This window comes from Acomys minous, assembly GCF_964271855.1.
Source record: "Acomys minous genome assembly, chromosome: 5".
NCBI classification, from domain to species: Eukaryota; Metazoa; Chordata; class Mammalia; order Rodentia; family Muridae; genus Acomys; species Acomys minous.
Genome location: NC_140494.1, coordinates 6810622 through 6882710, shown reverse-complemented (window position 1 = coordinate 6882710; position 72089 = coordinate 6810622). Strand labels below are relative to the sequence as shown.

The 72089-nt window shown below is 38.3% G+C and overlaps 2 protein-coding genes across 3 annotated transcripts in view; both read left to right on the top strand.

The window, feature by feature from the left end:
- Positions 1-25190: 25190 nt before the first annotated feature.
- LOC311597688 (estradiol 17 beta-dehydrogenase 5) lies at positions 25191-41019 on the top strand. Its single transcript, XM_084781927.1, has 9 exons — positions 25191-25306; positions 27325-27492; positions 29578-29694; positions 31842-31919; positions 32488-32610; positions 34996-35105; positions 35381-35546; positions 38691-38773; positions 40772-41019. The coding sequence occupies exons 1-9, from the start codon at positions 25223-25225 to the stop codon at positions 40812-40814; spliced, it is 972 nt and encodes a 323-aa protein (XP_084638053.1). The 5' UTR covers positions 25191-25222; the 3' UTR covers positions 40815-41019.
- A 23797-nt stretch (positions 41020-64816) lies between these two features.
- Positions 64817-72089, top strand: part of LOC311597692 (aldo-keto reductase family 1 member C21-like) — a 16109-nt gene continuing 8836 nt past the window's right edge. Inside the window, exons 1-6 of one of the 2 annotated variants that reach the window (XM_084781936.1) lie at positions 64817-64930; positions 67117-67275; positions 68117-68233; positions 68913-68990; positions 69213-69335; positions 71784-71893. In XM_084781936.1, coding sequence (XP_084638062.1) covers positions 64856-64930; positions 67117-67275; positions 68117-68233; positions 68913-68990; positions 69213-69335; positions 71784-71893 — 662 coding nt within the window. In that variant the 5' untranslated portion in view covers positions 64817-64855. Of the gene's footprint in view, positions 64931-67107; positions 67276-68116; positions 68234-68912; positions 68991-69212; positions 69336-71783; positions 71894-72089 lie in introns of both variants that reach the window. The other variant, XM_084781935.1, reaches the window with a different exon arrangement.

Below are 72089 nucleotides of genomic sequence, written 5' to 3'. Positions count from 1 at the left end.
GTGTTCCAAATGGTTAATTGTCTCATGTAGTCATTTACTTGAATCCTTCTGACTTTCTTTTGTAAGCAATTAGAGCTATAATTTTCCCTCATAGGGCTACTTTCCATGGGTCCCAGAGGTTTTGTTGTGTTGCATTTTTTTTTTCACTTAATTTCAATAAAAATTCTTACTTGGTTTCTTCTTTGACCTATTCAGTAACATGTTGTTTAACTTAATAAATATATGAGAATGAAAAACACCAAAAATCAACAACATGATGACCATAAGTGACACACATATTTCAACAAGTAATTCAAATATCAAGGACCTCAATTCTCAATCTATTTACTAGATGGATCAGGAAACAAAACCTGCCTGCCTGTTGACTACAAGAAGCACATTTTACTTTTAAAGCTATGTACTGCTTAGAGTAGAATGTTGGACACTGAAAGCAGACCAGGAAGCAAGCTGTTGGACTTATTCCTCCGTTTGTGTATTTACTAGATATCTGTGTGCTGACAATTTCAAGTGTGATCGGTTAAGGCACAAAGAGTGATTTTAATATTTCTGAATTTGTAAAGATTTTGTTTGTGTCCCAGGATATGGTCTGCTTTAGAAAATCTTCTATGTGCTATTGACTGGAATGTTTATTCTCTGATGTTTGGGTGGAATATTCTATAAATATATGTTAAGTCTATTTGATATATGATAATTTTGGTTCTCTGTTTATTTTTGTCTGACTACCTGTCTATTGGAGACAGTGGAACATTGAAGATGTCTATTAATGAACAGATGTGAATATCTGTTTTTAAACCAAGTTGTATGTATTTTATGATAACTAGCACCTAAAAGTTTGGTTTGTAATATTTGAGATCGTACTGTCACCTTGGTTAACCTTTGCCCTATTTAGAAGGAAGTGCACTTTTTATCTTCTTTGTTTATCTTTAGTCTGAAGTCTAGTTTGTCAGCTAGCAGAAGAGCATTACCTGCTTGCTTCCTGGTCCCATTTAATCATCCAACACTTTACTCTAAGCAGCATGCATCTTGAAAAGTAAAATGTGCTTCTTGTAGCAACAGGCAGGTAGGCTTTGTTTCTTGATCCATTAAGTAAATGCATTGAAGTATTGAGGCTATTGATATTTAAAGAAATTATTGAAATGTGTGTGTCACCTATGGTCATCATGCTGTTGATTTTTGGTGTTGTTTTTGTTATCATATATTTAGTGCTACAAATAGATAGTTTGTGGTCATATTTTATGCATAACTTAAAAGGCAATAGCTGCAAATCATCGTCATTTTCCCTGAAAGTGCAGGTTATGAATGATTTATAAAATGTCGTATATTTTTCAGTTTTCTGGAACTAAATTATATTACCTTTGAAACTGAGAAAAATGTTTACATACAAAAAGACAATGAAATCCTTGAGTCAATAATTTGCATGTGGTTTCCAGCTAGAAACCTAATACTTTAAACTCTATCTGAAATTGCTTTGCTTACTATAAAATATTGAACTCTGCTTCTTACAGAGACTCAGTTGTTAGAAACCAGGCATCCTTCTAGCCTGCCCTCAGAGACTCAGTGACTCAGCAGCTATGTCATCTCTAGTCAACAATCTTTAAAAGCCCCTCCTCACCATGGCATTCCACATTGTTCTTTTTTTTTTTTTTTGGTCTGTCTCTGCTTCTCTCTCTCATTTTCTCTGTCTGCCTGTCTCTCTGTGTGTCTCTGTCTCTCTCTGTCTCTCTGTGTGTCTCTGTCTCTCTCTCTTTATGTCCTCCTCCAATAAACATCTTACTTTGTATCTTTTATGTAATGTAATCTCTTTGTGGCATATCTTGGCAGGGACCTACCAAGATACTTCTGCCAATTAATCCTAAGATTGGTGCCAATGACTCGGTAGGCTCTCCTAGTGCTCCTCCCATGGGGAGTCTGAATCTTGTGGTTCTTGAACTTTTCCAGTTATTCTATTCTAGGCTGGGTTCTGTTCTATTTCTGGTCAAATTTCTAATGTCTTTGCAGATCACTAAGGCCCTGCTACTTCAGGATAAGGATGAAGTTTCTACCAAGGATGTCTCAGGTCTCTTCTCTGTAGTTTTAATGTTTTGTATTTGTTAAAAATGTTTATGTATATTCATTGGATTAATTAATGATTCCCACTAAGACATTCATGTCAGACATTCATATAAGATATTCATATGTCATGTGGGCCCTTTCCTTCTTTCATACACACCTGATCTATCTTCTCTCCATCCTCTCCTGGTTCACAATCCCTATTTCCTCATATTCCCTGTTGGAATGTCAAGTCATCCTTTTTCTTTTTCCCTTCCCTTCCCTTCTTTTCCCTTCCCTCCCCCTCCTTTCTATTCTTTTCTTCTTTTCTTTATATAGACTGAACACTATGTGCATGTTTCAAGAAAATGCATTTGAGGAGTAGTTGATCTTTCACCAATGAATATTTTTGGCATATTTATTAAGAATAAGATTATTGAAAACCCCATAAACTCATGTCTTGCTCCATTGTTCCTTCATTCAGCTAACATGGTGTTTTAAATTTTTTTATTTTTAATTTTTTTCATCTTTTTTATTAAATAATTTTACATACACATTTATTCTTTCTTTCTTTTTTCTTTTTTTCTCCTTTATTAATTTATTCTTGTTACATCTCAATGGTTATCCCATCCCTTGTATCCTCCCATTCTTCCCTCCCTCCCATTTTCCCCTTATTCCCCTCCCAGGCACCAGCCAAGGACAATACAGGTGGTAAACCTTAAATCCCTACCCAGATCTAGCCAATGGACAGAACACTCTCCACAGTAGAGTGGAGAGTGGGATATGACTTTCTCACATACTCTGGTGCCTCACCTTTGACCATGTCCCCTGGAGGGGGAGACCTTGTGGCACTCAGAGGAAGGACAGCAGGTTACCAAGAAGAGATTTGATACCCTTTGAACATATACAGGGAGAGGTAATCCCCCTCAGGTACATACACATTTATATTATTACACATATATACAATAAACCACTTACAGCAAGAAGAACCATGACAAAATCAGGAATTATATAAATGTTGCATTCTTGTTGTTTTGGTAATTTGTATTTGGCAGCCTTGAAGAAAACATCTTTTCTATCTTGGTACATCAAATTCTGAGTGTAAATCAATATCTATCATATCTCATCATTATCAACTTAAAATATCTAGCTAGACCTAAGTACATCTTAACCCCTAAACAACTAAGTTTAATTGTAAAACTGAACTATCTGGTCACCAACCTCATCGGAGACTTGAGAAGGAATAAAAATGATTACCTGAGAATACCGGGAGTGCAGGTTAGCAGGTTCCCAAGTGAGAAGATGACAGAGACAGTTTGCTACCTGAATAGTCACCCAAAACTCTGTATAATGTTGGAGCATCTTCTTCAGCCTTCTGGCCCAACATTTCTGACAGACATATTTGTCAGGCAGGAACTATTAAGGACTTGTTTACCCTGCCTTGGCAGAGTTTGACCATTGAGTCTGATTGCATCTAAATTTAGTCTTTTTAGACAGAATTCTGTCTGTAGTAGAAATGAGGACATTTTGCCCATGGCTTGTTTGCCACATTTGAAGCCATCTCCATAAGGAGGTTCTTTGATGTTCACCATCCTCTTTGAGGTAGGCTGCCAGGAGTTAACCTGTCTTGTCAGTGAATCTTCAAAATAATAAAAACATTTTAAATGCCATATTAGATATGTCTCTGAGGTTTTGAAGACCTTATCTAACTATTTTACCTTATCTTCCTATAGAATCATATCTATCTGTTGTACCTAAATGTATATTCTTGTGATAAAAATAGACTAATAATTCATATAACCATGATTTGATCAACTAACTAGCAATTAACTTTTATAACTTATTTATCCTATATAGCCTACAATAGCACTTTTAAAGTATTGGAAGTAAATCTTATATTATGATTGAGTTAAATGGTTACAATACCACGTATTAGAGTAGAAATATATATAATGTGTAAAGAATAATCTTACATTTGAATTCTATACCACTGTATCTAAAATTAAACTTATTTTGCATCTGTACACAAAATTCTCTACCAGTGAATTAACAATAACCTAGTGAGTGTCAATTGAGAAATTAAGTTGAGGAGTAGATTCACTAATCTACTTTTTGTTCTTTCTTCCTTATATATTTCTATATTCCCTCTTCTTTCTTTTCAATCTCTATTTCCAAGCCTAAGAATTGAAGATAAATGAAAAGAAAAACAGCCCTGCATCCAACAATGTTTTCTCTCTAAATAAGACCAATAGTAACTTATAACAAACTCCCATTGATAATAACCCTCTAAAGCCCAAGAAAGCAACCCAAAACCTACTCCCTCCCCTTAAAGGAAATGGAGCATATTTTTTTTAATGATTCTTCTGGCTGATTTCTGGCGAATAATACCTTTTTAAGGGCTAAAATAAAATTGGAGAAATGGTTAAACAAGCTAGGAATAGCATTTGTGGCCCAATTTCTAAATGTTGAGAAATTCTAGGCTTAATTAGAGTCCTGTGTGGGACAGTCTGAAATGCTGGACCAATTTGTATTGAGAACTTTCTCTGAAGGTACCCTGGGGGCTGTCTTTACCCCTCCATCATCCCCTCCTGATTCCCCTCCCTCCCTTATGCTCCCTCCTCCCTCCCTCAGTCCTCAATAAGGGAGCCTTCCTTCCCTAACATCTGATCTCAGCCTATCAAGTCTCATCTGTACTGCCTGTAACCTATTCCTCTGTAGCTTGGCAAGGCCGTCCTGCCAGGTAGAAGTGATCAAAAATTGGTGGCCAGAGTTCATGTCCAAAGTAGTCGCTACTCTCCACATTGTGGGGCTCACAGGGAGACTGTGCTACTAGATCTGAGCATAGGGTCTAGGTCCACATCATACATGGCCCTTGGTCGGTGAATCAGTCTCTGTACTTTAGTGTACTTATTGTGTATTATGTGGCTAATATCTGCTTATCAGTAGTATATACCATGCGTGTCTTTCTGGGTCTGGGTTACCTCAGTCAAGATAATCTTTCCTAGTTCCATCTATTTGACTGCAAATTTAAAGATTTCCTTGTTTTTCATAGCTGAATAGTATTCCATTGTGTAAATGTACCACAGTTTCTTTATCCATTCTTCAGTCAAGGGACATCTAGGTTGTTTCCAGATTCTGGCTATTACAAATAAAGCTACTATGAACACAGTTGAGCAAATGTCCCTGATGTATGGTGGAGCATCTTTCAGGTATATTCCCAGGAGTGGTATAGCTAAAACAATCCTGTACAACAAAAGATCTTCTTGAGGAATCACCATCCTGGATCTCAAGTTGAACTGTAGAGCAACAGTAACAAAAGCAGCATGGCACTGGCATAGATATAGGCTGGTTGATCAATGGAATCAAATCAAAGACCCAGAGATAAACCCACATGCCAATGGACACTTGATTTTTTTGACAAAGAAGTCAAATCCATACAATGGAAAAAAGATAGTATCTTCATCAAATGGTCCTGGTCTAACTGGGTGGCTACATGTAGAAAAATGATAATAGATCCACATCTATCAGCCTGCATAAAACTCAAGTCCAAATGGATTAAAGACCTCAACATAAAATCAGACACACTAAATCTGTTAGAAGACAAAGTGAGCTCATTGGCATGGGAAACAACTTCCTCAACAGAACACCAACAGCTCAGGCCCTAAGATCAACCATTAATAAATGGGACCTCATGAAACTGAAAAGCTTCTGTAAGGTGAAAGACACTGTCTACAGAACAAAAGGACAGCCTACAGACTGGGAAAAGATCTTCACCAACCCTACATCTGACAAAAGTCTAATATCCAAAATATATAAAGAACTCAAGAAATTAAACACAACCAAACCAAATATTCCAATTAAAAAATGGGGTACAGAACTTAATAGAGAATTCTCAACAGAGGAATAGGGAATGGCTGAGAAACACTTAAACAAATGTTTAGCCTCCCTAGTTATCAAGGAAATGCAACTCAAAACAACTCTGAGATTCCATCCTACAGCTTTCGGAATGGCTAAGATAAAAAACTCAGGTGACAACACACGCTGGCAAAGATGTGGAGAAAGAGAAACACTCCTCCATTACAGGTGGGAGTGCAAACTTGTACAACCACTTTGCAAATCAATCTGGTGCTTTCTCAGGAAATTGGGAATATGGTGTTTTTTAAATTGTTGCTCCTGGTCAGTAGTAGTTTTGTGCTTCTTTAGTGCTTTTATAGTAGGATTGATTTTTCTAGCTGTTAGAAGAAAATGATGTTATGAAATTTGCAAAAAAAATAGGTGGCTATGGAAAATATTTACTGAGTGAGATCACCTAGGTCCAGAAATGAAAATGTGACATATTCTTTGTTATATGTGATTCCATATTTGAGTATTTCATTGGGTATGTTTGAACCATAGTGCACTTGGAAACCAGGAAACTAAAAATTAATCACTGGAGATGGGTATGGTAAGGGAGCAAGCATGGTAATATAAAGGTAAAAATAGAAATAGAGAAGGCAAATGCTGGGTTTGAAAGTTTCAAGCATGAAAAGGAATATGGGGGGAAGTGTGGTGTAGTGGAATGCTTAATAAAATAATGGGTGGGTGTATAAAAAAACCTATATGGAAACCTACAATCTTCCAACCTAAGAAAAATATTCTACTTAGAGGGGGTTCGGAAATACTGATAAAATGAAAAGAGGTAGGTTTCTTTATAAAGGCGTTGGGAATTGATAAGAGGAGAGGGGTAGCATAAGCAAGCTCAAGCTAAAGATATATGAAAAACGCTTATGGAAACCCACCAATTTATAACCTAATTAAAATGCAATATACATTTTAATGAAAGAATTTAAACTATATAAATATATAAAAGCTCAAAGTCTAAACAAAAATATGAAATATACTGTTATAAAACTAAAAACATAACTTCTTACTACCTAAGTAAGAAATATCATTATTGGTTGGCTTGAATCTATAGAACACTATACCTTTTATTATCATTTAATAATACTTATCTAAAATTCATGAACATGGGATGTCTTTGTACTTTCTAGAATCTTCAACATTCTTATCCATCATGTCCCTTTTGGTTTTTATTTTGGAGAACTTTGAAATCTTTATGGTGGAGATCCAAGATGGCGGCGAGCAGTGTGGACCGTGTTTGAAAGCTCCAGTGAACAATTCAGGGAATTGCACAGATTTCTGAGCCAGGAACACCAAGGTCCCCACACCACGGTAGCAGAAGTGCTCCACGGTTTGGAGGGACCAGGGTGCGGAGGACCTGCTTGCCCCTGCACACGGGAGGAGCGAGGACTTTCTCGGATCAGAGCAGCGGTGGCAGAGACGGCAGTGTCACCAGCAGAACTGGCGGCACCAGTGGCTCCAGCGGCTCCAGCAGCACCAGCGGTGGTGGCTGAGGTTTGCAGCTCAGAGCCTTCCAATGAAGGCGATTGGTGTGGTGGACGGTGGGAGTTGCTGTGGGAGAGGGGAGTCTGGACAGGATTTGGGTCTTGTGGTGCCTTGATACCCAAACTGGACTCAGCAGACAGTTCAGCCTCAGAGTCCTGGGTTTGCTCAGTGAGCTGTGCCATGGAGAAGCTGGCTCAGCTCAGCAAGCAATTCTGCCCAAGGCACAGCTCCCCTGCTGTGACACAGGCTGGGCCGAGTGCTCACTTCCACCCTAGGCTCCAGCTCAGCGCAGCCGCAGTTTTCCTGCTGTGATGCAAGCTGGGCAGAGCACTCAGTTCCACCCTGGGTGCTTGCTCAGTGCAGTCGCAGTTCTCCTGCTGTGACGCAAGCTGGGTGGAGCACTCAGTTCCACCCTAGACACCAGCTCAGTGCAGCCGCAGTTTTCCTACTGTGACACAAGCTGGACGGAGCGCTCAGCTCCACCCTAGGCACTTGCTCAGCGCAGTCGCAGTTCTCCTGCTGTCATGCAGGTTGGGTGGAGCTCTCACTTCCACCCTAGCCACCAGCTCAGCACAGCCGCAGTTTTCCTGCTGTGACGCAAGCTGGGCTGAGCACTCAGTTCCACCCTAGGCGCTTGCTCAGTGCAGTTGCAGTTCTCCTGCTGTGGCAGACGGTTCAGGCCCTGAGAATCTAGCTGAGCTCGACGCGTGGTTCAGGCCCAGTATCCCTGGCTGGACTTGGCAGGGGACCCAAAAGGCTGTGGATACCTTGGCCTGATCCAACACTCATTCAGAGGCCCAGAACGATTGCAGGACCCACAGCAAAGGGGAGCTGAGGATCACTGGCTGTGAGAGTCCAAAACGACAGGGCTAACCTCCTGCCATCCACACCAGTGAAGTATCAGGGCTTCTAGCCTACGGAAATCATGAGAAAACAAGTGAATCTATCATCAGACTCCCTCCACCCAACTCTGGAAGTTACCCAACAACAACAGAGATGGCAAGATGTCTAAAGGACAGCGTAAAAGCATACGCAAAAAAACCCAAAACAACATGGCGTCTCCAGTTTCCAGCTATCCCAAAGAAAACAACCCAGAGAACTCAAATACAACGGAAACACAAGAAAATGACCTCAAATCCTTGGTAATGAGGATGATAATGGAGGAAACAAATAAAATTTGAAATCAGATGCAAGAAGACGCAGCCAAGCAGGTGTGAGACATAAAAGAAGCACATAGAGTGGAACTGGAAGATTTTCAAGAAAATGTAAACAACCAGATGAAAGAAAACAAAAAATCTGTTCAAGATATGAAGATGAAAATGGATTCAATGATAAAAACACAGACAGAAGAAAAACGAGAATGTGAGACCTCAGAGAAGAAGGCGAATGACACAGTGCTGAGCTTTTCTAACAGAATCCAAGAGATGGAAGAACGAATCTCAAGTCTAGAAGATACAATCACAGATCTTGAAACAACCATTAAAGAAAATGCCAAATCTGGAAAACTCCTGACACAAAACATCCAAGAAATTAAGGACACCATGAAAAGAAGAAATCTGAGGATAATAGGCATTGAAGAAAGAGAAGATATCAGACTCCAAGGCCCAGAAACTATTCTCAACAAAATCACAGAAGAAAATTTCCCCAATCTAAAAAAAGAGATGCCTATAAACATACAAGAGGCATACAGAACACCAAATAGAATTGACCAGAAAAGAAAAACTGCCCGTCACATAATCATCAAAACACAAAACATACAGAACAAAGAAAAATATTAAAAGCTACAAGGGAAAAGGGCCAAATGACATTTAATGGCAAACCTATCAGAATTACACCCGACTTCTCAGCAGAGATCATCAAAGCCAGAAGGGCCTGGACAGAGATCCTGCAAACCCTAAGAGACCACAGATACCAGGCCAGACTACTTTACCCAGCAAAACTATCAATAACCATTGATGGAGAAAACAAAATATTCCATGACAAAACCAAATTCAAACAGTACCTATCCACATATCCAGCTTTACAGAAGGTACTAGAAGGAAAACTCCATCCCAAAGGGTCAAGCTACAACCAAAACTACTCAGGAAATAGATAACTATACCATGGCAAAAACACAACTACACAAACGCTCGACTGGAACCAACATCAAAATTAAGACTCTTAATAGTAACTGGTCATTAATATCTCTCAACATCAATGGTCTCAATTCTCCAATAAAAAGACACAGACTAACTGAATGGGTGCATAAACAGGATCCAACATTCTTCTGCATTCAAGAAACACATCTCACCCATAATGATAGGCATTACCTCAGGATAAAAGGTTGGGAAAAATATTCCAAGCAAATGGTCAAAAGAAGCAAGCAGGTGTAGCCATTTTAATATCGAACAAAATAGACTTTCAACCAAGATTAATCTAAAGGGTTGAGGACAGACACTTCATACTCATCAAAGGTAAAGTCAACCAAGATGACATCACAATTCTGAACATCTATGCTCCCAATACAAGGGCACCCACATTTGTAAAAGATCTGCTAAAAAGGCTTAAACCACACATCGATCCCCACACAATAATAGTGGGAGACTTCAACACCCCACTCTCACTGAAGGAGAGGTCATTGAAACAGAAACTAAGCCGAGAAATAACATCATTAACCAATGCCATGGGTCAAATCGATCTAACAGATATCTATAGAGCCTTTCACCCAAACAAGAAAGAATATACCTTCTTCTCTGCACCCCATGGAACCTTCTCCAAAATTGATCACATCGTAGTTCACAAAGAAAGCCTCAACAGATACAAGAGGATTGAAATAATACCTTGTATCCTATCAGATCATCATGGGCTTAGGCTGCAATTCAACAACAACAGAAATAACAAAAAGCCTACACGTATGTGGAAACTAAACAACTCTCTGCTAAATGACACCTGGGTCAGGGAAGAAATAAAGAAAGAAATCAAGGAGTTTCTGAAATTCAATGAAAATGAAGGAACAACATACCCAAATTTGTGGGATACATTGAAAGCAGTGCTAAGAGGAAAATTCATAGCACTAAGTGCCTTTAAAAAGAAATTGGAAGCATTGCACATAAGCACCTTAATGACACAACTGGAAGCCCTAGGGGAAAAAAAAAGAAGCAGAAACACCCAAAAGGAGTAGATGTCTGGAAATAATCAAACTCAGGGGTGAAATTAACAAATTAGAAATTAAGAAAACAGTCCAAAGAATCAACAAAACCAAGAGCTGGTTCTTTGAGAAAGTCAGCAAGATAGACAGACCATTAGCCAAACTAACTAAAAGGCAGAGAGACAGTATTGAAATCAACAAAATCAGAAATGAAAAGGGAGACATAACAACAGACACTGAAGAAATACAAAGAATCATAAGATCCTACTTTGAAGGCATATATGCCACAAAATTTTGTGGAGAACCACAGATAGTAGCGCCCCCTGCAGCTTCCCCGGCGCAATGCGCCCCCTTTTGCGCATGCGCAGTGCGCCCCCTTTTGCACACGTGCAGTGAGTAAACCGTATGCGCATGTGCAGTGAGCAAGACGCTTATGTGCATGCCTGAAAGCATGATGTAAGGTGTCGTGATTCGAGCAAGACATAGCGTGAGGTGGTGTGATCCGAATGTACCAACCAGGAGTGACGACGTGGCAGTTTCTGATAGGACCAGGCACACTATAAAGGTTCTGTGGGAGCTTTTCCTGGGGTCACTCCAGGATCCTGAATAAAAACTGCTGCAAGAAGAGTTCCCGGTGTTGGTGTCTTTCCTACTGGACGGGAGCGGCATCGACAGAATTTGAAAATCTAAGGGAAATCGATGATTTTCTTGATCAATTTCACTTGCCAAAGTTGAGTGAAGAACAGATAAACAAGCTAAATAGCCCTATTTCCCCTACGGAAATTGAAGCAATCACTGATAGTCTCCCAACTAAAAAAAAGCCCAGGGCCAGATGGTTTCAGTGCAGAATTCTCCAAGACCTTCAAGGGCGAGCTAATACCGATACTCTTCAAGCTACTCCAAAAGATAGAAAGGGATGGAACATTACCAAATTCATTCTATGAGGCCATAGTCTCATTGATACCTAAACCTCACAAAGACTCAACAAAGAAAGAGAATTTCAGACCAATTTCTCTTATGAACATCGATGCAAAAATACTAAATAAAATACTTGCAAAGCGAATACAAGAGCACATCAAAGATATCATTCATCATGACCAAGTAGGCTTCATTCCAGACATGCAGGGATGGTTTAATATATGGAAATACATCAATGTAATCCACCACATAAACAAACTGAAAATAAAAAACCACATGATCATCTCTTTAGATGCAGAGAAAGCATTTGATAAAATCCAACACCTATTCATGTTTAAAGTTTTAGAGAGATCGGGAATACAAGGCACTTTCCTCAACATAATAAAGGCTATATATAGGAAGCCAATAGCCAAAATCAAAGTAAATGGTGAGATACTCAAGGAAATTCCTCTAAAATCAGGAACAAGGCAAGGCTGCCCACTCTCTCCATATCTCTTCAATATAGTACTCAAAGTTCTAGCCAGAGCAATAAGACAACAAAAGGAGATCAAGGGTATTCAAATGGGAAAGGAGGAAGTCAAATTATCCCTATTTGCAGATGATATGATCGTCTACATAAGTGACCCTCAAAATTCCACCAGAGAACTCCTACAGCTGATAAACACCTTCAGCAAATTGGCTGGATACAAAATTAACTCAAAAAAGTCTGTAGCCTTCCTATACACAAATGACAAGCTTGCAGAGGAAGAAATTAGGAAAACTACACCCTTCATATTAGCCACAAGCAATATAAAGTACTTAGGAGTTACTCTAAGTAAGCAAGTGAAGGACTTGTTTGAAAAAATTTTCTTTTTTTTTCATTTTCATTTTTTCTCCTTTATTAATTTATTCTTGTTACATCTCAATGGTTATCCCATCCCTTGTATCCTCCCATTCTTCCCTCCCTCCCATTTTCCCCTTATTCCCCTCCCCTATGACTGTTCCTGAGGGGGATTACCTCCCCCTGTATATGTTCATAGGCTTCCTCAAAACCCAGCTATTCCACTCCTTGGAATATACCCAGAAGATGCTCCAGCACACAATAAGAAAATTTGCTCAGCCATGTTCATAGCAGCCTTATTCATAATAGCCAGAACATGGAAACAGCCTAAGTGTCCCTCAATAGAAGAATGGATAAGGAAACTGTGGTACATATACACTATGGAATACTATTCAGCTATTAAAAACAAGGACTTCCCGAAATTTGTGGATAAATGGATTGAGCTAGAAATGATCATAATGAGTGAGTTAACCCAGAAGTAGAAAGACTCAAATGAAAAAATTTCAAAACTCTAAAGAAAGACTGAAGATGACATGAGAAGATGGAATGATCTTCCTCGCTCATGGATCGGGAGAATTAACATAATAAAAATGGCCATCCTACCAAAAGCAATCTACAGATTCAATGCAATCCCTATCAAAATACCTACACAATTTTTTAAAGACATTGAAAGTTCAATTCTGAAGTTCATATGGAAAAACAAAAAACCCAGAATAGCTAAAACAATCTTGTACAATAAAAGGTGCTCTGGAGGAGTCTCCATACCTGATCTCAAACTGTACTATAAAACAATAGTAATTAAAACAGCATGGTACTGGCACAGCAACAGGCTGGTTGATCAGTGGAATTGAATCGAAGACCCAGATATGAATCCACACACATATGGTCACTTGATTTTCGACAAAGAAGCCAAATCCGTTCGATGGAAAAAGGGTAGCATCTTCAACAAATGGTGCTGGTCTAACTGGATGTCTATGTGTAAAAAAAATGCAACTGGACCCATATTTGTCACCTTGTACAAAACTCAAATCCAAGTGGATTAAAGACCTCAACATAAAACCAGAGGCACTAAGTCACTTAGAAGGAAAAATGGGGAAGAGCCTGGAACATATTGGCACAGGAGACAACTTCCTGAACAGAATACCAAGAGCCCAGACATTAATTCAACAATTAATAAATGGGACCTCATGAGGCTGAGAAGCTTCTGTAAGGCAGGAGACACTGTCAAGAGAACAAAGCGACAGCCAACAGACTGGGAAAAGATCTTCACCAACCCCACATCTGACAAAGGTCTAATATCCAAAATATATAAAGAACTCAAGAAATTAAATACCACCAAACCAAATAACCCAATTGAGAAATGGGGCATGGAACTAAACAGAGAATTCTCAACAGAGGAATATCAAAAGGCTGAGAAACACTTAAAGAAATGCTCAACCTCCTTAATCATCAGGGAAATGCAAATCAAAACAACTCTGAGATTCCATCTTACACCCATCAGAATGGCTAAGATCAAAAATTCAAGCGACACCACATGCTGGCGAGGATGTGGGGAGAGAGGAACACTCCTTCATTGTTGGTGGGAATGCAAACTAGTACAACCACTTTGGAAATCTATCTGGTGCTATCTCAGAAAAATGGGAATAGGGCTTCCTCAAGACCTAGCTATTCCACTCCTTGGAATATACCCAGAAGATGCTCCAGCACACAACAAGAAAATTTGCTCAACCATGTTCATAGCAGCTTTATTCATAATAGCCAGAACATGGAAACATCCTAAGTGTCCCTCAGTAGAAGAATGGATAAAGAAACTGTGGTACATATACACTATGGAATACTATTCAGCTATTAAAAACAAGGAATTCCCGAAATTTGTGGATAAATGGATTGAGCTAGAAATGATCATAATGAGTGAGTTAACTCAGAAGCAGAAAGACTCAAATGGTATATACTCACTTATATCTGCATATTAGCCCAAGGGGCATGTCCCACAAAAGCCTTCACTTACCAGGAAACTGAGACAGAGGGGAGGACATTCTAGCGGGACTCTAGATGAGAGAAGCATGGGAGAATGGCGAAGTAGAAGGATCCAGAGGGTCATAGAAGCCTACAAGTAGAACATTATGATAGGCAGATTTGGGCATAGGGGTCCCGCTCAAACTAAGGCACCAGCCAAGGACAATACAGGCGGTAAACCTTAAACCCCTACCCAGATCTAGCCAATGGACAGAACACTCTCCACAGTAGAGTGGAGAGTGGGATATGACTTTCTCACATACTCTGGTGCCTCACCTTTGACCATGTCCCCTGGAGGGGGAGACCTGGTGGCACTCAGAGGAAGGACAGCAGGTTACCAAGAAGAGACTTGATACCCTATGAACATATAGAGGGGGAGGTAATCCCCCTCAGGAACAGTCATAGGGGAGGGGATTAGGGGAAAATGGGAGGGAGGGAAGAATGGGAGGATACAAGGGATGGGATAACCATTGAGATGTAACGAGAATAAATTAATAAAGGAGGAAAAATAAATAAAATGAAAATGAAAAAAAAAAAGAAATCTATATGGCACTTATTTCCAGGTATTTTGTGTTTGTGTATGAATACTATTAAACTGCCAACTTTCTTTTCAGAAAGTTTATTTTTTTTGCACACTTTATTTCTATTCTTTAATATCTGTGAGTTGATTCTAGAAAAAAGTAGCTTCTTTCTATACCTACTGAGTCAATTTAGTGTTGCTTATATGTGCATTGCCTTAGGAGTGAAAGCTTATTTTTTTAATATTAATTCAGTTTTATTTTGTATACACATGTCATCTTGTCTGTATGTGCACCACATTGCTGAAGACAGACAAGAGTGTCAGACACCCTTCACTCCTGTAACTGGGCCTAAAGACATTTGTGACCTTTCTCTGTGGATGCTAGGAACTAGACCTGGGCACTCTGCATGAACACATGGTCTTAACCTTTCAGCTACCTCTCCAGGTCCCAGAATATTTATTAATGAGTATAGAGGGCATAGAGAATGTCTTAGTTAGGGTATCTGTGCTGTTATGAGACACCATGACCATGGCAACTCTTGTGAAGGAAGAACATTTAATTGGGGTTGGCTTACAGTTCGGAGGTTTAGTCCCTTATCATCATGGTGGGAAGCATGGTCCATATAGGCAGCAATAGCTGCAAATTTTATATCTGAATCTTCAGGCAGTTGGAAAAGGACTGTAAGATCCTAGGCTTGGTTTGAGCTCCTGAGACCTCAAAGTTCACATGTTATTGATGTACTTCCTCCAACAACTACATACCTATACAACAAGGCCACATTTCTGAATACGCCATGCTTTATGGACCTATAGGGGGTGTCTTTCATTCAGATAACCACAATGAACTTACTCTTTTCTGTGCTAACTTTTCATCTTACTCTCAACCTGAATTCTCCCTTTGTTCCAGTAGATTTATTGATAACAACAGATTTTCTATATATTGAATTGTATCAACAAATAGGCATAGTTATACCGTTTAATTCTTCTCTATTTATAACTTTATTTCTTTCTCTTTCCTGACAAGATCTTGCTAACATTTCTAGTACTGTTTTAAATATTTGTGAAAAGAGACACATTATTCTAGCTCTAGAGAAATGAGTTCAGACATTTTTTCCATTTGGTGTGATGCTGGCCTTTGGACTAATGGAAAATATGCATCCCATAGAATGGGTTTGAAAGGGCTCGTTCCTTTCTATTTTCTTTCCTTCAAATATTTGAACTGATGTGTGTTCATTTTATATTGTGTTGCATTATATAGATATTTCCCCCTAGTAGATACTGTATTTAGACTATATTATCTCTTTCTTGTATCTCTCATTTAGTTTCCACTCTTGCCCTTTCCACCATATGTATCATGTGGCACTAATAAGAGTACAGATAATAATATGCTTCTGGGTCTTTTACTCTATGCATTAAAACACTCATTTATGTATTTAAATATTCTTGATTAAATGTGTTTTCCTTGTAGTTGTTTCATAGTATTTCATTTTCTCAGTTTTTCAGTAAATATTTGGAAGTATCTGAATTGTTACTCCTTGGTTACTGAAAGTGTGAATGTTATAACAGTTGAAAGGTATAATAAACTCCAGATTTCTGATTATACTTTCAAAATAGTTTCTGCCCTCTTCAGCCTGCTGTGTTGTCCTTCGATTACACAGTTTTTCTTACTGAACCTTTAGCAGAATGCAACACCTACAAAGCCAGAAAAGAAGTCATTTTTTCCCAATCAGAAAGTTAAAAGCATTTTTTCTCTTAAAAATTCTTGAATTCTATTTGATGGTAAAATTTTGAGAAATACCCAATAATCATTATTTATTACTGTGTATACTATAGAGCACTAATGGATTCAAATAATGCAGGATTTAAATGATTTCTAATAAAACATTTAAAAATCAAGAATATGGGAGTCTGCATGGTTTTTATTTAACACAATGTCTGTATTTAATCTTCAGAACATTTGACAATGCTTAGGAAATAGAGAGCAAATATAGTTTAGCTAGTATTTTTGTGTCATTATACAATTACAATTCTTCATTTATGTAAAATAACAACTTGATTTTCATTTGTTTGCTATGTAGCACACTGTTTAAACTCAGAAGCTGAATTTCAGACAGTTAATAGGAATATTAATTTCCTGTTATTCTTGGGCTGTGTGAAGGCAAAAAAGAAGAAGGCTGAATTAAGCCAGATGAGCGATGAGCAGCGATTTCACTTATCAGTATAGGGAACTAAATGGTAGCCACTTTAGTTATCTGGCGTCAGCACTTAGGAACCTGGAGAGGTAATAACAGAGGTGATGCAGATGAGGATTAATAGAAAATAAACGGAAGATGAGTATGGTCAATATATTACGTCCAGTCACCTACTTGTGTCTCGAGCCCTTACCTGGTTCTCAGTTTTTCTGCAGGTCACAGCTATTCCTCATTAAGAGAGAAGAGCGTACAACTTTTGCTTGGTGTTAGTTTCTGAATATGCCATCACTTGTTGATTATTCCGAGCAGTGAGCTTCCCCTATTTCAGACTGCTAACCAAGGTGGTAGAAAAAAAAAAGTGGGCAGTCAAGAACATCTATCAACTTCTTTGCATGGATTTTACTTGTGTAGGAATGTTTTCTCTGATTTTAAAATTCAAGAACTCTTTTTCTTCTAAAGAGACAAGATGAACAGAAATTATTGGGGCCAAAGTTACTGGACATAAGTGTTAATATGTGTTAAGTTGCTGTTTTGTTCTGACATAACTTCAGTGACTCATAATAAAAAAAATCAATGTGGGCTATTTAGAAGTTTTTAAGGATGAGGCCACTCTAATCTGTGAGGGATTTACCTTAATATATACAACAGCTTCATGATGGGTAGTGGAACTTTTTTTAAAAAAGATTTATTTATTTATTATGTATACAGTGTTTTGCCTGCATGCACACCAGAAGAGGGCACCAGACCTCATTATAGATGGTTGTGAGCCACCACGTGGTTGCTGGGGAGAAGTGAAACTTTTAATGGAACACATATACATATGTGTGAATTCTTGTTCCTTGTAAATACATGGGGGGCTTAAAGATTGAAGATATTACTGGTCCTCTGAAGGGAAGTGGGTAAAGTGGAGAATTCACTAGACTGGAAGTAAATTTCTGCAGGTATTGCCTGCAGCCACTGAACTATGTGCCAAAGGGCTGGCTTCTATTCTTCTCTTCTTTAAGACTTAGGGAAATAGCCAAAGTACATTTGCTACAGATATTTGATAGGACTTTTTTAAAAATGTAGATTTATTTATTTTATTTATGCACGTGTGTGTGTGTGTGTGTGTGTGTGTGTGTGTGTGTGTGTGTGTGTGTGTGTGTGTGCCATATATAAGTCTGGTATATGTAGAGGTAAAGGAAGGTGTATGATCCCCTGGAAATGGAGTCACAGGCAGTGGTGAGCTGCCGTGTAGGTGCTGGGAATAAAACCTGGGTATTTTTCAGGAAGGACAAATGCTCTTAACCACTCAGCCATCTCTCTTTAACATTGGGCAAAATGGTATAAAAATGACCCTAAAATTTAGCTCACCAATATAGCCTGAGCCTTGGTGAACTTCTGAGGGACTTTCATCTAGGCGGGGTTCGGTGTGATAGCTTAGTCTTCATGCTAAACAGAAAGATTCTAAGATTCATAAAATAATTTAAAAGCATAAGTTCATTTTAGATTTTTATTCCTTAACAAATCAATATTGCTTTCAAACCATGACCCAAATTCAGTAGCTCTTAGAACTTTAAATTTTATTATATTTAGTTCATTAGTGGAAAAGGCACGATTTAACAGCAGATCTCCAGTCCCCCCCCTTACTGAGGAGCTATTTGCAATTAGTGTTGGCCACAGGAGGGGAAAACATACTGTTTTTAATGGATGTGCCACTTACTGGTTAATTCTCAGGCTCCAGTGGACGGCTTATATAGGCCTCACTCATTGGACTTAATGATTGATTGATATATATACGAACTTGGAATGGAGACATGTTGAGTGAGATTTAGAGAGGAGTTGTGGGAAAATGGTAGATAGATTTGCTTATATTATATCATATATGTATGAAGTTCTTAGGACTAAAGAAATATTCTTTACATCACTATACTTATATAATTATATCTGGAATAAAAGAAGGAAGACTGACTTTAATGTGATGAACCATGAAAAATCTCTTCCCTAAAGTGGATGATTTTAAGTTACAAATCAATAATTCTGTGTATACGTCTTTCATGCCAGTATTTACTTATTTCATGCAGAGTTAATGATTGTTGTGAAGAGAGTTCATCTACCTTGCTGTAGTCTGCCCGTTCAAAGTCTCCTCATTAACTGATTTAGTGTCTAGGAACTTTGATCTTTCACCATTGCACATCAAATAAGGACAGTGGCTGCCCCTGAATGTTTGCATAAACTGTAATTTGTGTATATTTGCCTTCATTTGCAAGAGTAGACTTTAAGTGTGTACTTGCAAGGTCAGTGAAAATCTTACAAAATCATATCAATAGCTTCCTTGTAGAAAACAATTTCCACCTGTTTCAAAATCCAATGTAGGGAGGCATTAGGGTGCCCTCTGTGCCTTTATTGGAGAAGACTTATGAAAGAAATCTCTTTTCATTTTTCTTTTTCTATTTTTTATTTTCTTGAGCTTATAATTATATTTCTCCCTTCCTTTTTCTCCTTTTAAACCAGTGGTTCTCAACCTTCCTAATGCTGCGACGCTTTAATACAGTTCCCTATCCTGTGGGAACTTCCAAGCATAAAATTACTTTTGTTGCTACTTCATAACTAAATTTTGCTGCTGTTATAAATTGTAATGTTTCCCATGGTTTTAGGCAACCCTTGTGAAAGGGTCATTTGACACCCTAAGATGAGGATTGCTGCTCTACGCCCTTCAGTATACCCCTCTCCACTCTCCTTTATGGTCACGTCTTCTGTTTTCATTCTTATTGCATGGAAAGATGTAATACACATTACTAGATATAATCTGCTTTGTTCACATAATGTTACTTGTATACATGTGTATATGTACAAGTATATATGCAAGTTGTCAGCTGGACAACCAGTTGGGATGGATGTTCTACCCTCGGGAAGACCATCTGTCAATCTCCTAGCTTTTCTAAGTTACCTATAGCTCTTTGTGTAGGATTCAGACCGCATGAGTTTTTCTCTGTTGGTGTCATCCGTGTTAAGCTCATGTTTAGGCAGTCATGTTGGTGGGACTTGATAGGTGTAGCCTCTGACATTCCTAGGAGACACAATATCCTGAGATCCCATTTCTCAGTTGCTGGTCCTTTCCCCTAAGCTAATTGGCATCCTATTAAGAAAATTGCTACCTGTACCTATAAGTTTAAATTTACTACCTCCTCCTTTTCTCTAGCTTTTTCAATGTATCAGGCCTTATATTGGGAGGGGGCTATGACCATGATGTAAAAGGAATAATTAATAAAAATGTAAAAGTAAAATTATTTTAACTTGTATAGTTTAATGCAATATTAAAATATGCAGTTAAGTGGGTAGAACTGGAGAAAATTATACTAAATGAAGTTCCCAAGGCCGTAAAAATGCTGCATGCTCTCTCTAATAGGTGGCTCCTAGCTTGAAATCTTTTATTTTGCGTGCTTAACCTAGAGTCCATGTGGAAAATAAAAAAACTAGAAATGTCATTGACAGCAATATGGATTTAGGGAAGGAGAACGGTAGAATACAGGAGAAAGTAGAGAGTGAAAATGCTCGGGACAGAGCGGTATGCAGGTGTAGTGCGGTAGAGGGGAGGCGGAAGTGAGGGGCCAGGGGAGGAGTTAGCCAAAACGAAATACGCATAAAGAAGCTACCAGGGACTCGAAACTCTGCGAGACAAAGAAGAACTTAATAGCAGGACAGTGGACCATGTGACATGAAAGAATGGGAGGGAGATACCGGAAGCTGAAGGTTTAGTTGGAAAAAGCTGTAGTAAGAGGCCTTTGGAAACTTATTAATGACCCTCACCACCACCACCACCACGAAGTGGAACTTTGTGGTTTCTTTAAAAACTCAGTTGTGTCATGCGATGTTTTTCCGGAAATTGTCTTGTGAGAGAACATGTATTGTCTTTGCTAAAACAGACACGTGAGAGGGTGTGTGGTGTTTAGAGAGAACATAGACAGAACCACACAGACGGTTAGAGGACGCTTGTGCATCGCCACGCAGGTGTAACGTTTCACTGGTCTTAGCTGGGCTTCTCTTCCCAGAGAGAAGTGCTCCAGAGACCTTCTCATGGTACCCGTGCGGATTTGGTGGGGCCTTGCGGGGTCGGCTGGGTTGTGCCACCGCTACAGATTCCTGCTGCTGTTTGGTGTTTAGTATTGGACTGGACAGCTGGTATCCTCACAACGCAAAGTGGAACCAGCCCAAAGAAATACGTCTAAACATGTCCACAACCTCTTTTTCCCATTAGTATTCTTTCTCCTCTTCCTCTGGTCAGTGGGTTAGAAGTGAAGTTTGAAGTGTTTAAGAACACTTAATAAAGTAGGTTTGGAAAAATCTAAGCCTACCCCCTCCCTCAGTTTATTTTTAATTTTTTACATATACATTTATTTTTATTTATTTTATTTTTTACATATACATTTAATGCCCTGTTTTTAAGCTAATTAAAAGTATAATGAAAGTAAAAAGGAATTTTCACCAAGATAACCCATGTAGTGTGCTTTAGAGATACAGCTCACTGAATGAGAGCCTCAGTGCTTAGCATAGTTTCCCTCCGTGTGAGCTATTCAGGAAGATCCCAGAAACACCCTAACACGATGCAGGGCATTGCCAGTGTTCTCCATTGTCCACTATGACTAGACGGCAAGACCCTACTACTGAATACACCATATACTTTAGCTACAGGACACAGAGAAATTAGTTTTGAACTGTTGGGGAAACTTTTTACCCTCTAACTAGCTTTAACAATGTGGGTGGCTGGGGAAAAAAATCAATGGTGCTATGAAGGCCTGGGTGGTGAATGTTACAATGCCAGGCAAGATGTGTCCACTGTGCAACAGTACTAAGACTATTTATGGGGGGAGGGAACCATCCTCTTTCTTGATTGTCTTTGAAACTTCCTCACAGGATGAAATTCATACCTGGTCCTATAAGCATAATCAAAATCCATGGACAAGAAAGTCACAGGCCCCGGAGGAACATCTACAGATTATGTGTGTCTAAATTGTTATGTTGTGAAGCTACTTTCTAATGTCTGGCTGTTATGAACCAAGCTGCTATGAACATAGTTGAGCAAGTGTCCTTGTATAGGATGGAGTATCCTTGGATATATGCCCAGGGGTGATATAGCTGAATCTTGAGATAGATTGATTCCTAATTTTCTGAGAAACTAGATATTGATTTTCATAGTGGCTATATGAGTTTGCACTCCCACCATCAATGGAGGAGTGTTCCCCTTGCTCCATACCCTCACCAACATAACCTGCCATTTGTGTTATTGACCTTAACCATTCTAAGAGGCATAAGAAGGAATCTACAGATCATTTTTATTGCATTTCCTTTATGGTTAAGGATGTTGAACCTTTCTTTAAGTGTTTCTCCATCACTTGAAAGTCCTCTAGTGAGAATTCTTGGTTTAGATCTGTACCCAATATTTTAATTGGATTGTTTGGTTTGTTGATGTCCAGTTTCTTGAGTTCTTTATATATTTTGAATATTAGCCCTGCATTGGATGTGGATTTGGTGAAAATCTTCCCATGTTGTAGTCTTCTGTTTTCTCCTGTTGACAGTCTCCTTTGGCTTACAGAAGCTTTTCAGTTTCTTGAGGTCTCATTTATTGTCAATCTTAGTGACTGTGCTATTATTATTCTGTTCAGGAAATTGTCTCCTGTGTCAATGCAATCAAGGCTCTTTCCTTTTTTCTCTTTTGTCTATTTTTTATTTAAATAATTTATTCAGATTACATCCCAATTGTTATCCCCTCACTTATATCTTCCTGTTCCCCCTCACTCCCTCTTTCACCCTATTTCCCTCCCATAGCCTGTGACAGAAAAGGACCTCCTTCCTCGTCATAAGATCACAGCCTATCAGGTCTCATCCAGATAGCCTGCTTCCACTTCCTCTGAGTGCCACCAGGCCTCCCCTCTAGGGGGAAGTGGTAAAAAGGGGGACCAGAGTTCATGTCAGAGTCAGTCTCTCCTCTCCACACAACTTTGGAGAATGCACTGTCCATTGGCTAGATCTGAATAGTTTACTGCATGCATTGTCCTTGGTTGGTATGGTAGTTTGAGCAGACCTCCCAGGGTCCAGATTCACCAGCCTTGATGGTCTTCTTGTAGGGTTCCAGGACTATCTGGGTCCTTCTATCTCCCCATTCTCCCATACCTCTCTCACCTGGAGTCCTAATAGCAAGTCCCAGCATAGAAGATCACTTTCTGCCATCTTCTCCAACTTCTTACTTTAAAGACTTGAAGTTTTTGTTATAAAATTCTATCACTGCTGGGTTAGTCCATGATATTTTATATTTTCATGGCTATTGTGAAAGATGAAGTCTAAATGGGATAATGTTCATGAGTTGGATGCTAGCTTGGGTTACAGAATGGGCCTTCATCTCATAAAACAAAAGAAAAAAATCACCAAGGAATCAATCTTGTGTTTAGAATTCTGATCTTTAAAATTTATCCATGGAGAAGTTTTTAGTTATGACTCTACCCACAGTCTTAGGGCCAACTTCAAAGGCCTGTGATCAAACAAGGAAAGATCAATAACTTTGAAGCTTCATTACAGTTGAGCAAAATTTCCTAATCATTTTGTTTGGTAACTATGATATTCTGTGCTTATGTTTAAAAAACTTCAGGACACTGTTTGAAAGGGGGGAAAATTTCCACTCTGGAGATGTTTTTGGAAGCATTTCTCTCTGCAGTGAATCATCATTTATTATTCGTATCTCAGTCAACTACAGGCAAACCTCCTTAAGTTTCTTTTTATTATACATTCCAATTTTGATATTAAAATCTTCAGGAAAGGTCATGTCTTTGTGAACCAGGGCACTAACTTGAAGAGCAGGAATGACAGTCACAGGTGTGCAGACCATGGATATCAGTATGGACCAAGCAATGTGGGGCCGTGGATGTGAAGTAGGAATGGATTGTGAATAGGAGATTTATGCCTAATCTGTGAGACAGAAAATTTCTCTCCTAATATTTTCCAGAAGTTAACAGGCTGTAAGTCATATCAATATAAGTCATTATGAAGCCATAATCACACAGATGTATTTACTGAATTTCATGACTATCATTAATAGCTTCCCGATTCTATCATGGATGTTGTAAATTATTCTTGGTAGAAAAATACCTTGGACACAGGCACCATTTTTTATAATGTAATGATTTACACTGCATATGTGGAAGAACTGCACCTCTGTTCCTGAGCATTCTAATGAGATGCACAGAAAGAAGATACAGATGTATTTTACAAATGGACAAGTTCAATTCTGTAATTTTCTTCATCTCCAACTTATGAGAATAATTTATTTTAATGTTTAGTAGTATTATTATATATAATATATGATATAAAGTATATAAATATATATATGTATGCACATACAGGAAATTTACATATATTAAATGTATATACATACATATGAAAAAGTGTGTTATATAAGGTAGATTATTGTTTTAAATAACAGGAATCTTTATAACAGCCACCACTACCACAACAAGCCCAGTACGGAAACAGGCATGTGGAGTTTCATCGTCTAAGATATCAATAGTAATAGTTCATTTTTTTTGTAACAGTTTAAAAGGATGCATGAAGTAGTCTTATAAGAATGTGTTGTAAACATTAGCCTTTTTGGAATCATTGTGCAGCCTGCTTCCTTCCATTCCCTTTCTCCCCTCACTCCTTGCTCCCCTTCTTTTCTCCTCCCCCCCCCCCCATGATGCTTGGGACAGACTCACGATCATACACAAGCTAGACAAAGGTTTTGCCACTGAGAGGCATTCAAAGCTTTTAATTATCTTATGAGTTTCTCATTCATGAAAAGTTGGGGCTGGAAAGATGTCTCAGAAATTAAGAGGCCTGGGTGCTATTCCTGAGGACCTGGGTTGGATCACCAACACCCACACGACAGCTAACAACTATCTGTAACTCCAGTTTCCGGGGGTTGTATGCACTTCTCTGACCTCCATGGGCACCAGTCAGGCATGTACTGCACAGACATAAATATGGTCAAAATACCAATAAACATAAAATAAGAATAAATAGATCATAGAAAATTTAAACAACCAACTTGTTTCAGTTTTCTCTTTATGTGTGCCAAGTTGCTTTCATTTCTTTTCTCTAATTGCATTGGTTACTCATTACAAGAAAATCTGGGGCTAGGCCAAGCATATATTTGCTGTTCTAGGAGGCAAGAAGCAGTCTCTCTTTAGTTGGAGGACTGAGAAGCCATGACAACTAAGCAGCAAACAGTGAGATTAAGTGATGGTCACTTCATGCCTGTTCTGGGCTTTGGTACCTTTGCAGCTTCAGAGGTAATGGTAGCAGTTGGGGTTGAGGGTTAAAACATGTAGAGATCTTGTACAGGCAAATATGTCATGGTATGTGTAGTCATTGATTCTGAGTGATTCTGCAGGGCTTACCTGTTCCTTTGTTTTACTGTACTTGGTAGACTGTACTCAGCATCAGGAGATGATCCAAGAGCTCAGCCCCAGGTTGTTGTGGGCACTAGCGTTTTTCTTTCATTCATCTCCATTCCAAATATGTAGAAAGACTGAAGCTAAGATAGCAAGAGCATTGCCTTATGAACACTGATACTGAGCATGTTTTTTTCTTTTTTAAAGAAAGTACTGTCGGCCACTTGCAGTTCTTCTGTTGAGATATGCTTATATATTTACTCATTTTTAAACTACACTGTTCATGTTTGTGTGCTAGATAGTTTTATGTAAAGTTGACATTGTCACAAGCTAAAGTCATCTGAAAGGAGCGAACATCAAGGAAGAAATTGCCTCCATAAGATCAGGTTGTAGGGAATTTTCTACATTAGTTCTATATTGTCTAATTAGATTGATGGGGAAGACTCAGTCCATTTTGGGTGATGCCGTCACTGGGCGGGTGGTCCTGGCTTCCATAAGAAAGCAGGGTGAGCTAGCCCAGGGGAACAAGCAGCAGCACTCAGTAGCTTTTGCATGACTCCTCCCTTCAGGAGGAGATTCTTCAGTTTCTGTCTTGACGGTTTTGAATGATGGATTGTAACCTGAGAATTGTAATATGAAATAAACCCCTTTCCCCATAAACTGCTTGTGGTCATGATGTATCACAGGAATACAAACTCCAAGACAATGTTCTGCTTTTCACAAATTGCCTTTAATTTTATATTAACAATATAAATGTTCTTTTATGCTTACTAAATTGTCATTTCATTTTCATCTTTTGATTAAGGCAATTCTATCTATCTGTCTATCTATCTATCTATCTATCTATCTATCTATCTATCTATCTATCTCTCTATCTATCTATTTTGTTTTTCGAGACAGAGTCTCTCTGTGTTAGCCTTGGCTGTCCTGGACTTGCTTTGTAGACCAGGTTGGCTTGAACTCACAGTGATCTGCTGGCTTCTGTCTCCCAAGTGCTGGTCAGTTCTATATTTTTAATTCCAACTTACCCAACAATGCAAAAAACTTAATTTTTACTCCAAACACAATTTCCACAAAATAAGAAATTGTCACTTAAAGAAGAGCATGCGCCTGGACATTTTTTCTGTATGATGTTCTTAGATTTTTAGGTTTGGATCTCTATCTTTAGGTGCACATCTTGCTGATAGTTTTTACCTTTGTTACGCAAATAAAACGGACTTGTGAAAAGACTTTAGATCATACTATTCAGCTATTCACTCATGTTCCTGTTGACAAACTGAACTTTAGATGTCCTTTAGGAACATTGGTGTCTCCTCATTTCATAACATAAGAGTGAGAGGTTTCCATGAACTGCCTGTGCCAACAGTAGGGCTCATGTGTGTGTATATGCTTTCATCTGGGATACGTAGAGTTGGGGTGGTTATATAATAAGCTATGAATAAACATCTTAGAAATGAGGACTCAAAAATGTTTCTATTTAAACACTTGTTTTTTTTTCAAATTCAGTGTTAGTGACTTTAATGAATTCTCTGGGACTTCCCTGGGAGAAGGGTCCTAGAATATTCTTTAGTATTTCTTCTTTATGTGGTCTCATGTCCTTCTTCCTGTATAAGTCTCAAGGCTTTATATACCCAGGCATTCTTCTGGCAAGTATCAGTTCCTAGGGTATCAGTGGGATCCCCTAATGCCAATGACTAATCTGTAATTGACTAGACTAAAGTGGTTCCTGGGGTGCGCTACTCTTGTGACTCAGTGGCACAGGTACAGACAAACCTAGTTGGGTTTTTCACTGCAAATGGACACCTCACTGAAGACATGGAGATACTGATGCTGAAGAAAGTGTTTCCTTTGTTTTCATTCTTTAAAAATTCTAAGTCCTATCTATTTCTAAATACCGCTTTTGTTTGCTGTTTTAGGTGCCCAAGAGTAAAGCTACAGAATTCACCAAAATAGCTATAGATGCTGGTCTCCGCCATATTGATTCTGCTACTTTGTATCAAAATGAAGCAGAAGTAGGAATAGCCATCCGAAGCAAGATTGCAGATGGCACTGTGAAGAGGGAGGACATATTTTACACAACAAAGGTATTGAGCAGATGGTATGCAATGCATGGACTGTGATGTGCTGAAATAGTCTTTATATGTGAATGTTAGTGAAATACACAAATTGCCTCATGTTATTGCATATAGTGCTAAACATAGAGAACGTTGTTAGCTTTTCTCATCAATGTCTTTACATTCATCTTTGGAATGCTATCTTCTTTTCTGAGTCTCAGTTCACTAGAGTATGATTTAGAATGGATCAAAAAAAACAGGCTTCCCCCCCCCCCTTTTTGACAGACTGACTACTATAAAAAATTCCTCATTGCTTTGAAACTCTATTTCTCTTTTTCATCAATAATATACAATATTAAAAAAAGACGTTCTGTGTTAAATAAGATATAAATAATGAAAGCATTCCTTCTATATATAGGAAATAATTAGATGCTCAAAATATTTTCTATTGATATATAAATGAGACATGAATTCTTCCAATTTTGATTGGCTAACCACATTATTCTCTTATTTTCTTCAGAAAAGATTACATTTTTATAAGTAGAAAAGATATATTATAAAAATAATGGAAGTACACTCATAAGTCAGCAGTTATAATCACTAATTGTTATTAAGTACTGAATGTAATTATACATGCCATACTTTTCTGTGACTGGTACCATCACCACAGCATGATAAGTAGTATGTTGTCCTATAACATTATGATAGTTATGAAGTCACTAGGCAATGGGAGAAATTCAGCTCAATAATAGTCTCATGGTCCATCATTGTATGTGTGAGTCATTGCTACCCGAAGATATGTTATATAACACATGACTACATAACTGTTCTATAGCTGTATTTGGTTTTTCTTTCCCAAGGAGTTTCTTTTAAAAACAAAGTTATTTGTGCTCAATAAATAGATATTGAAATTTTGGTGTTACATAAGGACACAATACCAATGTGAGACCATGTCAATATTTAGATTTTCTTTTATTATTCTGACACATTTAAAGAACCTAAGGGGTGAAACTGTTGGCGTATAGAGACTGGGAATACCTATATCTTAGTATTATCCCACAATAATATTTTACATTCCTCTTAAATGCGTGTTCCCTGATTAGTAAAATTGCCTAATCACTCAATTGATAGGTTATATTTCCCTCCTCCATGTGATTCATAAATGTTTATTGTGTGTTACTGTCTTGACTACATAAATGTTTGTATACCATGAGTAACTCTGGTACCTGCAGAGGCCAGATGGGAGAACTAGAGTGAAGGGAGATTGTGAGCTACCATGTGTAGGTTCTGAGTACCAAATATGTGTTATCTACAAGGAGAGCAAGTATTCTGTTGCTAATGCATCTCCCTAACTCTCCGTGGATTATTTTAACTTTGCACACTCTTATTCAGCTTCTCTTTCTATAAACTCAGAAGCATTTCTTCCTGTTCCTTGGAAGTTTAGTGAAGGCTGAAAGTACACATGCAATCAATCATTCCTTCATCAGCCATTTTACTAGAATATTCATGACTCAACCCAACCTAATAATTCAGAGTCAGAAAATGCAGGCCATCCTATTTTGCTGCTGATAACGCAGTCTCTCATTCTAGAAGGATTTCAGATGGCTATCTAAACCTATAGGAACACAAACATCATATTGTAGAGAATAATTTCATTTTTTTTCCAATAAAGTGGCTGTTTCCATAGTGTTCTTGTGCATCCTGGGGCATTCCCAACATGTTATTTACATTACAAACAATAATTAAGGGTGAGGTCAGAGAGCCTTCATATATGCTAACCAAACACAACCCAGTATAATGAATTATATGCAAAAAAGGTATAGTGTATTAAACTTTTAAAGTGTTTTATAAATTCAGTGAAACATAATTTTGATGACGTACTGTTATTACTTGATGAAAGTTTTGGGACTTCAGTGATTTTCTAGATTAACTCATAATAAACAAACATTTAAGAGAATTCCATGACTTGATTAGATGCAAAAATTTCAAGATAAAAAGGAACTAGTTTCCTCCATGTTTGCCAATGTCACATCAGTCTCTGTGTTAGGTAAAGGAACTGAGCAAACTCTTGAAGTTTAATAACCTGATGTCAGTTCCAATCTTCAACTTCCGTAGCTTTGGTGTACTTCTCATCGTCCAGAGCTGGTGCAGCCTTCCTTGGAACAGTCACTGAAGAAACTGCAGCTGGACTATGTGGACCTTTTCCTCATACATTTCCCAATGGCCCTGAAGGTACGCAGTTTGGATCACCAAAAATTTTCATTTCTAATGTTAGTGTTTTTTCTGTTTGGTTGAATTCTATAAAAATTTAAAACATAGTTCAATTAATTTTAGGAAATACTCCAAATGTTTAGTGTAAAGAGTTGATAGGATTATATAAATGAAAAGTCTAAACCATGAATAGTTTGGCATTTTAAGTAGTCTTAAAAAAGTATCTCTGTTTTTCTATTCCTGACCTATGTATTATTATCAATTTGCTCAGTTTTTGCTTTTTATTAATTAATTAATTTAATCACTTTACAGCCCTCTTCCTCCCCTGTCCTACCCTCACAGCTCTCTGCCGCATTCCACCCTCCCCTTCTCCTCTTAGAGAAGAGGGAGGCCCTCTATGGGTACCAACTCATAGCAGGACTAAGTGCTTCCTCTCCTACTGAGGCCCACAAGGCAGCCCAGCTGTATGGAAGGGATCCAAAGGCAGCAACAGAGTCAAAGACAGACAGCCCCTACTCCCATTATTAGGGGTTGCACATGAAGACCAAGCTGCCCATCTGCTACATATGTGTAGGAGGCCTAGGTCCAGCCCATGCATGCACTTTGGTTGGTGGTTCAGTCTCTCTGAGTCCCCATGGGCCCAGGTTAGTTTACTCTGTAGATCTTCTTGTGGTGTCCTTGACCCTTCCAGCTCCCTCAGTCCTGCCTCCCATTCTTCCACAATTCTCCCTGAGCTTGGCCTATTGTTTGGCTGTTTCCATCAGCTGTTGGATGAAGCCTCTTAGAAGTCAGTTACGCTAGGCTTCTGTTTGCAACCATTTCAGAATATTGTTAATAGTATCAAAGGTTGGAGCTCTCTCATGCTGTGTGTCTTAGTTTGGGCCAATCATTGGTTAGCCATCTCATCAATTGTTGCTTTACCTTTATCGCTACACTTCTTGTAGGCAGGACAAATTTGGGGTTGAAAGTTGTACGGGTGGGTTGGTGTCCACCTCCCTCTACTGGAAGTCCAACCTAATTACAGGAAGTGGTGACCTCAGGCTCCATATTCCCTGCTGCTAAGAGTTTCACCTAGGGTCACTCCCATAGACTACCCGGAGCCACCCCCATCTGGCTTAGGTTCCTTGAAAGTTGTTTTTATTTTATATGTGTGAGTGTTTGGCATAGATAGATATCTTGTACCATGTCTGTGTCTAGTGTACAATGAGTCCAGAAGATGGCATTGAAGCCCCTGGGATCAGAGTTATAAACAGTTATGAGCTGCTATGTGGATGCTGGAAATTGAATATGTCCTCTGGAAGAGCAGCAAGTGTTCTTAACCATTGAACAACCTCTCCAACTATGAACTTGCTTAGTTTTTAATCCAGACATTTCCATTAGTGACAAATTTAACCTTGATATAGTTTGAAATTCTAGTTTTTTGCCATGTGTTGGCTTCTCTATTTTATATCATCAAAGTAATCTTTAAAATTCAGCAGTCTACGGTGGGAGAGGTGGCTCAGTGGGTAGGGGACTTGCTTGTCTTGCTGGGGACTTTAGTTCAGTTTCCAGCTTCCACTTCAGATAGCTCATAATTTCCTGTAACTGCAGCACCAGGGGCCTTTACTCCTTTTTCTGGCCTTTATCTGCACCTTCACATTGTGATTCATACAGACACAGCGAGTCACACACACACACACACACACACACACACACACACACACACACACACACACACACACCACATACTCACACACCGTCAGATACAGAGAGAAAACAATAAAATAAAACCCAACAAGACTGTCTTCTTACCATGTGTTCAGCAAATGTATGGAAGACTGATTGTTTAACCATAGGTCAATAATGGAGTTTGTTATTGGTGGAGGTCACTGGCTTATTCTTGCCAAATTCCTAAACGAAAGTGGCATTGAACAGAAACTTAAGTCAAGCAAGATAGTCTTAAGTACCCAGAAATACTTTCTTTATTAGTACAAAATAATGTTAAAAAATAACTTTGGCACTCAAGGACATTCTGTACAATTCTACATTAAAAACATGCCACACGCAGCATGATCCATCCGTTCTGCTGGATGTTCTATTCACAACCCTCTCTCTACCAGGGAACTTGGCTAATCTGAGGAAACGCTGCATTTGTTGAGATATTGCTTTAACAGTTGTCTCTATTCCAGCCAGGGGATGATTTTCTTCCAAAAGACGAGAATGGAAAGTTAATACTTGACTCAGTGGATTTCTGTGCCACCTGGGAAGTGAGTACTTGGATTAGAGAGCACAGCGTAGACTTGCAGAACGGGAGTGGAGAGTCAGAGCTTGTGAGAGTGAGATGTGCACCTATGTTGTAAAAACTAATGATTTTTGTAAGGGCTGGTCTATAAAAGATGTGACTTAAGGCATGGCCATGATATAATAGAAATAAAGGGGAGGTTTGCCTAAAGTGACGTTAATGAGTCTAACTCAGGGTCCTCTGAAAGGTTGATGTTATCATTTTCCTTACTCTTTTATTTTTCATAAGAAGTAATGCCAAGTGATCTAATTTTCATTTCCTTACAGTGTTCTCTCTAACTTTATAGTGCTTCGTTTACTAATTTAATCATTTTGTTTTGTGTGCATTGGTGTTTGCCCATGCAGGTCTGGGTGAGGGTGTCAGATTCTTTGGAACTAGAGTGACAGACAGTTGTAAGCCACCACGTCGTAGTGGGAGTTAAACCTGATCCTCTGCAAGAGCAGCCAGTGCTCTTAGCCTGTGAGCCATTTCTCCAGCCCCTAGAATTTTCACCTATATTAAGTTTTTATTTTGGTGCATTTTTTTCTTTCTAGGCCATGGAGAAGTGTAAGGATGCAGGGCTGACCAAGTCCATCGGGGTGTCCAACTTCAACCGCAGGCAGCTGGAGAAAATTCTTAACAAGCCGGGGCTCAAGCACAGGCCTGTGTGCAACCAGGTGGGGATTCTCGGCCCCTCCCTCTTCTCTGTTCACTCCTTTTTTCTTCTGCTGCCGACAGGTGCCAACTGGGGGAAAGGCATAACATTATAAACGTGGAGCAAAGCTTTGAGATGACCTTATTAATTTGTATCTCTCGATTTCTCTGGTTTCTGCCACCAAATAAAGCATGAAAGCAAATTGTGTCCATGCCTTGTTCCCCAAATTATTAAGGGAGATAGTAAAGTTTCTTTATGGAAAATTGTGACATAAATCATATACACATTTGGTATATGATTCATGACCAATTTTCATATCATATTTGAGAATCCATCAATTATATATATGTATAATATTGTACATATTATACATACATAATGTAATACTATGTGTTATACATATATATGTAAATTCCTGAATACAGGCTGCTTAGTTTGCGTAGCATTACTTACATGTGCATGCTTTAGCTGACTGGTATGCCCTTCCCTGGGAAAGACTATTCCTTCTACTTTCAGAATTCCTTAGATGTCTGTAGTTCTTTTTGCATTTTAGTAAGAATTCATTTTTTCATTGTTTGCATGTATTTGGATTGACTTTTCTTATTTTTGTTTTAAATATTTTTTCAGAAGCAGTGTATTATTTTTGTTTTGCTATTGCTCTTTCATACGCAGCGCCAGCTTTGATGATATTCTTTCTTTTTTAGGCCAGCTTTGATGATATTCTTTCTTTCTTTTTATGCCATTTTCTATTTTAGTCACTAATTCTAGTTGGAATTTTTTAAAATACTTTTTATAAATATTTTATATATACATTTATATTATTACACATATATACAAAACACTACGTACAAGAAGAACCATAAAACAATCTGGAATTATATGTTACATTCATAGTGTTTTGGCTACTTATATTTGGCAGCCTTGAAGAAAACATCTTTCTGATCTTGGTGAGTCTAAAATTCTGAATGTATATGCTCATAGGGTATCAAGTCTCTCCTTTGTGACCTATTATCCTTCCTCTGAGTGCCACCAGGCATCTCCATCCAAGGGACTTGTTCACCCTCAGACACAGACATAGGGGAAGGGAGTAGGGGGGAAGTGGGAGGAAGGGAGGAATGGGAGGATACAAGGGATGGGCTAACAACTGAGATGTAATATGAATAGATTAATAAAAAATACATAAAAAATTTTAAAGAGATTTATTCAGTTGGATGAGTTAATTAGATGTCAAAGTCAACTTCAAACTTTCACTTCTTTGAACCTAATAAAACAATGAAATTTTCAAAAAAAATCTGAATGTAAATCAATATCTATCACATCTCATCATTATCAACTTAAATCATCTATCTAGCCCTAAAAACATCTTCACTCCTACACACCTAAGCTTATTTATAAAACTAAACTATTTTGAAAAGGACTGTAGGGCTCCTGAGCAGCTTTGAGCTTCTTTAATATTGAGATATACAGAAATGAAACTATTAAGATGTCCACATAACTGTCATTTGCTTTCCCTATGGATTATTATCAATTTTTTGTTTTAGTTTTTATTTAATAACAAAACTCAGTGAGTCTATTCCCTGCTCCACATCTGGAATTTGTCATGAGTCACCATAGCAAAACCAGGTATTCTCATCCATCAAGTGGTACTAAGCTCATTCACCTCAGAAATGCTACTTCTCCAACTGCTCCCTTCAGCATTAGTACTGATTTTAATGGTGTTAAGTTAGAGCAATTAATGGGAGTAATGGGTGGCAAAGAAGAAAATCAATGAAGGGTGAATGTGCTGAAAATATGTTATATATTTGATGAAAAGTTATCTGAAGCTCTTCACTGTGTGTAGTAAATATAAACCAATTGAATTATCTAATCCTGGACCTACCAAGCTGACTCATAGGGTAAAGCGTCTTGTTTTCAAGCACATTGACTTCTGGTACCGTCATGGTAGAAGGAAAGAACAGACCTGACAAGTTGTCGTCTGAACACCACAAATTGACTGTGACATGCACGCAAGCATCTACCACTGAACAAGATACCTAAATAAATGGAAAATATATCTTACTATGACGATGTTTATATTTTCCCCTTTCCCCCTCCTCCTTCCATTCCTTCTTATCTTCTGCTTTTTTGTTTATTTGTTTAAGGAGACATAGTCTCTATTTGTGGCTCAGGCTGACTTGAAACTTATTAGAGCCTAGAACGACCTTAAGTTTGCTACAGCCTTACTACTTCAGCCTCCTAAAATGCTGGGTTACGGGCAGGAGTCACCACACCAGCTCGATACTAATATAGTCAGACTTTATTACATGGGTTAAAATAACTCACCTTAAATTTTTTTTAACATTTCTTCTTTCACATTTAATGTGGAATTTTATATAAATCGGTATATTTCTATTTCGTCCATCTATAGGTAGAATGTCATCCTTATCTCAACCAGAGAAAACTTTTGGATTTCTGCAAGTCAAAAGACATTGTTCTGGTTGCTTACAGTGCTCTGGGAAGCCATCGTGTAAAAGAATGGTAATGTGCACAGTGAGAATCAAACCGCAGGAAAACCTTGTAGAATAAATATATTTATTTTTGTCTTACAACACTGTTTTTATAGGTCATGCTGAAATGAACTGGAAGCAGGGAGAATTTTCATTTTGTGGAGAATACAAACTAAAGGGCTTTATAATTCTATGAATTCAATTTGGAAAACTTTGACCTATATAGCAACCTTCTTCTGCATTAGAAGTCCTCTAAGAAGTCGAAGAGTTAGGAGAAGGAATTAAACACTCCTGCCTTCCTTCCAGGGTGGACCAGAACTCCCCGATTCTTTTGGATGACCCAGTTCTTGGTACAATAGCCAAAAAATACAAGCGGACTCCAGCCCAGATAGCCCTTCGCTACCAACTGCAGCGTGGGGTTGTGGTCCTGGCCAAGAGTTTCTCTGAGAAGAGGATAAAAGAGAATACTCAGGTGACGAGATACTGTGGGTGTTCGGCGCCTACACAGAACTGTCCTAGGCTCTTTGTTGTTTATCCTATAACCCTAGTCAGTCTTCTTTATAATCCCTGTGCGTCTGTGCTTCCAGGCTGTCTCTGGGGGACTTAAATTTGGTTCCACAGAATCAATACTTATTAGAGTTAGGTTTTATCTCATCATTGCATTGGTATCTTAACGTTAAGTGAGTGGCATGCTCTTTTCTTCATTTTATGAAATGAGGTCACTGAGACAAGGGTACTTTCATTCTTTAAATTATATGCTGTTTACTTTGTATTTTCATGCACACACTTATATTTTAATATTCAGGTTTTTAATTACTTTGAATGCATTTCATGTCAACTAGTTTTTAAAATCTTGGCTCCTTTGAGAGTGATTGTCTGCTCATTTCAAATAGGGGATCCTTTATACCATTAATACTAATAGTGCTAATATCAATCCACACCTACTTACAGACTCTTTATGAAGAGTCACTTCCACAGCTCAATAGTTGATGGTTAGAGATTTGTGTGGGCTGATCTGATCTCAGTCAGATTATTCCACTCTTAGCCAGACTCTTTCTTGTTCTCCCGTGAAGTCGCTTGTGCATCTGAAGAACAGCGAGGTGTCTGCTCCAGGATACGGACTGCACTGTCCTTAGAGCATTGGTTTCTCCTCCTTGTACTGTTACCTCCCTCCTGGTTACATCGTGCAATCTTCAAGTAGCTTCTGAATTCTATAAAGTATTTTCATACTTTATATCTTATACCAGGCATACCATGCTTTCTTTTAAATACAACTGAAGTCCTAAGATATGCAGTAACCATTTCTTCTACATCTTAATATGAAGAGCTCTAAATGAATGAAAACTCTTAAAGACACAAAGAACTCTATTTTGTTTTTGTATTCTGTAAATTCATTGGTCTTCCATTTTACTTTTGTTGAAATACCTCATCCCCAAACCTACCTTTCCATCATTATTTTAAGTGAAACCATATCACGAATATGGATTCCTTCTCTCCAGGTTCCTCATAGCTTTATTTTGTGGTTAACTGGTGTTAAGCTTTCCTTTGTGAAACACACCCAAATTTTTCTCCATTGTCTTCAAAACTATCATGCTCTGTCCTTTATAGCTTATCCTTGAGTTCACTAGAATTACTCCTATACTTACAATTTTAAAACGGACAGCAAAATTTGTTATCAATGAGCCCATTTCTATAGTCACTCCTATCATTGATTAATGTTTGCCTTTGTTGAAAGGTCCATTTTGCAAATGTTCTAACTCTCACTTTTACACAAACCCATACATATCTTTGTTATTCTTTATGAATTATTCTGTTATAAGAATTTCCAATCAGTTTGACAATTTCCCTTCAGAGGGCTTAAGTATTTGTTTGACAAGGTTGATATTGCATTGAGCTTGTTTAATATTTTGGAGATGATGGCTTTTTTGCAGTTATGAGGCATTCAAACAACCAAGCAACCATAATTATCATTATCATCTTCACCATCACCATCATCATCATCATCATAGGAATGTGCAATCATTAAAGTAGTTTTCTGTATTCATTTCTAACTTCTAGAAGTTTCAAACTAAGGAATTTTTATTTATTCTGTTTTCTTCTATTTAATCATAAAAATTTTACTGATAATTTTCTATTATTATTTTATTAGCTGCAAAATGTGCAGGAAAGATAAAGGAATTTTGCAAGAAGTGTCTGTTACTTAATATGACTAATTTTAAAGGTGTTTTAAACTATTTTTTTTCTTCGTGTTACTATTCAGAGAACTTTTGGTTTCATGGGCCCCTTTGTTTCCATTTGTCAACAATAGGAGATCAACATATTGAATGAGTTGACCACATTTTATATAAGGCAATTTTCTTGAAGCACTTTTTTGTTCTTTGAAGATTAATTATTAATAGTTGTAGAAGTTTTGCTTTGAATTACATTAAAATGACATTTTTATATTCTAATTGCTCATGTTTTTGGTGAAAAATAAAAGTGTTTTAGACTGTTCAGTTGGAGTCAGCAGGCACTTCTTGCTCTTACAGTCTTTCTGCCTTGTCTTCCACACTGATTCCTTGAGGGCAAAGGTTCAATGAAGAGACTCTCATGTAGGTCTCAGTGCTCTCAAGTCTTTCCCTGATTGCACACTGTACAGTTCGGTGTCTCCATGGTAATTACCATCTAATTCAAGAAGAAGCTTTTCTCATGAGGGCTGAAGGGTGCTCTGATCTATGGGTATAGAAATACACCATTATGAGTCATTTTACTGCCACATTCTAGACACAACAGGACTGACATTATGTATGAATGAGCATAGACAAGGGCAGCATGGGAAAGACGTGCACAGTTTTAGGCCAGAAACAAAACTTTAGAATTAAAAATGGGGAAGTGGATACGAAGTCCCACTCCTAACCAATTAGAAACTTTGTGCAACTGATACCTGCTGGGAAAGAGAAGGTTAGTTTTCTCCAAAGAATGTCACTGAGTATTCCAGAGCAGGCTCCATGCCCAGGGATAGTTGCCAAACACAAAATGAACTCTGTTTTTTTCTTCCTGATATTTTGTTTCATTTTATTTCGATTTTTTAAGTCTTATTGGTCTTTAGTTTATTTTGATCTTTTTATTTCCTTTATGTGTTTATTTATTTATTGTTTTAGAGAGATGAAATTGGGGAGGTAGACAGATGAGAGGAATCTGGAAGGCATTGGGAGAGGGCAAAAGGGTGATCAAAAATATTGTATGAAAAACTCTTACATTCAAGTAAAAATTAACAAAGAAAGCTATTGAATTACATTAAACATTTAAGCTACTGTGCTTAGTTTGTTTTGGACCTTCTAAGAATAAGAGTACTATTATGTTTGGAATCATAGTGGGTTTGTTTGTTCTTTAGCTTATTGGTTAACACTTTTGTGTGTCATGTGTACATTTCAATTCAGGAATTAGTTTTCAGAATTTACACACCTGATATTCATCATTTACTTGAATGCTTTTGTTAATATGTGTTTATTTTCTTGATTTCTTGACTATATTAAACATTTTATTTGCACCATTAAGTGTGGTATACTTGGAATAGGCAGACTGGCAAATATGCAGTACAAATTTAATAATGCATTTTTTTTTATTTGTGGGACAGGTCTTTGATTTTCAGTTGACTTCAGAGGACATGAAAGTCCTTGATGGTCTGAATAAGAATATCCGATACATAAGTGGTTCTGAGTAAGTAATTTCAGTAAACATATTCTACTCAACATTTTTCCGAGGTGAATACAACATAGCTGTTGGTAGTTACCTTAATTTAAACAAGAAGTCTAGCGGACATGTTAAATCAGGGATGAGACAAAAGCTTTAGCAACTGCTTCTAGCCTCTTGTGAATTCTGTCCTCGGTGACAGGAGCAGGAGGTGTGGCCTGTGACTCAGACTGACTTACTACAGTTACTGTGCTTCTCCTATTTCATGGGGAGTTCTGTGTCATCAGTGCTAAAGGATCTGTATCTGTCACTTAAGCTTCTGAGTTTGTCTGTCCTGTGATTTACACTTGAGGCATTTCAACAAACTTGGCAAAGCATTTTCAATTCCCCATCATGTCTTTTTCCTTATGGCCTGTTTATTCCCTAATTATTTTAAATGTCCGATGACCAAATCTAGTCTATGATATTTCCTCCTGGTGAAATTGTTCAATGAATCCAGGCAATTTAATGTTTTTAATAGTTTGGAAAACCCTCCTTTTCCTTTATATTGCACTCTTTTCAGGTCCTAACCCATGTGTGTGTATTGATAATGACTGGCTAAACGAATTGTGCCGCACCTCACTTGAACATGGAGGTTTCATGATATTCAAGTTCTCTTGAATATTGAGATCTCAATGTTGAAGATTAAGAATGCAGAGAAATAAGATTGCAGCCAGCACCATAGCATGTGGAAGGCAGTCCCCTGATGAAGGACTTTTAGCCAACAAGAAGCCTTATTCTTCCTTTTTGCTACATGTATCATATACACACAAAAATAATTGTAGTTATAAAATATATATAATATTATAATTATTATATATAACATGTATAAAATCAATGGGAAAATTAATGTAATATGTATTTCTTCTGCTGGGAAATTACTTCTAAAAGGATATAAATAGAGAGTTTATGAAAATTGATGAGCTTAATGTACAATTACATATAAAAATTGCGAGTATATTTTATCATTTGTAATACTTTTATTATTATGAAGAAAATGGAAGAAAACAGGTAAATATTACAAACAGACTGAGCATGAAGCAATCACTTGTATTATTCATGTGAAAAATTAACAACTGTTCATTCTTTGTCTCTTTATAGCTTGAGTGACTATTACTGTATGGTAATCTTCTAGAATTATCTTTGTGGATACAAGCTTTCATCTTTTCATCTTATAATGTGGTAGTCTTTCACTTATCTTTTGTGTGTTCCTTTGAACGATATCTGCATGTATGTGTCTCTATGCGTGAATGAGGGCACATGAGTGTATTGTTGCACGCATCTGGTGGTCTGAGGAAGATGTGGCGTGTCGTCCTCTTTTCCAACTTGTCTGAGACAATATATCTTGTTTCCACTGTATATGCTAGGCTGCCTGTGGGTTTTCTCAGGAAATCTCCTGTTTCTACTTCCCATCTCACCACAGACAGCTACTAGAGATGGAAACTACCATGCCTCGCTTTATTTGGGTGCTGGGTGTCAAACTCAACTCATATTATACATTTGCACTGGAAGGATTTACTCCACTCAGCCACTCAGCATTGGAGAATGCATTCTTTATACTTCTGAATCAAAACTAGTATAGTACAAATAGTAGTCACCTAGCAAGTAATTGATGAATTAGAAAAATAGAAGTAAAATAGATACCATTTGTCTGAATCTCCCATAAGTATTTCTTACTGCAGAGTGTGTAGTTTGGTTTGTTCTTTTCAAAAGAAGGTGATCAGTTTCTGTTTTCACTGGGAAGTTGTAATTTAAAGAACTGATTGTCTTTTTTGATAGATGTGTATTTACTATTTGATTCTCTGTTTTCTATATAAGTCTCACAAAAAGATGCATGGTATGAACTATTTATTTAGTTTTTGTTTAACCATTTATAAAATCACGATTAATGTAGACTATACATTACTAGAAAATAAATTTTGTATTTTCACACTAGTAACTTCATAGAAGTCACTCAAAACTAATATGATTTATTTGTCTTTCTAGTTTTCAGGGCCACCCTAATTTTCCATTTTTGGATGAATACTAACATGGAAGCCTGCGTCATGCCTTGTGCTAGAAGTCACTGCATGAAAATGGCACAGCGAAATGCTGCTCCAATGGTGATGATTACATATGTCCCCATAAGTCATGCTTCTGAGCAACTCTGGATTTGTTGAATTTGTCATGGGCAAGCAAAGAAAAACAATATACATTTCCTCTTTTGAATAGAAGTAAAAGAATACTTTCCTTCAGCATTTGTCTATGCCAGTTTGTATTATTCAAATATTGTACCTCTCCTGATCCATCTATGGGACAATTGCAAAAGGCATGCCATTGCTGTAATTGAAACAGAAAACAAAAAAACAAAAAACAAAAACCAAAACAATAACAACAATAAAAAAGCCAGAAATGTTTGAAACAGTAGAAGCCATTTCTGGAAAACAATAAAAGACAAATTTGGAAAACTTGAAGAAGATTAAAGGAGATACATTACAACACAAAAAAATAATAATTTAAGACACATTGTAGGTTTCTAGGACACTCTGGGTCCTTCTATTTTTCCATTTTCTATACTTCTTTTACCTAGAGCCCAGTAGGATGTTCTCACATCTATCCCAATCTCCTGGTAAATGAAGACAGGACATTCTCCACAGTTGTGTGAAGAGCATGGATTGACTCTGACATGAACTCTGGCCCCCCATATTTGACCACCTCCCCTTGGTGGGGAGGCCTGGTGGCACTCATAGAAAGAACAAGCAGGCTACCAAGATGAGACTTGATAGCCTATGACCATATAGTAAGGGAAGAGGTCCCCCTCGGTCTTAGACCTAGGGGAGGGGAATAGGGTGAAAGCGGGAGGGAGGAAGGAATGGGAGGGTATGAGTGATGGGATAACAATTGAGCTGTAATCTGAACAAATTAATTAAATAATAGAAAAAGAAAAGAAAAGTAAAGACACATTGTATCCCAGTTTATAAAAATCAAGGCCAAAGAATATCTGAACACAGTCTGAGGAATGATGACATTCAGGACTGATGGACTCATCTCCAAATAGCTAAAACATTAGGCAAAATAAACACATAAACAGAAAATAGGGATGAAAACAGACATGAACTTGCAGAGGGAATATCTTGATGCCTATTTTGAATTTGTGGATATATTTTTATTCACACTTAAAATAAACACAAACCTGGAAAGGAAAGACAGTGATTGGCTATTGGCTATTGGCGAAGAGTATTGGTGGGTTCCACTAAGGAAAACATAACAGGAACTAAAACAAAGAAAGTCATGGAGAATCTCAACACTTAGGAAAGAAATTCTTTTGCATTATAATACTGAATATAAAAGAGAAACAGAGTTTCTCTCTTGTGTTGGCTGAAGACATTTCAGCCAACACAACAGCTACTGAGACCAGTGATTCTCCAGAGTATAAGAGCATAATTAATGGATTGACCATAAGAATGTAAGAGTAGCCTGGCATGGTGGCACATCCTGTAGCCTGGCATGGTGGCACATCCTGTAAACCCAGCACTACTCAGGAAGGCAGAGGCAGGCAGACCACTGTGAGTTCCAAGCCACTGGTCTACAAATTCTGGACAGCCTAGGCTATACAAAGAAACCCTGTTTCCAAAAACAAAACAAAACAAAATAAAAGTGACACATTCTGTCCTGTGAATACAGGGATGCTTGCATTAGAATGTGGAAAAACTATTTTTCATGTTTTTATATTTCCATGAACTATAATCCAGTTTGTCAGTTGAATTTTCCAGAAGGGATGGTTGTCTAGATCTAAAATTAGACATGGAAGCACTTTTCCAGAATGTGCTGAGGTGATGAGGTCAGTTGGCAGGAGAATTAAGAACTACAGAAAGGACAGAAAAGAGAGTAGTTTCCCAGAAAACAATGCAATCTACTCCTGGAGCAAAGGGGCCTCCCTATTCCTTTATTGGTTGAGCAACATCACTGCTGATATAAGAGAACCAGCCAAGAACCAACAACATAACTCGGTGAGCCAGGGCAAATGTATTTAATAATACAGCAAAAGCATATGAGTTTTATGTACATTCTGTACTATGGTATCTTGTTTAATCAAAAACAGTTATTAATGGTACAAAAAACATTTTAAATGAAAAGACAATTAACTGACTAAGGAACAGAATTTGACAGTGTCTGTACCTCTCTCTCGTTTCCTCCAGATCCATTCTCTGCTCTCACCCTCAGCTCTGCAGCAGCCTTCCCTGTTCCTCTGCACCTATCTCCTGCAGATCCCAAAGATCTTTCCCCTTTTGACTTCCCTACTCCTTCACTGATTTATGCCAGCCCCAAACTGTAGCAGGCACTGTAACCAACCTTCTATGGTGACCTTTCTTCACTTCATGCCTCCATTCCAAGGAGAAAAAAATGAGCAGATCCTGGAGGAATATTCTCATTTCCTCCTTCCTGTGAAGCCCTTCCAGCCTCTAGCCTGTCCCCATTCCTAAGTGTCCTCTCTGAATACTCAGAAACACATTTTACCTGGAACCTCCTATGGTTACACTCATCAGGTCCACTGAGAATTTTATATCGGGAAACACACACACACACACACACACACACACACACACACACACACACACACACCATACTCTCCTAAAATCCAGAGAGGCAACAGAAACCTAGGAACAAAACAGTCACCCACCAATGACAAGAGCAGTTATCAAGAACTATACTCCTCCGAATCCCAGGTGCCCATATGTCAGCAAAGAAGCACAACCCATTGCACGCAGGACAGTATGTCGCCACTAGAGCCCAGCAGCTGTACCACGGCAGGCTCTGAGTATTCCAGCAGAACTGAAACACAAGAAAAAGATCTTAGAACATCCAGTATGGATATAAGAGATGTCCTTAAAGAGGCAATGAACTAATCTCTTAAAGAAATCCAGAAAAATGCAAGCAAGTAGTGGGTGGAAATGAATATATTCCTTTAAGAAATCACAAACAGTGGAAAGGTATGAATAAAATTGTTCAAGACCTGGAAGTGGAAATAGAATCAATTAAAAAACTACTGAAGGAACACTGAAAATGAAAAGTTTGGGAGCAGAACAGGAAAAACCGAGGTAAGCTACAATATAGTAACACGATAACATAAGAATAAACAAAAACTTATACACTAGAATAGGACAAAACAAATAAACGGAAGGAAACGATTCCAAGATAAGGCATAAGACAGTGGGTCCTGGAAAACTACAGGCGAGTCTGGGCCCTGGGGTCCTCCGCAAACTGTGGCAACAGCCAAGGAAAAAATAGGCAGTAAAAACCTTGAACCCCTACCCGGACTAGCCGATGGACATTCTCCACTGTTGAGTGGAGAAGAAGATCTAACTCTCACACAAACTCTGGTGCCCCATATTTGATCATGTCCCTTGGATGGAGATGCCTGGTGGCACTCAGAGGAAAGATAATAGGTCACCAAGGAGAGACTTGATACCGTATGAGCATATTCAGGGGGAGGAGATCCCCCTCAGACACAGACATAGGGGAGGGGAGTAGGGGGGGGAAGTGGGAGGAAGGGAGGAATGGGAGGATACATGGGATGGGCTAACAACTGAGATGTAATATGTATAAATTAATAAAAATGTATTAAAAAAAAAAGAAATGAATATAAATGTAAAGAACCACTTACTTGCACACTTAAATTCCAAACTGGAAGCCAGAGTATATATACAAAGAAACTGTAGTGTGTAATATATATATATATGTGTGTGTGTGTGTGTGTGTGTGTGTGTGTGTGTGTATGTATGTATATATATGTATATATATATGTGTGTATGTGTGTGTAAACATATATATGCATTATATATTCACACTTACAATTCTATTCATATATACAATTCATATGTTTTATATATTCATATATAATTATATATATTATTTGTTACATATATATTTTATATATGGTAGAAAAAAAACAGAGAAAGAAATCCAGGAGAGGCAGGGCACAAACATCCTTGTCCCAGTCACGCAAGAAGAGAAAAGGTGATGGAGAGATGGAAGTGATGAAGAGGCAGAGCAGTGCCTGGGGTGTGGTCAGAGGCAGAGCAGTGCCTGGGGTGTGGTCAGAGGCAGAGCAGTGCCTGGGGTGTGGTCAGAGGCAGAGCAGTGCCTGGGGTGTGGTCAGAGGCAGAGCAGTGCCTGGGGTGTGGTCAGAGGCAGAGCAGTGCCTGGGGTGTGGTCAGAGGCAGAGCAGTGCCTGGGGTGTGGTCAGAGGCAGAGTAGTGCCTGGGGTGTGGTCAGAGGCAGAGCAGTGCCTGGGGTGTGGTCAGAGGCAGAGCAGTGCCTGGGGTGTGGTCAGAGGCAGAGCAGTGCCTGGGGTGTGGTCAGAGGCAGAGCAGTGCCTGGGGTGTGGTCAGAGGCAGAGCAGTGCCTGGGGTGTGGTCAGAGGCAGAGCAGTGCCTGGGGTGTGGTCAGAGGCAGAGCAGTGCCTGGGGTGTGGTCAGAGGCAGAGCAGTGCCTGGGGTGTGGTCAGAGGCAGAGCAGTGCCTGGGGTGTGGTCAGAGGCAGAGCAGTGCCTGGGGTGTGGTCAGAGGCAGAGCAGTGCCTGGGGTGTGGTCAGAGGCAGAGCAGTGCCTGGGGTGTGGTCAGAGGCAGAGCAATGCCTGGGGTGTGGTCAGAGGCAGAGCAGTGCCTGGGGTGTGGTCAGAGGCAGAGCAGTGCCTGGGGTGTGGTCAGAGGCAGAACTGGTGACATGACGCCTGTGACAGGAAAAAGAGAGAGCTGAAATCAAAGTTGGATTGTGTTGATGACAAAACAAACAAACAACAACAACGAAAGCCCAGTCATTGGATCACCCTAAGTCTGGGCAAAATTGCTGTCCAAGATGAGAAATGGACCACTGTCTAGAATGGAATTCCTTGAAGGATCACCATGTCTGTGATGATGTCAGGGGCCTTCATGTGCCAGGGGTCCAGGCTGATGTCCTAGGACAGTGCTATCCACTGATGACATGCAGATATTCCTGGCCTGCACTGAGGCCTGAGTCTATGTTGATGCCCATGGGCCTTGCTGCCCCGGGGGGCCATACTGATGTGAGTAGTCCGTGCTGCCACCTGAGACTATAGCAGTGACCAGGTCTGTGCTTCTGTCTACGTTTCTCTTTATCTCTCTGCCTGTCCCTGTATCACTGTTTCTCTCTCCCTCTCTTTCTCATAGTTTTTAATAATCCAATGAATCTATTTAGTGCACGTGTGTGTGTGTGTGTGTGTGTGTGTGTGTGTGTGTGTGTGTGTGTGTGTTGATAGATACTGATTTCTGTTATTTGAGTCTCAGGTGCGATCTGTTGGAGACAGTGACCTAATCCCATGTATAACTATGTTAAATATTTTATAATGTATTCCATCCTTTCCCCATGTGATGCTTTCTTGCTGATCAATAAAGAAAGTGAAACCCTGTATTAGGGGCAGAGGAGGTAGATAGGGACAGACACAGAGACACTCATAGGGTACGTACACAATCACACCACAGGCACACACAGACAGAACAGATAAAACACAGGGAAGACTCAGCCTTCAGACAGGTGCCAATTCAGACTCACCGAACAGACGGCAGATAAAAGACAAGCAGACCGGGGAGCATAGAGTTGAAATCTGAACACATCATTGGTTAAACGACTCCAAGGGGCTGTGTTCCTTTTTTTTTTTTCCCTTAATGCGATACTAAGTTAGTGATAACTTTTGTTAATATCTAATGGATATAACCCATAGTCAATGTTTCATGCATCTGCAGATTGTTTTTGTCCATATTGCTACCTTTGCTCTCCATGCTTCACCTGCTCTCTTCTTTGTCCTCCTTTCCAAAGTGCTGCTTATTACCATAACAGTTTCAGGCTTTCTCTGGCCTTTTACCAGTTACAGTATCTGGATGTTGAGTAGTTAAAGAGCTTATTTTAAAGCCTCATGCGGCCCTGCAGTTCCTGTTTCTGGCACTCTAAGTTGTTTTTGGAAGACAAGTTGCTTTTCCTGTTTCTTGCATTTGTGTGGTGGACGGTTTGTTTTTGCTTTGTGTATGTGTTATTGCAGATGCCAAGACCATTCACTGGGAGAAACAAACCGTATCGGCAACCACATCAGGCCAAATGAGTTGCAGAAACATATTCAAAGTTACTCATGACCCATTGTGACATCAGCTGTGGTGTAACATATGAAATTTTGTGATTGTTGCATAAGATGCTCTAAAATTAAATTTTATTTGGGATTAATGTAGAGATAGCATATGAAAGAGATGAAAATAGAAGGGAAAGTGAGAAGAGAGGCGATGTTAAAACAAGAACAGAAAAGGGAGGAGAAGGTAGAGAAGAAGTGTAGAAAATTGAGAAAAATAAAAAATAAAAAAACACAATTTTCTCCAAGTAAAAAAGTTCAAAACAAGATGAAGTAAATATAAGAAGGAGAATTAAACGTCAAAGGTTAAAAAAAAAAATAACTCACTATGTAGCTGCGACTAACCTTGTGTCATGATACCTTCCTCCTACTCCTGTTTCTGGGGTTACAGGCATGCGTCCCATGACCATTTTATACAGTGCTGAGGAATGACCCCTGAGCATGTTGGACACTAGGAGGCTGACGGAGACCAGCTCCGCGAACGTCTTGAGTACAGGCGGACTACTGCTCTGGTGGCAAGTAGCCTTGAACAGGCGGACTACTGCTCTGGTGGCAAGTAGCCTTAAGAAATGGGCGGACTATTGCTCCGGTGGCAAATAGCAATGGTTTATTTCTTAAGTACAGCTTTTATACTATTTTAGAATAGCATATTCTGGCTTGGCACGTAACATTAGTTATTCAATAATATTACCAATAACAAACTTGGTTCTCATACCTATTAGACTAAACACATTCTGGGAATCAGTCAAGGGAGACAATTTCATGAACAAGAAAGAAGATAACTATAAGCCTTCCCTTACCTTGAACCAACAACTGTTTGACTTTATCAAGAAGTTCACAAGGAGTTACTGCCAAGACTTCTGGGAGCAGAGCCAGAGCCACCCAACCCTTCCAGCAGGGGCAGCCCCTGAGCTCTTCCCCAAAATCCTTAGTTAACCCTTTCAGGCCGATACTAAGTAACAGTTCTCCTCATTCCACTCTTTTTTCTTTTATTAAATAAACATGGAGGGCGGCTTATCTTTATCTTGATACAACTTAAGTTTCTTCATTTCTATAAAACTTCTATTAAGCTGAGTAGTTAACATCTTCAAAATTACAGGCAGAAGGAGACAACTCAAAAGAATAATAATAACTATAGCAATAACACCAAACACCCAATGTTTAAATGAGGAAAAGGATGGAAACACAAACTTTAACGTATTTACAAAATACTTCACTTGTTCTGTTAAGTCGACTTTAATTTTTTGGAGCGTTCAATACCTCTTGAATGTGATTTTTAAGCTCCTCTAAATCTAACGAAGTATTAGAATTATCCCATATCTCCTGAAGATGCTGCTGTATTTTATCCCAAGAGAATTGTGTAGCGTTATATGGTACAGGAGTAACACATATTATTTTATAATCAGCATGGCAAGCAAGAGATTCCCTAGTGGCTAGAATTTGTAATTGTCGCCCCATTAAATCAACTGCATCTTTTAAAGAGTTAAGTCTCAATTCCATTTTTTCATCCCATTGTTCTTGTGCTTGCAATGCTTTAGCAACATTTATAGCCAAACCATTCACATAGGCAGCAGTTTGAATACTTTGAACTAATGATACAGAGGCAACAGCAGTAACAGTAATGGCAACAATAAGAGCAGCTATTCCAGTAATTATAAGTCCAATCATTCTTTTTTCTCTTCGTAATAATTGTGCAGAAGCTTGATGAATAAGTTCAGTCCCTCTTTCCTCATACCATCCTTGGGACAAATTAACAGGAACATAAACATACCCTGGCTGTTTTACAATCAAGAAATTATCAATAGTATGGTTAATACAATTAGTAATTTGACAATCTGAACAATTAATTTGAGTTGATCCTATGGTAACATTTCCGCTTAAAAATGCATAAGGTTCAGGTACACAGGCCCTATTAAACACACTTATTTGATTTTGATTCACAGTACGACCCATACCATTCCCTATTTGAATCCAAGTAATAATATGTTTTTTAACTTTTATTTCCCCCAAAGTGGCTACTGCCTTCCACAAAGATGTAAAATATGTTTTATTATTAAAGGTCCAAATTCCAGATACCAGATTTATGGGTCGTTGACCAGTGATGTCCAGCATATTCCAATCGCAAAAGGATGTGTTAGAACAAACAATTTCATTATTGTGACACACTCTCCAAAAGGGAGCAAAGTCTGATTTAGGAGGCACTACATTTTGACAAACAGGAATATTAATTGGAGGATGGCCAGATCCACGTCGAGGATTTTTCTTAAATGGATAATAAAAGTCCAGGGCCCAATGAATTCCTGCCGAAACATTTGTGTCCCAATCACCTTGTATTTTAACCTGTTGGCATTCTTTGACAAAGTTTTTTGTAAAACAAATCAATTGTCCTTCAAATCGTCCTGAATAGTTCAAGAAAGCATGAAAATATTTAATATGACTATCAGAGTATTGTCCCAAAAATTTTGTCTGGTTAACATATACAGGGATGTCAAAAGCTTCATTCCATGTTACAGGATGAATAACTGGTGGATTGGGAACGTAAGCCCAATATACTTCTGCATGGCATCCTCTTTGAAGCAGCCAAATAATACTAAGCAAGGCAGCGAGTATCTTCATATTAAGCATGGGCATCCTCTGCTCCAGAACATGCTGCAGGGATAGTCGAGCCATCCTTCTCCTCAGTTTTCCCATCCTTGTTTTTGGCATGCTTAATACACCGCTCAGGTATCCACCGAGGTGCAGGAACGTCTGTAGGATAAACACAAACATACCCACGCCCCCATACTAATACAGGGTCAGGGCCATAAATTTTTCCGTCTAGTGGATCCTTCCAGTATACCAATGGCTTTACCTTATCTAAAGGACGCCAATGGCGATCTACTGCTGATAATCCATCTTTATCCAAAGTTTAAAAATTTAAAGTAAAGAGAGCATGTGATAATAGGGTTTTTGGAGTATCCTTTATACCCCATATTCCCCCTTTTATTTTTCTTAAATGATTTGTCTTTTCTATAATTCCTTGCCCCTGTGGATTATAAGGAATTCCTGTCTTATGTTGTATTGAGAGTTGATGACAAAAATTTTTAAAAGATTTACTAGTATACACAGGGGCGTTATCAGTTTTAATAACTTTAAGTACTTTTAAAATAGAAAAACATTGTAATAAGTGAGTTATAACATATACAATACGTTCTCCTGGAAAAACATTAGCTACTATATAATAAGAAAAAGTATCTATAGTAACATGCACAAATGATAATTTTCCAAAAGAGGATATATGTGTCACATCCATTTGCCATAAATCATTAGGTCGCAGCCCTCGAGAATTTACCCCATAATGAGGAACAGGCAACAAAGGTGCACAGGAAGAACATTGTTTAACTATATGTTTAGCCTGTTCTCTGGTTAAATTAAATTGTTTTTGTAGTGATAAAGCAGATTGATGATGTAAAGAATGAAAACGCTGTGCACTTTCAATATTAATATTATAAATTTTTGTAAGAAAATTAGCAAGAACATTATTTTCAGGCCAGAGTGACTATGAATATGTCCTATAAATAAAGGATAAGAACGCTGTAATAACAAGGATTGAATAAGACTTAAAGTTTCTGAATAAAGGAAACTGAAGAATTAATTAAAGTAACAATTTCTAACCATTGTAAAGCTTGCACTATATAAAGACTATCCGAATAAATATTTAAAGAATCAGGAACTTGTAATAATGCTTGATAAACTGTATAAAGTTTCACCATCTGAGTGGAAACGTCCTGTAATTTCCATGTATATCCTTGATCGTTAAGGATCAAAACAGCATTACCATTAGATGAGCCATCAGTAAAAGCAGCGACTGCTGGGGTTAAGGGTGTCTGCTTAACTATTTTAGAAAAGACTATACTATGGTAAGATGGAAAGCTCAATCCTTGTCTGTCTTTAGTTGTCCTAACTTACATCTTATAAAGATAAAGCAAAGTTATAATCTATAGTCTGCAGATAAGTGTTAGAGGACTACATCTGTTTAATTTTAGTGTATCTGAATTGCTTGTTTTTAGCTATATATTGGCTGATTATTTTAGAAAACACCTGCGCTTAACTGAGCTAGTACTTAACAAAACCATGAGCTTTAATTATTTTAAACAGTTTGTGATAGTAGCTCTTAACTTTACATACCAGTTGTAGTTAGAGTACCAGTATGGCTTAAGAGTGTTTACTATTATGTCTATAATTATTATTACTGTTGTATTTTTTAACCCACTGGCAATCAATCAAGACCTAGACACCTTTTATTATTATTTTTAAAATAGGCTTAGTCTGAGTCACAGCAGACACTGCAGACACTAGTCAATCAAGCTATCTTTCTATAGAGGAGCAGGCACAGGATCCCCGTTTCAATCCCATGCCATCTGTTTTTAATAATTTTTATTAAGTTACCTTTTATCTATAATCTTAAATATTTGTTTTTATTATTATTATTATTATTATTTTAAATCTGGGCCACTCTTTTATATAACTTACAGCTCTTTGCCCAGAGTTTGGCAATGATTCCCAGTATCTGTCCCAATCCCCCACTGGGTGGAGTCTCTGAGAACATCTATGCTGGGCTAATATTTACTTATACGTGAATACATACCATTGTTTTTTTTTTTTATATATATATATTTTTGTATTTTTAAATGTACCCCTTCGTTTTACCGGAGCAGCTTTACCCTTAATGTAAGCATACAGTAACAACTGAGAAATTTTATTTCTTGCATTAATTTGTATTTTGTTTTACATATACTATGATTTTTTTTTATATTTATATTTTATAATACCAGGATGCACAATAGGACCTTGAGAAGTTACTTCAGCATCAAGTTGAAAACTTTTTTTTTCCCATATGGCATATTATTATAGATTACAGCAGTTTTAAAGAAAATTTATCAGTGTTACTAATATGTTTAATTTATAATTTATATAAGTTTTAAGTTATTAATACTTTATATTGACTGTATATAATTAATACAAATGAGTCCTGTTACATTTGTTTAAGAATGAAATCATAGAGTATAACCATAATTTTTAGAACTTAAAACCAGATTTTTTACAGTGTTTTGAACTAGGATTGAATTGTATAATATCTGTATTACAAATGTACATGCACTCATATATTTTAAACAAGAGTTTGAACTTAAATTTTAAACATCATAGTCAATAAGCAAATTATTAATCCTTAGATAAAAGTTCACAGATATATGCTGGAGATGTAATTTTAATACTTTTAAAGTCAATAACAAACAAACATGTAGTAAAAGAGACAAAATGTTTCTTAATTTTATAGCATAATTTAAAAGAATCTTACACCTAAATGTTAAATGTTAAAGGCAGAACCTGTTAAAGATAATAGAGAAACTAGTAGTATCTGAGTTTGGCATCTTGCCCAGAATGTTTCTTGTGTGTGAAACTTTTTTTTTTTTTTAATGGACAGCCTTTATAGTGAAAGTTGTTCAGAGCCCATCACCAAGAAGTCCAAGGAGTGACTAGGACTGAAAAAGACCTTACCAGTGCCTTTATCTGGTCACTGTTTACCACCCAGTTCCCGGAAAGACCCATCACATTAGCTCTCAGGGTTCAGTCTTTTATTTTTCTTGTTGGGTGTAGTAACCCTGTACTCACCATGTTGAGGCTTCTAGGCTTGTTGGAGTTTGGAGCACATCATCAGAAGTTCAGGTAGCTCTGGGCTTGTTGCCAGTTTGATCTAAGCAGAAGACTCCCAGTCCGCTCCAAGGACAAAGCTAATTGATCAGTCTTTTACTGCCTTTTTTGAGAATCTTTTAAATGAGTTAGAACTAATGGCCAACAGATGAAATTTTGCCCTTTTTTACACCAGAATATAAAATAACACCGACCTCATGCTGGCTGTGGGAGCAACCTGCCTTGTCTCATGTCCAAAACTATCGTCAGTCTCAGTCCACAAGCAAACAGATAAACAAATAGACAGATACAGAAACACCTTTGTCACTTGCAGGGGGGAAGAAAACTAGACCAGTGGATGGAGGCCACTTATCCACACAAATAGATACAAATAAAGACAGAAAACAACGCCAAAAGTCATAGTAGTCCAGACTATACCAAAACCAGAAGCAAATGAGCGGTCGACCCGGTGATCAGGCGGGCCGAGGGCGCTCCCCAAGTGGAGGGAGATAGACTCCCTTCCTGGAGGTCAGGAACGTCTTCCAGCCTCCCCGTCAGGAAGTACACCATCTCCTGGCACAGGCAAAGAGCCACCTTGACACTGTGACTAACCCAAATGCTCGAGCTCCAAAGTGAAACTAAGAGGGACAGAGAGACAGAGAAGACAGACAAAGAAGAGTGGCAGCCGCCCTACCTAATTCTTCTACGGGAGTCCGGGTCCTGGAGGGGACTTGGTGATCTCGCTGGGGCCTCCAATGTAAGACTGAGACCTCTAGAGAGATCTCTAGTCTATTCCCAGAGTCCCCACCAAGAGACGGAGTCCATTGCAAATGCATAGGAGTAGAAATTTATTGAGCCATCTCGATGGGGTCTGTCCAGCTCTTTTAAGCTGTAGACCTCGAGACACAGAGGCACAGGCCTTTTATAGGTTTTAGACAAAAAAAAAAAAATGAGTTTTACAGTATGTAATTGGTTGGCATTTGGGCATAAAAGCTGCAAGCAGGGAGTTACAAGTCTTGGCGTTTGGTGGTTGGATAGTGGGTGGACGGGCAACCTATGGAAAAGATTGATTGAAGCAGTCATAGGAACTTTTTTAGTTGAGGAGGGGTAGTGGAAATTTTAAACACAGCTGGTTGTCCCTGAGCACAGACTGAGACCTTGAGTCAAGTTGGATTCTTTAGGCTTTTTCTTTATAAGTGACCAGAAGGTAAAAGCATCTATAGGAACTTTCTCTAGTCCATGAGCAGTATAAAAACCCTTGATTCGTTCTCCTACTTTTTCCAGGTTTCAATATTAATTGTTCCTTCTTTAGGGAACCACGGACATACTTCATCAACAAATTCAAGAAAACGAGAAACTTGTTTAGAACCTACTGTAATATCTCTAGCAGTAAGCAAAGATTTAACTACATTAACAAACATTTTTCTTTCAGTACTTGAATTTACACCCATTTTATCGCCTGTGAAAAACTCTTTTACATATTTCTCTCAATACTTGCATTTATTCTTATTTTATCGCCTGTAAAAACACTATTCCTTGCCTCAGATACTACTCACCCTGGCCGCGGCTGGTTGAGGCAAGCGGCGTTCCTTGGTTCCGAGTTCCCGGGTTTCGGCACCAAATGACGGAGACCAGCTCCGCGAACGTCTTGAGTACAGGCGGACTACTGCTCTGGTGGCAAGTAGCCTTGAACAGGCGGACTACTGCTCTGGTGGCAAGTAGCCTTAAGAAATGGGCGGACTATTGCTCCGGTGGCAAATAGCAATGGTTTATTTCTTAAGTACAGCTTTTATACTATTTTAGAATAGCATATTCTGGCTTGGCACGTAACATTAGTTATTCAATAATATTACCAATAACAAACTTGGTTCTCATACCTATTAGACTAAACACATTCTGGGAATCAGTCAAGGGAGACAATTTCATGAACAAGAAAGAAGATAACTATAAGCCTTCCCTTACCTTGAACCAACAACTGTTTGACTTTATCAAGAAGTTCACAAGGAGTTACTGCCAAGACTTCTGGGAGCAGAGCCAGAGCCACCCAACCCTTCCAGGAGGGGCAGCCCCTGAGCTCTTCCCCAAAATCCTTAGTTAACCCTTTCAGGCCGATACTAAGTAACAGTTCTCCTCAGGAGGCCATTAGTCTACCAATCTGAGATACACTCCTAACCATCTTCAGTTTTCAATACCTTTTGTCTGGGCTTGCCTTTGAGATATAGTCTACTTTTTCTCATTATGACTCTCTCCTTCACAAGATCATACAGAAACAGCCTTCAGTGCCCAATCATATCCAGAACACACATACTATTTTGTAAAGAGACATCAAAAGTTTACTTACAACGCTAAAAATACAATCAAAATAACTTGTGTAAAATAATGTATTGGAATTGGTATATGGAAGCCTAAACAGTAGTTCTTAGGCCCATAACTTGTCTTTAGAAATATCTCCTTTACTTTATGTCTTATCAGTGCAGCACTGCATGTATTATTGATTTTTTTTACTTAGAATTTTCCCTGGGGGAAATAAGGCCTTAGGAGAGAGTTCAGTGTGACTTGGAATACTGAAGTGTTGATCTGACTCTCCTGAATACTTTCTCAGTCACATAAAATGCTCAGATGACACAATCTCCTTCTCATTACTGCCTTGAGCTACAGCAGATTGTTCACAGTGATAAGTGACCTCCTTCAACACTACGAGCACTGTTGCGAAGTACCACAGCAATGCTACTCAGTCTTACCGAGTGAAAGTAGAATGTTTCCCAAGAGACTACTTGATAGGAGGAAATATGTAAAATGTCATTCGCTAATACTTAAGAAAACAGTATGCTTATTCATAATTAAACATATATAGGAGAAGAGATAATATCAGAGTCATAAAGACACCATAGCTTAACATCCAGACTGCCTTATAAATATCAATGTCATTAAATCACTTGGGTTCATTTTTGTGCAGGTGCCCAATAAAGAAGCCTCTTTCCACATTAGATTGTAGAAAATCATAACCATCCTCAATGTAAAGATTGATGGATTATAGGGAGTCCAGCCCCACTGGATGTATCTTCACTGAAACGTATATACACAATCAACAAAAATTAACTTGGAAGATCATATTTATATATCTTTCCCTGTATGAAATATATGGAAAATATATTATAATAAAAATCTGTCTTATATAAAAAATACTAACCTAAGAAAGAGCAGCTATCAATATGAGAATGGGTTTGTGATTATTTTTATAAAAAATGAAACTCTGATTCCAAGAGGAGGCACCCTGTCACAAGCTTTGAGCACCTTGCACTCCTCCAAATATTTGAGCAAACAGCAGAGGTAGCTTGAAACCCTGTCAGCATATACAGTGGGAGGAGGTCCCCCTCAGTCACAGTCATGGGGGAGGGGAATAAGGGAAAATGGGAGGGAGGGAGGAAAGGGAGGATACAAGGAATGGGATAACAACTGAGATGTAATATGAATAAATTAATAAAATATATTACAATAAAGAAGATTAGCTCAATACCACTTCCATGTAAGTGTGCAAATTAACAGAATCTAGGTGATAAAGGGCAAAGTATATTTTGAACAGAGACAGGAAGCATATTGAGATGTGGTAGAGCAGTTGAAAAGAATGAGGAGCAGAAAGATGTGGACAGAGTATAAGGAACAGACTACAGCCCCAGCCTCGGCTTGGCCCCTCCCCATCAGTCTGTTAATTTAAAGACTTGTGGCAAGATCACAGTTCTTGGAAACCTTAAACCCCAGATAAGGATTTGCTGCAATAGTGACTATTACACAACAGGCAGGCATTGGAAAGCAAAGCTGATTTATCATGACCTATCCTAATTTGCTTCTGTTTCTGTCATGAAGCCAAGTCTAAAGAAGAAGGGGCTTATATTATCTCACAGTGTATAATCTACCAAGGAGGGAAGCCAAAGCAGCAACCTGGAGACAGGAATTGACACAGGAACCAGTTTGGAGCACTGCTTACTACCTTCTCAGGCATGGCCCTATGCCCACAGTGGGCGGCGTTCCTCTTCTTCGACTAGAAAACAAGGAAAAATCCCACATATATGCCCACAGTCCAGTCTAAGGGAGTCATTTCTGTTGGCTCTGTTTCTTAACAATTAGACTTTCTTATACAACCAAACTATCCTATACAAGAGGGGGAAATGGTTAAAGGGAAACAAGAGTAAACCTTCAGGTATCTGTTCCATGGGTCGGATCCCCAGGTGTCTCTGGCCTGCACGCTGGTCTGGCCTGTATGCTGGTCCTGGTCAACTCCCCAATCCAAGCGCCTGCCACCTCTCCTCTCTTCCTGCCTTTCTCTCGGGCGGGCTGGTGTAAAGGCCATCCTCTCTGGCTCACTCTAGCCTGGCCAGAGTCTCCCTTCCAGTCCCTGAATTCCAGAGACAGGATGGCTCTGTTCAGTCTATCACAATGTCAATCTCAGTGGGGGTATCAGTGAGTTTCACCTAGATAAAGCTTACAATCCTTCTCACACAGTGGATATTCCTTTATTTTAGGTGAATCTAGTTTCTACCAAGTTGACAAAAATGAACCAGCACAATGTTACTTTATCACTTTGATACACAAACACATAACTATGCAATCATACCCTTTCCCTTCTCATTTGTCCCCAAGATCTCATTTTAGTATCAATATAAAAATTCCTCACAATCTCTTATTTTTGGTAAATTTTTAACCCGAGGTTAATCAAAGTCCAATTATATGATCTAGTCTCTTGACTATAGGGTCCTGTAAAGTACAGAGTAAGTAAAATTTTATTACTAAAGGGGGGAAAATAGTGCATAGTTATAATCAGATAAGAGTAAAAGTAAAATTTGACCATATAATTAGCTCAGTATCTGACATATGGAATCCACAACCTTGTCGACACCAAAGAGCTTGGGTCGCTCCACTTTCCCCACTTCTCCACATCAACACACACAGCTGGTCTCATAGGCTCAGGATAACTACACTTAGCACCTGCCAACATCTTTGTATGCAGTCCACTGTCATAACTTCTCTTTTATGCTGGAAACTGACAATGTGACTGAAGTGACACTTTCAATGATCTCCCGGCCTCTTCTCAGGAACTCTGATTCTGCCCCATTGTTCCAAGCCTTAGCTGCCCTTCATGATCCTTTAAGTCCTCAGATTTCACACTGCCAAGACTCGTACTATGTGATAGACCCTTACACACTACAAAGTTCACTTTTCAGCTTGAGGTGCAGCCTTAGATCCTTCTAGACCTCAGCTTTGGTGTGCCAACCCTAAGAAACGCTTTCTCCAGAAGACTTCACCTCAGTGCTGACTTCATGAGTTATTGCCAGTCTTCCAGAACCATTACTCATCATCAATTGCCCCGGTTTAAAAACAAAAGATTTCACTCCCACAGGTTCTTAATGCAAAATATGACGCAAATGAAGCACAGAATCTTTGATTCTCTCTGAGACTCCTTAAGCCAAGCCTAAGTATTCTGCATCTCTCCTGGGATCACTGAAGGACCAGTTGCCATGCCCAGAAAAGGCTGAGCCTGCAGCTAAAGAGAGATGCTGCTTCTCTGTATCCATATCTTTCACAGTTGATGTCAGATGATGAGACAGTCTTTCTGTGCTGCAAGGATAATCAAGAGTTTCAGCACTCGGGGGGGGGGGCAGAGGCAGGAGGATCACTGTGAGTTTGAGGCCAGCCTGGTCAACAAAGCAAGTCCAGGACAGCCAAGGCTAACACAGAGAGACCCTATCTTGAAAAACCAACCAAACAAACAAACAAAAAGAAGTAGAAAATTTAGCCAGGCAGTGGTGGCACACACCTTTAATCCCAGCACTTGGGAAGGCAGAGGCAGGTGGATCACTGTGAGTTCAAGGCAAACTTGGTCTTCGAAGCGGGTCCAGGGCACAGGACAGTCAAGGTTACACAGAGAAACCCTGTCTCAAAAAACAAAAAAACAAAAAACAAACAAACAAACAAAAAAACAAACAAAAAACAGTTTTGCAAGATCTGAGAGCCCACATGGAGATTGTAGCAAACTAAGCCAAAAACATTATCCTTGGTTCACATCCTTTTGTCTGGAATCTACCAGAAACTGCTACCCACACAAGAGGGCCCTTCAGCTTGGACTTTCCTTGATTACAAGTACAGTCCATAATAGGATGACAAATGAGCCCTGGCCTGTCTGGCCCACAGGCAAATGGCACACGCTTGATTACTACGAATCACAAGAGAATCAACCATTACGTCACTAGCCACTCTATTGAAAGACTTAATATTAGCAACCCTAGAAAGACACCAGCTCAATTATTTTATTTTTCCAATCTAGTACACTTCTTGTTTTTCTTTTCTTCACTTTTTATTTTTCACCATTCCTTCTGACTACATTTAGTACTTATTTTACTTTAAAACTACTTTATGTCTGAACAGTAGCAAATGGTTCAGAAATTAAGAACACTTGTAACTCTTCCAAGTCCCAGAGAACATGATGTCCTCCTCTGGCTTGTGTGGGCACTGCATGTCTGAAGTACACCTACTTGAAGGCAGAACTCACACATGTAAAGCAAACAAAGGAAGTCTAATTTTAAAAATATTTTGTAATTTTTCTTTCTCTAATTTTTTGCATGTTTTAATGTATTTGGCTTTCCAATATTTATTCTCTTCCATTTTGCTCTTTTGCTACCCACATTCTTACATTTTCTTCTTTTCCCTTTTTTAAATTAATGTTTTCTTCCTTTCCAACTGCCTTTCCTCATTCATTTTCAACAACAATATTAATAGTAACAGTCCTACTATAAATAAGTACAGCTTCATTAGTTTAAGAAATGATGTCAGAATGGCTTAATTCACTAAATACACTATACTGGATGTCCAGTGGTTTCCAGTGTCTTAGTTTCCCCAGTGTTGAAATTATGTCCGGGATTTCTACATAAGTGGTAGAAACTGAGCCTTAATCCTTATCCTAAGCACTAAGCAGGAACACTAACTCTAAACTGACAAGCTCTAATCTCTAAACATATCCCTCACAATAATCTTTAATCTACTCGTAGCACTAACCCTAACCACAAACCCTAAATCTAGCTTTAACCTTTCACCCTCATTCTAAATCCTAATCTCTGTTCCCAAACACAAACGCTTCCTTTAAATATAAACCGTAAGAAACTCTAACCCTAACACTAACTCATGCTCATAAGCCCCATCCGTACACTAACTCCAACTGTGCTTTAGTGTGCTATCCTTCATATGGTAGAGGCAAAGTTTGCTATGTTGATGTATCGTGGGCTGATATTTGGCTGATTTGTTTTAGGCTTACTGTGTTTAGCCACTGTACTGAGCCGTGTTTCACTATACTCCTCAGTTATGGTTAGTGTTTCTGCTGTTTCATGATTGCTCACTACTGTGTCGTGAAGTTTCCCACGTTGTGAGTGACTATTCTGCTAAGTCATGGTTTGGCTGTTTTGCGGATTGTTTTCTGGCCAGTGATGAATAGGCCTACTACCTGCATCAAATGACTGAGAAGAGGACATATCCAAACTCAAGCCCAACTTTGAGGTTTATTTTGATTTAGCTATCATATAAACTCAAAATTGTTTTTATAAACTCAAAATTTAAAGCTTTAAAAAAATCAGTTTCTAAATGATTGCTATAATAAGACATATATTTAACAAAATGGTTAGTTTAAATTAATTTTAGAAAAAATATATCTGGACATGTTTTCTCTGTATTTTTTATAAACTGTTAGGTATTTAAGACATAAGATACCTTTGTTGTGTTTCAGATCTTGCTTCCTATTTTTTTAAAAAAATAAATAATATGGTTAATATTTCAGGAAAACAGTACATGTTTACAAAAATTAGCTTGAAGAATGAAAGGTTTTTTTTTTCCTTCTTGACCATAGTTTCTACTCAGCTTGTCAGGCTTCTAATTAGGAAAATAAATGTTAACAGAGTCAACATTTATTTAACACAATGTATTTGTCAAACCATTGTATGACAGTTATGTAGCTAATAACCACATTTTCTTTTTCAGTCCTGGTGTAACTCATGTCAGTTTTAAGCAGTAACAGCTAGAGGCCAAAGCCATTGAAAATATAGGGCTTAAGGGTTGGCTAATATATTTCCCCATGGTCCAAGATCATGTAGGTTCCAAGGTGCAACAGGCCACCTCGAAAGCCTCCTACTCTGGTAATTCTCCCACCTGCTTGATCAGAGTAGGCTTTAGAGAGGCAGATGTTGGTCTCTAAGTGGGGTATATTCTGAAATTTTCCTACATAGGAAAACACCCAAACAGAGCATGACCAGCTCTTTGACCTCTACAGTCTCCTGTGGCTTGAGACTTCATGATCATCTCAGGCTGGTCCAACCCCTCATCTCCCTACCAACCCACACACACCGAAGAGCGTATCCCCAAATCTTGGAGCTCTGATTCCCCCAAGCTACTGGACAGTAGCCCTGGATTTTTTGGCTATCTTCTCATTGTATGTACCTCATCATTCAGGATACATTGTGTCACATTTGTCCTTAAGCTGGAGAAACACAGATCAAGAAATACCTGCTTACTACAACTTCTCAGAGGATGAAAACACTACCTACTCTGTTCTGTAAGAATTTTCTGGGAAATGACAGGTAGGGACTTAACAACATGAATGGAATGCACATACAATAAAAAATTTTTTTTTAAGTTCAAAAGTCATTCTCAGCTACAGAGTGAGTTTTCAGCCACCCCAAGCTTCATAAAACCTTGTCTCAAATAAATAAAAAAGTAAATGAATAATCATAAGTGAGAGGAGTATCTAGAGATTTGATATAAATAGGCCAAATACTATAGCCATCTGACAAGCTGCCACTTGGTGAGGAGGTGGTGGGCCCCACTCTCCTGACTCTCATTAGAACCCTCTTCATGCCTTTTAATACACCAGCTCCCCAGGAGCTTGGTGTAGGGAACTGCATAAAATGAGCTAATGGCAAGACTAAGCTATATTATATAAATGCAGATTTATTGGGAGCAGTGCGCAGTGCGGGAGGGGAAGGGAGAGGCCTGTACAGAGATAGGAGAGAGAGAGACAGAGAGAGACAGAGACACAGAGAGAAAGACACACACACACACACACACACACACACACACACACACACACGAGAGAGAGAGAGAGAGAGAGAGAGAGAGAGAGAGAGAGAGAGAGAGAGAGAGGTGAGCAGAGAATTGGAGAAGGGAAGGAGAGAGGGAGAGAGAGTGGAAAGTGCAGTGATGGCAAATATGAAATTGCAAGATTGTTGTATAATATGCTGTAGAATTAATTTTACTTAGGATGAGTTTAGAGATTGTAAATGAAAGAGCTGAAGGTTATAAGGTAGGGGTAGAGAGAATGATATGTTGTTAAAAGCTGAGCTAAGTTGGGAGCCTGAGATCATGAAACAATTGCATGCCAATGCACTTCAGTTTTGCTAAGGAGGCATTAGCCAGCTGGGAGGACTCAGAGGTCATATCTGACAAGGTAAAGATCCAGGTACCAGGAGGAATATCTCAGGAATGGATGGATAAAAATATGTTCAGCCTAGGTGGCTGGAAAACATATCTCAGCAAGTGAGAATAACAGAGTTTAGTAGTTTGATACCTGAGGTGAGCAATGACTCTAATCCTTTTTTTTTTTTTAAGATTTTCTTCTAAAGATTTTGTTTAATTTTTGACATATGAATGTATAGTATTACACTTAAACACTACATACAGCAAGAAGAACAATAAAACAATCAGGAATTACATAAATGTTACAATAATGGTGTTTTGGCTAATTGTATTTGGCAACCTTGCAGAAAACATCTTTCCTATCTTGGTGAATCTAAAATTCTGAAAGAAAAATCAATATCTATCATGTCTCATCTCTGTCAACTTAAAACATCTATCTAAACCTCAAAACTGAAATTATCTATCTCTCTGTCTATGTATCTGTCTATGTATGTATGTATGTATGTATGTATGTATGTATGTATGTATGTATCTATCTATCTATCTATCTATCTATCTACCTGCATGTGCTCCTGCACACCAAAAGAGGGCACCAGATTTCACTGTAGACAGTTATGAGCCACACGATGTGGTTACTGGAAATTGAACTCAGAACTTTTGAAAGAACGGCCAGTTTTCTTAACCTCTGAGCCACCTTTGCAGCCTCCATGACTCAAATACTTTAGCTATCTATCTGTTGTCCACATTTGTAATATCCAAAAATGTGAAATTAGTGTTGAACATAATACCCACGCGACATCACTCCAGGGAGGGTGATTAAAACGCAGGAAGTCCTGAAGCTATGAAGTTAATCCTCTGTTTTGCCCATTCCAATACTGTGCTTGCTCCTCACACTCCCAACACAGCTTGAAAACATTATGCAGCTGAAATATTATCTATCCTAGGATTTATAATATGAGGATTCCCAGGAGTGTGAAATAAGAGCTCAGGACAAAGGTGAAGAGCTACGTGTAATCTTCAGCAGGCTTTAGTACACAGAAAATGGGAAAAGCAGCAGTGATGGCAGCTAAGATAGACACTGGACACTTGTTGAATACAGTCACAGCAAGATTATAAATCCCAGGACAGACAGGGTCTCATAATTTCAACTGCTCACACCATGTACAAAGTGGCCATTTTCAATATCTGAGAACACGTAAAGAACCCACTCTAACTTCTATTGTTCCTTACTTTCCCTCACATTTTCTTATTTTCTGTGAACCATGAGTTTATCCAGATTTTTCTTTATTGTTTCATATTGAAATGATGCTTTTTATGTTCTTATTTCATATTCATCTAGCTTTGGTTAGTGATAGATATATTTATCTCTTAGGATTAATACTATTTCTTCTCAATAGTTTCATTTTTGTTTTTCTGCCCATGTGTTTCTACCAGGCAGAGAATGTCAAACAATGCCTTTAATTCAGCTATAATTACTTTTAGGAAAGGACAAATACAATTGATATTTTCAACAAGTTCCAGAAATTCATTTAGAATATTTAAATGATGTTCCTTCTATTTATATTTTGTGAATAATTTTGAGGACTATTGGTGTAGGCTGTTCTTTGAAAGTCCAGTAAAACTCTGCACTAAAACCATATGGTCCTGATATTTTTCTAGTTAAAAGTCTTTGAACCACTGCTTCTATTCCCTTAGGGATTATGGGACAATTTAAATAGTTTAGCTGATCTTGATTCTGTTGTCTGTACCTTTTTAATTGGGTAATTAAGTCTATTGATCCTGATAGATATTATTGGCCAGTCTTATTAATTTCTGTTAATTTTATGTTGGTGGTGCTAATGTGTGTATTAGTGTGTGCTTCCCTTCTTTGCTTTTTGCTGGGGCAGAGTTATTTACTTCTGGTGCTTTCTTGGGTATAATTAACCTCCTTGGGTTGGAGTTTTCCTCCAAGCATTTTCTTTAGTGCTGGTTTTGCAGGTAGATCTTGTTTAAATTTGGTTCTGTCTTGCAATATCTTGTCTTCTCCATGTACAGTTATTGAGATTTTGCTGGGTATAGTAGTCTAGGTTGACATTTGTGGTCTCTTAGGGAGTTGCAAGGCCCTTTTAGCTTTTTGAGTCTCTGTTGAGAAGTTGGGCATAATTTGTATAAGTCTGCTTTTCTACATTATGTGGCCTCATTCCTTTTGTTGGATTTCCTGGTGCAGCAGGCTTGAAGGTTGCTGGATATTCCTGGAGTATCAAGTTTGGTAAACATGGTTAGAGTGTTGGCCCTACAACACAGGTCAGAGGTCGGGAAACAGATCACAGCCAAACACCTCTGGGACTCTTAACCTATCACAGAGCACCTGGACGGTCAGAGAGATAAGAGGGGTAAAGTTCTAACCTGCATGTTCTTGGAGTATCAGGCTTAGTGAACATGGGTGGAGTGCACGACAATGGAGGTTATAGGACAGCATGCAGCTCAGGGAAGCTTGTATCAGGGCAACTGGAGGAACAGGGGTTTCCTCTATTTATTATTGAATGAGATACAGAAAAGGAAGGTTCTTGATGGGAGGAGACAAAGGGAGAAGTAGAAGGAGAGAAAAGAGTAGTCAGCATTAATTGTATATGAAAAAAATTATTTTCAATAAAAGGAAAAACAAGGATTTTCTTTCTTACAAATAAGTTAACTGTCTCTCATTTTGTCCTCACTTGTGGAATGCAGCTTAACTCCTCCTCCATGACTTGGACTGGCCTTTAGCCAGGAAAATAGGGGAGGAGCTGCTACTATTTAAATACCCTGTGAGGGAGAACACCAAGCAGAGCAGGCTTCTCTTCAAGAGTGGCAGACAATGGATTCCAAATGTCAACTCAATGATGGTCACTTCATTCCTGTGCTGGGCTTTGGCACTGCTATGCCTGTGGAGGTAAAACCAGGGTTGAGGGTTGACGTGAAACTAGAATGAGTGTGAGATTGCCTGAAATTACTCATTGCCCAGGGATAATGTATACTTTTATAAAGTTAATCAGTAAATATATTACTAAAATAAAGTTTCTTGGATGAGGTATGTGAGTCATTTAGCTCTGGTGCTTTGTTTTGAGTTTACCTTAGTATCTCATTTTAGTAATTATGGGGTTTGAGCTAAGAACATGTCCTATGTATTATTTTCGTGGCTGTTAATATTTACAAGGTATCACTGTGCACACAGGCCATTCTTGAACCTTTAATTCCCCTCAACCTTTCTAGTGCTGTTGTTATGAACTTTGGTTGTAAAACTATCTCCATCAAGTCTAAGTTAAAAATGTGACAATTATTTAGCAGAAACTAGAAAGTTAGTAAGAGCATTTAGATATAATTGATCTGTGTTCACACATTTTGAAACAAACAAATGCACATTGGAATGAACAATTCTTTTCCATGAAAATGTTGAAGTGGAGAGTTCACTTTCCTGTACTGAATGCTGAATTCAGGTAATGTGCTTAGTGTGACTACTGTTCTGTGTCTAAGGATTCCTTCCTAAGACTTTGAATTCTCTCTTTTCTTCTGTTATCTTATTCTTTCATTTTATTTATATGTTTTCTCATCTTTCTTAATCTACCATTACCTTCTCTTCTATTCTCTTCTGTTCCCTTCTCTTCTATTATGTTCTCTCCCGTCCATCCTCTCCATCTGCCTTTCCTTCCCTTACTCCCCCCACACCAGTGTGTTCATGTGCATGCATATTCCCGATGGTAATGTCGTGGGGACTGACATCAGCAAACTCAGGTCAGTTTCTTTCTAATAGGGGAGGGATCTCAGAGATGGAAAAGGGGTCATTTGTGTTGTTGATAAGTGCTTAACTTGTTGACTATCTGAATGGACTCAAGGTTTTGTTTGTTTGTTTGTTTTTGTTTTTGTTTTTGTTTCTTTTAGGTTCCAAAGTGCCCAGAATAATGAAGAGATTTTTAAGTTGTGAATAAAAGTAGAATGAAGGTCAGGGGAAGATTGTAGGCACCTAGAGAACCTAAAAGATGCTGAGAATGGTGTCTGGATGTGGTAGCAGGCCCTGGTGTCATGTACACAGTAATATTATTGATAAAATTAAGAATACAGATTTCATTGTATGTGGATGGCAACCACACTGCCTGGGGCTCCCATAAATATACTTTGATTTATAAACAGGATTTTGCAAAGTGTTAAGTCAAGTGTTTTATGTGAATGACTCTGAATGTTGATCTTTTAATGTTGGCTGTAAAATGCATCCATTTAAACATGACAATATACTTTGTGAACCCAATGTTTGTGAAATTTGATATGTTGTATCTGTTTTTCCTGGGAGAAAGCTCTTAGGAGACCTGTAGTATAACATTATGTCAGAAATAACTGTTTAGGAAGAAACAAAATATAGAATTTAAACAACCTCAAACAACTAGAGCTTGTTTTGATTGATGTCAGAGATAAAGAATGTCAAGATTTGGCCACACTCTGATAATGGCAATAGGGCCCAGGCCTCAATGACCAGATCAAGGGAAGACAGATTATGTCTTTCATGCTCAATTTTTATAGCTAATGACAGGAAAGAGGAAAGGAAAGATCAATAGGGTCAGACTGGAGAAGTTCTCCATTTTTAATGAATTACCTGATTTTGAAACTGTAGTGTCTGTTAGCTTTTTGCAATCTCCAGTCAACTGGGGCAAGGGCCACTGCAACCTTCTGTACTTCACAAATCACTGCTTTCCTGGAACTTGGCACTCAGTTTTGGGACATTGGACTTGCAGTCATTCCTTTCCACAGTATTTAATTTTTATTTCAAAGGGAGCAGATTTTCTTGTGTAAATTTTGGTTAACGTTCTTATGAATCCTTGTGGAAAGTCCTAGATCGTAGGTGCTAGGTGACATCTCCTAGGGGACCTGTGACTGCCAAGAACAAAAGAGTTCCCCAGATTACCTTACTCTTGATACCCCATAGACAATAGCCACCATAATCTTAGATGGAATATTTACTACAAAACACACGAAAAGAAAATACTAGAGAAGTCACATTTTGTGCCTGAATATATTCTAAAACATGCATATCTATCTATAAATTTTACTTTTTTTTTTTTTTTTTTTGCTGCTCTTCAGTTTCTCAAGAGCAAGGCTAAGGAGATCACCAAAATGGCTATAGATGCTGGCTTCCGTCATTTTGATTCAGCTCCTGTGTACAGAACTGAAGATCATGTGGGAGAAGCCATCCAAAGCAAGATTGCAGATGGCACCGTGAGGAGAGAAGATATATTTTGCACAACAAAGGTACTGTTTACACAAAGTACCCACGAATAACCATAATGTTAGAAGAGATGTTTACATATAAGATCAGTAATGGTTAGTGAATGGTTCTTTCTGGTTTACCTTTTATTCACATGTATTTGCATATTGGATATAGTGGTGATTCACAGAGAATGACTTTCTCATCCTTGCTGTCTTCAAATTCGTGAATTTAATGTTTCTCATTCCTATATCTCAGTTCACAGGAATATGATATAAACTGGATTATGGAAAACAGTAGCCTTGTTTATCTCCTATATAACTTTTAACAGTGATCAACACTGAGAATTTTAGATACCTTTATTAATTAGAAAAAAAAACAAGATAAGACTTTCAAGTTAAGCAATTGATAATGAATCCTTTTAGTATTATATCTAACATGCAACAAAATGTTGAAAATATTTCCCCTACAGTACATACATTTAAATTACATAAGGCAGAGAGTGACAGAAATAGGCACCCAAGACTGACAATGAGGGTCTGACATATAAGTAAACCCTTGTTCTTCCACTAGCTCTTCCATATTGAGACTACTTGGTAAGCTCATTAGACACTTACTATGCATTTTGTGGAACATTATGTGGAACTTAATGTTGATGGTGAATATTGTTATTGATAAGTCATTTGGTCTGGAGTGATTTCCAAGTATAATTCATAAGAAAAATAATATATTTGTGTGGATACATCAAATTAAAGGACATTTGGGTATAAGTGTAATAGTTCAAGCCCCCCCCCCAGCCCCCCAAAATGTCTCTGCACTAGGTGAAGTAAATGAACAAATTATTTGAATTTTTTAAGTCAACCTGAACTCCATCTTCAACTGTAGCTTTGGGGTAATAAACACCGTCCAGAACTGGTGAGATCTTCCTTGGAACAGTCACTGAAGAAATTTCGGTTGGACTATGTGGACCTGTACATCATGCATTATCCAATGGCCCTGAAAGTATGTTGTTTGCATCTCCAGAAATATTTCCTTTAGAGTGTAGTTTGGAATTGTGATGGTTTAGTGATGTGACACCTATGTGTTATATGCGTCTAAAATACAACTCTGGCTGTGGCTCATGAATCTTGGTAGAGGAGGAAACAGAATGATTGTAGGATCCAGGGGACTGGAAAGTTTGCATGTTCTAGAGTTATCAGAGAAGCTTTACCCATGATGTCTTACCAATAACCTGACTAAAGAAGCCCTAGACAAGGAAGGTAGACTTGTAAATGTGGAAGGGGAAATCTCATGGGACTTAATGCTAGGAAAGAAAACCCTGACAACCACTAAGGAATTTGAGAGCAATTGAAATAATTTTTCCTAGGGAAAAGGCTTAAAATTGATATCCACCAAGAGCTCATCAGTAAACAATCATAAAAATCAACTAGAACACTCCATAATGACCCAGAGATGAAATATTTATGAGTACATATAATAGATATGAGAAGATGGAATCCTATGCCCAAGGACATTGGTTAAAATTCTATATTCAAAATCTATGACTAAGGGAATCACATTAAATATGATCCACCTATCTCATGGAGATTTAGTTCTCAGCATTTCCTTTCCCTAGAAGCATTGCTATTGGTTGGAAAATGTGTGTGCTGAAAGGTTACTTTAACATTTTCTTCTATTCCAGCCAGGAGAAGATGAGTTCCCAGTAGATGAACATGGAAAGTTAATATTTGACACAGTGGACCTCTGTGCCACCTGGGAGGTAGGTGCTAGAATCAGAGAGCACAGAGGGAATAGAATAAGAGAAAAGTCATGCTACAATTTTACTTGTGAGATTGGAGTGCCTTTTGTCATAAAAACTGAAGCTACTTCCAAGAGCTGTTTTGTCTAAGACCTGGGTTCATATTATGCCTTTAATGTAGTAAAGAAAAGAAGAGGGTATACAATCCCATAAAATGTTTTGTAACCATCATTTCCTACACAGGCCATGGAGAAGTGTAAGGATGCAGGACTGGCCAAGTCCATCGGGGTGTCCAACTTTAACCGCAGGCAGCTGGAGATGATCCTGAACAAGCCTGGGCTCAAGTACAAGCCTGTGTGCAACCAGGTGAGGACCCTCGGCCCCCTCTTCTTGTTGTCCATTCCCCTGTTTCCCTTCTTGCCATTGGTTGATAGGTTCTCTTACGGGATTCATCTTAGCTTTGTGGAACAGCACAGCACAAGCCTTTGCCAGTGTTTATGCATAGGCCATTTATGATATTTGATTTTGCTTTGCTCTGTGACAGTCTTAATGGAAACTATCAGCCAATCCTTTTCTTGGTAGAATTTAGAGAGGTAAGGATGATCAAGGAAGACTCTTGTCAATGGTCACACTTTGAAAGAGGAAGGAAACCTTATACCTGATGTACTAAGAATAGACAGTGATTAATGGGGAAAAACTACAAGAAACTCTGCCTAGAAAATGGATCGGGGCCCAGGGGGTCTGCTCAAGCTATTGCACTATCCAAGGACAATACAAGTAGTAAACATCAAACCCCTACTCTGATCTACCCAATGGACAGGACATTCTCCACAGTTATGTGGAGAGCATGGACTGACTCTGACATGAACTCTGGTGCCACATATTTGACCACCTTCTCTGGTGGGGAGGCCTTATGGCACTCAAAGAAAGAATAAGCAGGCTACCAAGATGAGACTTGATAGCCTATGACCATATAGTCAGGGAGGAGGTCCTCCTTGGTCATAGACCTAGGGGAGGGCAATAGGGTGAAAGTGGGAGGGAGGGAGGATTGGGAGGATATAAGTGATGGGATAACAATTGAGTTGTAATCTGAATAAATTAATAAAAAAAGGAGAAAAGACTAAGAAAGCTTGAGATTACCTGGAAACAAGGATGCTCTGACGGTAACTGATGATGTTGGTTTGGGTTTCTGTATGCTTTTTTAATTATGGGCTAAGGCTTTGTTACATTAGAAATTACAGTAGAGTAAAATTCTCATCCAGGTTAGAGTGAGTAAATTTATTGTCTGTGGTGATAGTATTTAGGTATTTGTAAAATTAAATATTTAGGAACTATGAACAAGACTTCAGATGACTGTTTTTGAGCATAGTCCAATCCATTTGCCTGAAGTGTGGCATCAAGTACATTGTGGAAGAATTTTTTTTTATCTGTGCCTCCAGTCTTTCAGGCATTTGTGACAACTTTCATAGACAAGTAAAAGTTACATGTAGGAAATTAGATTATATCCTACTTATGTCACATAAGGGGCCAATCACTAAATACTCAAATATTAAAATAAAGAAAAAATGATGTGCTGTTAATAACTTTTAATGAAATTTCATAATTACTTAAAGCACTGAGAAATTTTGAATTGGTGGTACAGATCTATATTCATTCATCTATATACAACATTGTTGACCTGTTGCAAGACTGAAAATTGTAGCAACATGATTGTGATTACATATGCATATATGTGTGTAATATGCTGCCAAACTGTCTAAAGTTGTATGCACATATCGTTTTCAAACACTAATGATTTCATAAAACTTCTCCAATGTGTGAAGGCACATGTTCTTTTGTGGTTTAATTTGTACTGTGAGAATCTAGAGAGTTTATAACATTCCATTCTCCATGATATATATATATATATGTGTGTGTGTGTGTGTGTGTGTGTGTGTGTGTGTGTGCCTATGGTAAGGAAACTGTGTGTAGCTGTATAGGTCGAGCACTACTCTGGGTGTTGCATGTATCCTCTGCATCTTCTTCTCTGAAGGATGGTCTCTTATTCAAGCTCATTTTAAATGAGGCTGGTCTTGCTAACTGAGTTGCTTCTTGAGTCTTGTGTCTCTGCCCTGCAGGTCTGGAAATATGGGAAGACTGTTCTGCCCATCTCAAATTGATGGAGGTCCCTGTGGCATCTTCCTTGTGTAGTGATTGCTTTAGCTAGTGAGCAACCTCTCTGACCCTCAGTGTGTTATGAATTATCAACTTACAACGAAATTTCCCTGTCCCCCAAATCATCTTAGGTAGTTCTTCTATCATCAAGGAAATTATTATTCACTAATCTTTTCTAAAACAATTTTCACCACTTTTTTCCTTTTATATTTGTCAGCCCTTTTCCAAAACACATATAGGAAAAGTATTTAAATTACTGGATTGATACAGGCATTTATGATTTAATGAAATATATTTTTACTATCAGTAGAGCTTGTATAATCAGAAGTTAAGTTTGAATGTCTTATTACACTAATGTTTATGGTTTTAACCAGGAAAATACCCTCCCATGTTCTGACATTCACATGGGATTCAATAAAACGTCATGTACTGATGTAATTTACAACTGTTTCTATTTTTATTCTTTAATGGCCCAGTGCAATTAGTTAAGGTTTCTTGCATCAGAATGGTAGGGGCTATTTGCTTAAGTCTTGGTGGTGTTATATTTAATCCACACTTTGTTACACGGGCTTTTCTAATTTAGTTTATTGGGTTTTAATTCTTTCTTTACATCAATGTGGGGTTTCAAGTAATATATTATCTCTCTTCATTCATCTACAGGTAGAATGCCATATTTATCTCAATCAAACAAAGCTTCTGGATTTCTGCAAGTCAAATGACATTGTCCTGGTTGCCTATGGTGTTCTAGGTACACAGCGATACACTGGATGGTAATGAGGTCGTTAAAATTAAACATAAACTAACATTTGCTGTTAACATACCTTTACTCTTGCAATTCTAAATACATAATCGTGTGACTTAGAAGCAGAGAGAGTCTGCATTAGGGAGAGAATGAACGGTGATAATGCTGTTACACGTCCGGGAACACACTCTGGACACCCTCTTCTCCATTGCCGCCTTTGTATG

Coding starts and splice junctions, on each gene's coding strand:
- LOC311597688 (XM_084781927.1), top strand. CDS start 25,223: ATGACAACTAAGCAGCAAACAGTGAGATTAAGTGATGGTCACTTCATG. Junction 31,920..32,487: donor ATTTCTGTGCCACCTGGGAA/GTGAGTACTTGG, acceptor TTTTCTTTCTAG/GCCATGGAGAAGTGTAAGGA. Junction 35,547..38,690: donor GGATAAAAGAGAATACTCAG/GTGACGAGATAC, acceptor TTTGTGGGACAG/GTCTTTGATTTTCAGTTGAC.